This window comes from Halichoerus grypus, chromosome 7, assembly GCF_964656455.1.
Source record: "Halichoerus grypus chromosome 7, mHalGry1.hap1.1, whole genome shotgun sequence".
NCBI classification, from domain to species: domain Eukaryota; kingdom Metazoa; phylum Chordata; class Mammalia; order Carnivora; family Phocidae; genus Halichoerus; species Halichoerus grypus.
In genome coordinates, this window is record NC_135718.1 from 153,030,984 (window position 1) to 153,102,859 (window position 71,876).

At 47.9% G+C, this 71,876-nt stretch overlaps 2 protein-coding genes across 2 annotated transcripts in view; one reads left to right on the forward strand and one right to left on the reverse strand.

The window, feature by feature from the left end:
• Positions 1–16,956: 16,956 nt before the first annotated feature.
• Positions 16,957–33,976, reverse strand: LOC118521352 (Fc receptor-like protein 1). Its single transcript, XM_078078678.1, is given in 9 exon segments — positions 16,957–17,007; positions 17,813–18,015; positions 25,928–26,242; positions 26,660–26,662; positions 28,724–29,002; positions 29,301–29,588; positions 31,398–31,545; positions 31,862–32,052; positions 33,955–33,976. Coding segments are annotated over 9 exon segments (1,500 nt in total).
• A 34,680-nt stretch (positions 33,977–68,656) lies between these two features.
• The window catches only part of CD5L (CD5 molecule like), a 9,381-nt gene continuing 6,161 nt past the window's right edge, over positions 68,657–71,876 (forward strand). Inside the window, exons 1-2 of the mRNA XM_036069806.2 lie at positions 68,657–68,788; positions 71,009–71,035. Coding sequence (XP_035925699.1) covers positions 68,761–68,788; positions 71,009–71,035 — 55 coding nt within the window. The 5' untranslated portion in view covers positions 68,657–68,760. The remainder of the gene's footprint in view (positions 68,789–71,008; positions 71,036–71,876) is intronic.

Sequence of the window (71,876 nt, forward strand, 5' to 3'; positions counted from 1 at the left end):
GGTCTCTGGCTTCCCAGCATTTAGCACAGAGCCCGAGGCACAGGAGGTGCTAAGAGCATGTTCACTGAGCCAAGACCTGGAGGAGAGGATCCTGGGCACCGCAGTTATCCTGCAGGACACACCTCCAGGGGACCAAGAAGGCCGGTCCACCTCTGACCTCACATTCTTGGGAGGTGACACAGGGCGGGAGCTATTCCAGGAACCTGGCACCTGGGGAGTCTCCCCGGCTGGCAGGCAGGGTTTGTCCCATCCTCTTCAGACCGCAGCAGTAAATCAGCAGGTGTGAGGAACTTACCCCAGAGAGTGATCCAGCACTGGCATGAAGAAGTAATTTACAAAGCCCATTAAGGCGGCACAGAATTACTTATTTATGGGAACTTTTTGACAGATCTGTGGCTTAATCATTTATCCCTCTGAACATTTAGCCAGGGTCATTGGTAAATAATTCACTTATTACACACTCCGGAGTGGTTTATGGCACTGTGACTTATGATCTCACATGAGTGCACAGCCGGGGAACTGGGATGTGAAGGCCAGGGAAGGGAGGGGCTGAGGGTCCTCAGGCAGGTCCAGGCTGCGCCTTCTGGATGCAGCAAGCAGGTGCCCAGGCCCCAGCAAGAAGGAGCTTCTGCTCTGAGTCAGGTTGACGTTGGGTACAGAAGGATGTCAGTCCCTGGTCTAATCTTCGGGGGGACAGTGTTCAGAGGGGAAGTAAGTATGCAGAGACAGGTCAAAAAATAGTAGGTCTTAGCTCCAGAGTGGAGACAAACCCCAGCTTCGGGAGCTTTCCACACACCCCACCTGACATTCAAGACCCTCCCACAACTGTCCCCAGTCCCTGCCTGGTCTTACGTCAGCACAGCCGCAGGGCCCCAAGGAGGCATGCCTTGCCCCTCCTCCATGCATTTGGTCACGGCTCCTGCCTGCAAGGCTCACCTCCTGCCTGCATTGCCCATCCGTACTCTTCCAACTGCTACTTTGTATTCAGTTTTCAACTCAAAGCCCACCTCCTGCAGGAAGCCCTCCTAGAGTACCTGAGCCCTGTTTGCCCCCTTGAGAACCTACCAAGCACCAGGCACACATTGAGTACGTTACACACATGCTGCTGATTAGTCTGTCTCCCCAACTAGATGAGGTGTCTCCTGGGGGCAGGACTCAGCCAAACTGAACGTGGCCCCCACTACAGCTAGCTCCGAGCCCACCCCCCCAGGGGATTAAAAAAGTGTGGGCCATTGATGTCAATGGTGAAAATGAGGATGCTAACGTAGGCAGTTGTGATGTTGACTTCCTCCGTGTCCCCCCACTGCTGTCCTCACTGCACACCTCGCCTAGCCCCCAGAGACAGTGGAAGCACGTGGCTGCATCTGTGAGGTTCTTTGGGCTCCTCAGTGGCACCGTAAGTGGGTAGAGGAGCTCACGCTGGGACGGAGAGGTGTGTTCAGGCAGATTCACTGGAGAGGAGGCAAGTGGAGGGTCCGAGAGCTAGAGTCAAGCTGTCTGCTCTTATTGAAGATCCTTCTGCAGCCCCATCTACCCCGCCCGGAACCTTCCAGGGAGACACTGGGATTCCCAATGTGGTTCTCTGTGTCCCGGCCTTGAGGGGGCTAAGTCTGCTCCCTGAGGCTGAGGCTGTCTAAAGAAGCTCTCCTCCTTTGTGTCAATTCCAGTTCCTGCCCAGATAGGCAACAAAGAAGGCTTACGTACGGCAGTTCTCACCTTGTACGAATCTCCAGCGGGAAGAGCAAGGAGAAAACGTGCCCCCTTCCACATTGTGCCTGTTGGCTTTTGCCCGCCCGATGTCCTTCCTAGAGCTTAGCCTCGGGCAGTCTTGCTGTGATGTTCGGGAAGAAGGTGTGGGGTGTTGAGAGGCTCACCTTCGGGAAGGGGGGGAAGACTGGGGCTGCCCCAGGTGAGCTGGGAGGGGAGAAAGGACAGACGCAGCATCACTCCTAAACACAGGGCTCCCTTTCCTCCCTGAAACCCCTCTGGGCTTCAGGGAACTTGAATTTTTAAACAGCCCTTTGGCCCTAGAGTGGACAGAGTCATGTCCTTTGTTATCATATTCACTTTTATGCAATTCCCAAAACCACCATATCAGAAAGTATTCTTGTTAGCTTCTGCTATGGACTGAACTGTGTCCCCCCAAAGTCCACATGGTGGAACCCTAACCGCCAACATCACTGTATTTGGAGACAGGGCCTTTAAGGAGGTAATTAAGGTTAAATAGAGTCATGAGGGTGGGGTCCTAATCCGACAGGACTGGTGTCCTTTGCAGAAGAGGAAGAGACAGCAGAGCTCCCCCTCCCACCCCTGCACCACCCCTGCACCGCACACAGAGGACAAGTGGGGACCGGCAAGGAGGGAGCCCTCACCAGCCGTCCACCCTGATCATGGACTTGCAGAACCGCGAGGAACAAACATCTGCCGTTGAAGCTGCTGGTCTGTGTTGTGTTGTGTGGCCGCCCGCGTGGATTCTCCCAGCTTCCTCTCACAGGCCTGCATGGTGAGATGGCTCGCCCAAAGTCCCCCACACCGGAGAGGACAGAGTGAGGGCCTGAACTAGGACTGGGTCCCACTGCACCCCGTCCTGGAGCCCAGGCCCTGCCCCTAGCAGTCTCCCTGGTGACCCTCCCGCCTGAGTTCTGGTCACAGCTTCTCCCCTGCAAACCCGCCCCACACTCCCTGTCGCCGCCCCTCCTTCCCGGAGCCCAGAGCCTTGGTGCTGGCCGCGGGGCTCTCGGGGACTCCGCGGTGCCACGCTGCCACCTGCCGGCCGAGCCGCCAGCCCAGCCAGCCGCCAAGGGTTGTGTTTCCCTCCTGTTCCGTTTCTTTATATTGTGGAAGAACACTTCACAGGAGATCTGCCGACTTAAAAAGAATCTTAAGTGCACAGTACAGTATTGTTAATTGTAGGTACTGTGTTGTCCAGCAGACATCTAGAACTTACTCATCTTTCCTAACTGGAATTTACTGCTCTGTGTCCCTCCCACTCCCGCGTCTCGCCCCCCTCCTTCCTAACTCATGCCTTGCCTTGTCCCCTTCAGGCATGCAGCTAACAGGACGGTCCCGGGCCACAAAAGATAAAGGGAGGCAGACACACAGACGTGTCCTCTTGGCTCTGAGGAGAAAACTGACAGCACGTGGGGAAAAGTGACTGATCCCCAAGCTGTGAGGAACTCCACCAGGAGCACTGGAGACCTCCCCGCACATTCTGGGGAGGCGAGGTAGGCAGGTGCGTCTGGGAAGGCTGCAGGAAGAGCTGCCTGGCAGTGAGGACAGTCTTGTGGGCTGGTTTCTCTTAGGCACCGTCACACGGCCTCCTGTGGGGGACGCAATCCTGCCCCTATTTGACACACAAGGGAAATGAGGTTAGAGAGGTTATCAACCCACAAGCTGGTGTGGATGAACCAGACACAACTGCATATCAGTGTGGGTGTGGTTCAAGGGTATCTGAAAGCTCAGAACCTACTAGGCAAAGAGTGTGAGTATTAATGTCAGTGCTTAGAAGGGGTCCCACTTTCTTTACTCCAGGAAACCCCAGCCTGAGCACCTTTCTGTGAGGTCACCTCACATTTAGGATAAGAGGGACCCATTACAGCTGACTGCAGCCCTCCTGAACCACAGGCTCCAGGCAAGAGAAGCAGAAGTCTGAATGCGAGCCAGAAGAAGTGTCCGGAGAGCAGGAGGGCCGGGCGGGGCCCGGGGGGGGCGGGGCGGGGAGAGGGCTGCCTGGGAAGCCGCACAGCAGGGAGAAAGCACAGGTAACGGCCGAGATCCATGGACTGGCACCTGCACTGGCCATGCCGTGCACCTGCAGGGGGTTCTTCATCTGTAGAGTGGGGAAAATACAATCACACCCATCTCACGGGGCTGTTTTGAAAATGAAGTGAAAACCATAGCCCTGTGTCAATTCTCAGTAAGTGCTGAACCAGAAATCGGGAAGAGTAGAGAGCGCATTCCTTGCCCCTCACCTCCCTCGACTATTATCTTATGTAACCACGAATTCAGCAGCTGCTCATCGCTGGGAAGCCCAGCACCTGATGACGAAAGGCTATGCGGTGCCCCAGCCCATTCTGGAAGCCGCGAGCCGTCTTGCCCCTCCAGCTTGGCTCCGGTGACCTTCACAGACGTGGGCTTTGCCTCATTCCCCTGAATGCCTCAGCATCCTCGCGAGCTAGGTCTTACCCACCAGACTGACGCAGGTCCTGTGGGGAGCCCTGAACTTAGAGTCAGGGGGCTGGCCGTGGTCCAGGCTGGGCCACTCCCTGTGTTATTGTGGGCAAATCTCTTTCTTACTCGGGTCTTAGCAATTCTATCTATGAGCTGAGGGTACCTCTGAGTAGGGTGACCGGCCACTCTTGTCTACCCAGCCCTGCTTCCGTTACTTTTATCAGGAAAGCAGAAGATTTTCCAGGAAACCCCTCGAAGACATCTCCTTCAATTTCAGGGTCCAGAACTCAGTCATGTGACTACTTCCAGCGACAACAGAAGCCTTAAGACAAAGAACTGGAGGCTCGGAGCTGACCCACCAGGACCACATCTCAGCAGAGCTGCACGTGCAGCCCAGGGCGGCCAGACTCCGTGGCCTCGCCCTTCTGACAGCAGGCTCCTGGGCGCTCCCCCGACCTCGCGCCGTACCCGGACTCTGCAGGCACGCCAAATACGTGCAGGATCGCTCATTTCTGGATTGATTCGTCTCCCGTTTCTGACTTCTGACAAGCTCCACTGTTTGTACGAAACGGCTGTATCCTCAGCATCCTTCCGAATTGCGCCCGTGCACTAATACAAACGTGCAGAATGCCTGTTACATTTACATAAAGAATGGACTCATTTCCCCAGGCTCTCTGGTATCTGCACCCATAGAGATATGGGTCTATCAACATATGGGTCTTTCGTTCTTTGAGATTATTCGACTTTAATTCTCTGTGTTTATAAGTGACAGACTGAGGCCTGGAGGGATGGAGGGATGTATCCAAAGCGCACACAGCAAAGTTAGGCGGTGCCTTTGCTCTGCTCTGCCCAGCAAGAAGGTGCAGCCGGGTGGGCAGCCTTTCCTGAGTGGGAACAGGTAGTCGGCTATCAGATCTGGACACTTTATGTCAGATTTCAACACCTGCTGGTGGACCCCGGTTCGCTGTCCGGGGACTCCGCCTCACTGTGTGGTGAGAAACCCAGCTTGGCTCCGGAATCAGCGGCAGGTGGAATCCCGGTGGCACCAGCAGGGTAGCTAGCTGGAGGGCCTCGGGCAAGCAGTTTAATCCAAGTGTCCGCTTCCTCTCCTGCAAAGTGGGAATAATAAGAGTCCTTATCTTGTACAACTGTGAGGAGTAAGCGGACGCTCTGCGTACAGTGATGGAGAACATGGTAAACGCACAGCCCCGACTGGACATTCGTTCCATGGCGGGCCGTGACATTTCTGCTGCCGTCATGACCAGACCACCGGACCGTGGCGTGCTGAGGTGGGGTGCTCAACGTGCCCACTTCCCAGCATCTTCCCCATCCTTGCTCGGGGGGAGCTCTGCAGCTCCAAAGGGTCCCAGCTGTCTGGGGTTTGGGTTTGCCCCGCTCCTGTCTCTTCCGACACAGGCTCCGCCCGCGAGTGCCCTCCCAGGCCTCCGAGAATCTTCCGCTTGGCTCAAACAAGCAGCTTGTTGGGGTCCGGGGGCTGGCCTGCCAGAATGCCCTGGCATTTTGCTCTTGAACTGGTGACCCCTCATTACCCCCGGGTGGGGGCTGTCTGCACTCAGCTGGCGGGTCACAGAGCCTGGGGATGAGCTGCCGGGGAAAGAGGCTGGCCACCGCTTCCCGCGCCGTGCTCCGTGGTGGGCTGGAGCTGGACGCAGCTGCTTGGTGAATAGCCAGGAACTTGGCGAGCCACTGGCCAAACTATTGGTAGTTTGGAATCAACTGTGGCTGGAGTGTTTGCACCATGGACGTTGGCAAACGCTACTCAGAACTTCATCTTCTGCAGACACTGGTTTACCAGCTCACCGCTGAGCAAATCCTTCTAAAACTCGCTCGCTGGTGGGGAGGCCATAGGATTCTGAGCTAGACATTTTGGTTAACATGTCTGTATTTTTAGAAAATTAATTCTTTAAATTAGAGAGTAACACAAGGCTGTTATGAAACCTTTGAATAACTGAAGATGAGTGAAAACAGGTCTCGCTCCCTTTACCTCTCCGGGTGCAGAGGTACCCACTCTCCCGTTGTGTCTCTCCAGAGCTCCCTTGTGCATAGAGAAGAGCAGCTGCTGGTTTAGAAACAGGCTGAGCTTGAAGCAGGACACCACCTCATCTACTCCCACCTCTGCTACTGCGACCCGTCGTGCTCTGCAGGCTCTCTGACCTGCCCCCGAGGCCTGGGCAGGTGTGGGCCTTGGGCAGACACAATAGCTTCCTGGTCACTTCCAGGCATTGGAAAAATGCTCTTGTCCAGTTCAGCTTAAACTTAAAGGTCACATCCAGTTCAAAGCTTCTCTTGTCCCCCAGTAGAGCCCTGACCTGTGGCTCAGAAGCCAGTAGTGAGCAAGGGGTGATTCGTCCCCCCTCAAATCTCCTTGGACAGAGGAAGGGGGTGACGTTCTTCTCACTTCGTGGCTGCTTTGCAGTTGTCTCTGGCTGAGGCTGATCTATACGTCCTCGGCTATGGCAGCAAGTTCTTGGGGGTCTGTCATAGCGGGGCCCTCACTGTGCAGTTTCCTGCTGGCTGGTTTCTGGGGACCCCTACTCCACTCCTGCCCCTCCAGACACTGGTGCAGTCCCGTGGCCCCGGCAGGCAGCCTTCTTGGGTAGGAGCTCATCAAACTGGTTCCAGTAGGGTGACTTTCCATAGCGTCCACTGGGCTCCTAGGAAACCAGGGGAAACATTCTGGCCCCACTGCATGGCAGAGATGTGGCCTGCCCACCACCGGCCCCTCTCCTGGATTCCCCACCCACCCCTCATCCAGCCCCAGCCAGCAGGGAGCGGGGAGCCGTCATTCTCCTGGGGCGCTGGCATGTTTAGGCTGCGTGCACCCAGGCAAGCCTGCGAGGGGCCACGTTCAGCCAGTGTTCAGCTAGGGAGTGAGTAGCCAGGCTCCCTGTCCTGGGTGCCCCTAATCCTTGTGAGTTATCCTCTTGGACCTGTCATTTGTTGGCTTGTTTTGGGGGAAAGAAAAGCATCACAGGAGCCTGCTCATATGAGTAACCTCAAACTCCGGGTCAGGCGCTGGTCTTTTCCTTTCTAGGCTGCGGCCAGGCAGGTGTGACTGGCTACAGGGCAGGTGTGGGCTGTCTCTGGGCAGGTGTGACTGGCTACAGGGCAGGTGTGGGCTGTCTCTGGGCAGGTGTGACTGGCTACAGGGCAGGTTTTGCGATCTTCTCCTCAGTTCAGCAAACCAAGTTGGCACCTCCTCTTAGAATGTAGGGTCTTAACCACCTACTGTTTTCAGCTCTGGGGCTCAAGCTGAAACTTAAAGACTACATCTATCATTTAATTAAGCAAATGGGATTATTCTAGACATTGTTCTGCCATTTGCTTTTCTCACTAGGCAAAACATTATATCTTGGGCACATTTCTTTGTCATTACATACAGATCTACTATTTTTTAAAGTGCATTTTATTTTTCCTCACACGTTTCTCTTTTTGTTCTCTTGTGTGAATGACCATTTCATAAACCAGTGTTTTTAGACCTGCCTCGTATAGCAAACAGTGCTGCTGCTTCTTCCTTTTTAAGATTTTGCATTTCTTTATTGCTGTTGAGTGTCTTAAGAAAGGCTGGGGGACTTGAGCGTGCCAGTGTTCCTTATCCTGTAGTGGGATAAACCTCTTTATCCCAAGCAGCACAAATATTTAGGAGGGGTTGGTTATGTCACTGTATTGATGCCTGGTGAAGTATTTTATGAGTCCCCTAGTGGACATTTCACTGTTTCTGGTTCTTCCTTATTACGGACAATGTTACACTGAACATCCATCTTATATTCTTACGTAGTAACTCATTGGTTTTAAGTAAGCCCAAAGCATCATAACAGCAGACCTTTCCCTTAGAACACTTTTTCAGAAACCTCATTCAACCAGAAGGCAGCCAGAAGGCTGGGACCAGGGCACAAGGGTCCTGGAAAGGACCCTTGAATGATCTTGAATCAGTTAACTTTCCCTTTTAGCAGGATTCTGTTTGAGTGGCACCTGATGGGCTTGGAGTGCAAGCCATGGTCCGCTGATCTGAGGCCTAAACGAGGAACGTGGCATTGAGCACCCAGCACCGGGCACGTAGCAGGTGCTCCGTGTTTGTTTACCCTGAAGCGTGTGAACCACCCTCGTGTAATGGCAGGAAGCCCGGACACAGCTGTGCACGTAACTAGTCGGACGGACGTCATGTGCCTTGCAGACCGGGCTCAGTTTCAGCTCAGTGACACTGGTCGCTGAGTTAGGTCTCCACAGCTCAGCACACCTGGTGTGACTGTGGGACCCGGTGAATGAGCCCTCAGGGCACAAGGGAGGCGGGAACCACACAAAATGTGACTGAATGTTACCGTTCGAGCCAATCTCTGGACCAAGTCACATTTCAAGGAACAGAAGGCTGCTAGAACAATGCAGTTAAAGCATCTCACACGTCAACCAGGAGGCGTGTGTCCTTCCAGGCGGCCTCCTTCAGGGTGTCCTTTGCCAGGCGCTCGCTCCAGAACTCCTTCCTTCCTGCTCTCTCTTCTCCACAGCTCCCCCCTTCTGCCCGCGTCCACGGGGCAATCCCGTGCTCTTCCCTGCCCTGTCGGGCCTCTCCTGACTGTGGGCTCTCCCTGGCGGATCACACACACACACACACACACACCCCTGCAGGCCCACGACCTTCCTGCTGCACCTTCTGTCCTGGGAGGCAGAGTTCACGCTGCTCACACGCACTGGTGCAGCTTTTCTCACCGTGGGCGCCTTTGCGAATTCTAGGGACTAAAATTCCCCATCGCTCTACACGACGGAGCATGGACAGTGACAGCACCTTCGCCTGCCGTCACACGCCACCTGCCGCGTCAGCCCGGGTGGCAAAGGCTGCCGCTCTCTACAAGAACCAGGCACACAGAAAGGCAACGTCTCTGGGCGTCCTGACGTGCAGTGCTGGGGCCACGGCTCCTTGGTGTCCTCTCCCGGACCGGCGGCGCCCCTGAGCCCTGCCCCCCCCCCGCGGCATACGATGCACCTTCGGCAGCTGCCTGAGAGCCTCCGTTTGCAGGAGACCCCGCAGCCCCTCTGGCCAGCAGGCCGTCGTTTCTGGGGACAGCGAGCCTCAACACCAGGTGATGCAGTCTGTGTGGGGCCCTTTCTACACGGACCGGAGGAGGGGAGGAGCCGGCGGGGACTGCGAGGCCCGGGGGCACCTGAGCTGGGGGAGACACGGGGTCCTCACGGCTCAGCGCCCTCCGCTCGCTCCTGGCCCGGCCTGAGACTTGGTCTGCGCTGCTCGCAGCCGCAGGGGAGAAGCGTCCGGCGCGCGGTGCTGGCCGACCCCTTCTCAGCTGTCCCTGCAACCCCGAGGGGTCCGCTCGGCAAGCGCCTGTCCGTGTCAGCAGGGGGCACTCTCTCCCCACAGGCTGGGCTCTGTCTCGGGGGGCTCAGGGGCTCCGCTGGGAGAGGGAAGAGCCCACCTGGCCCTTCTCTCAGCCAGAGGGACAGGGTGCCTTCCTCAGGCCGGGACGACGTCCACCTGAGCAGGAGCCGCCGCGGCCGTGCGCTCCCCGCAGCTGGGGTGACACTTGTTCCCTCACGCGGGCGGCGTGCCGTCCCCGTGTCAGCACCCTCCCGGCTGGGGTCCCGAGGAGACGGGTGAGGAGGCAGGGTGCAGGGAAGCAGGCAGTGGGACGCGAAGAGACCCAGGGCCGCCGCTTCCTGTGTGATCCTGGCAATTTACCTAATCCCTCTGGGCTGCGTGGTCTTCCCAAGCGGGCGAAGACGATGGGGAAAGCGACTGGGGGTCTGAGGCTTAAACGACGCACGTAGAAAAGTGCTTTGAACGTGCCTGGCACCCGTCAGCTCTTATTAAGTGCTGGCTGTTATTCCTGTTCTCATGAAGCTCACACTCTAGTGAGTCGGCAACAAATATTTATCGGGTGGGGACCCTGCCAGGGGCTGGGGAGGGTGTGATGAAGACAGACGTGACAGCACCTGCAGAGAGTTTGCAATCCGGACGGTAAAGACATACATAATTAAATGGTCAAAAGTATTCCAAGTGCTAGGGAGAAATATGGGATGTTACAGAAGCTAGGGCCGGCTCTGTCCCCAGCAAGCAGGTGAGCGTGGGCGAGTAGGACTTCATCCCCCTGGCCCTCCGTTCTCTGCATCAGGCAAGGCAGGGGTCAGACTTGACCGAGGGTCCCTGACAGCGGTGGTGCAGGCTGGCAGCCGCCGTGATGAGGGGACCCTCAGATGCACCTGCCAGTTCAAAGGGCCCATCATGGGGAGATTCACTGCCTTCGAAGCCCCCTGTACATCTTCTTGTCCCCTATGTGCTCCCTCATCCTGCTTTCAGGGTGAGCACTGTCTACCCACAAAGGCGGGGATCCTTGACCAAGTTTATCTCCAAACTTCCTTCCAGCTTCAATATTCAGGTTCCATGAAAACTTCTTCCCTTTGGACCTGCTAGCAGGTGTGGGATCCCCTTGTTATTTCTCTGTCAAAATGCAATTACACTTGCATGGGGTGCTCTCTGCTGTGACTTCAGTTGGTCAGATGTGAGTTGCTGGCTCTTGTGACCCCAGAAACCCTCAACGGTGACATGCTGGAGAAGGACGGCGGCATAATGGGGGGCCTCTGCGTCCTGGCTCTCAGAGCCAGCTTAGGGTGACACTGGCAGTCGGCTTCTGAATGACACCCAGCTTGCACGGGCGAATCGCAGCTCCGGCTGCAGTTTCCCAAGCTCCTGTTGATCCGAACCCAGTCTGACCTGGAAACCGTTCTGCTCTCCCAATCGTGCTCAGGAGGCAGCCCAAAGCTCTGCCATGACGTTTGTGTGGACAAGAGTGGGATGGGATGATGGTCTTTCTGGGTGCTGGCAGTTACAGAAAAGGCACCTGCGTCTCCCTTTCAGTCATGAAGTTTGGACACGAACTTCTCAGAGGGGGTCTCTTCTCCCCAGGACGCCTCACACACCGGATGGGTCAGTTGCTTTGGGGAAGTACAGGATGCTGGGCTCCTGGCTGTCCTCCGTGATGAGAGGGCACCGCGGCGCCCACTGTTTGCCGACCCGTCCCAAAGCGGCACTGAGGTTAGATGCCTGGCCGCTTAGCAAACCAGTGCATCTCCCCCTCACACTGCGCTGGTGGTGACCCTCGGGTGAGGGTATGATGGACTCTGCAGTGCTGGCCCAGGCCTGGGAAGGTGCCTCTCCCATGGCCCCAACCTCCTCATCAGTCTGCTCCTCAGACTCTCGTCCATACGGCCACCAGCGGGGCATGCGTGCATCCCTCAGCCCCGCACCCGCCTCCGTGGCTTCTTGTCACCGCACAGCTCTTACCGGTGCCCACATGGTGTCCCTTGCGGTCAGGTCCCAACTTTCTTCCCAGCGTCTCTATCAGTTCACGCGCTGTATGTGCATTGGTCCGCTTGGGCTGCCATGCAGACCACCACCCTGGGGGCTGGAAGTCCACGGTCAAGGTGCCGGCAGGGTCGTTTCTGGGGAGGTCTCTCTTCCTGGCCTGCGGACGGCCACCTCCGCTCATGCCCTCACGTAGCCGCCCCTCTGTGTGAGCACATGCCTCATGCCTGTTCCTCTTCTTCTAAGGACTCCAGTCCTGACGGCCAGGACTTAACCTGAATCACCTCCTTAGAGATCCTATCTCCAAACACAGTCACGCTGGGGGTTACGGCTCCAACGTATGAATTTGGGGACACACAGTTCCATCCAAAACACTCTGTAAACACACTGTGACTTTTCATATCTCCGTGGCTTCCTCTCCTGCCCATCCCAAGGGGTACCATCCTCTTCCTGATTTCCCATCTACTGAACTGTTCCTTACTCTGCCCAGTTTAAATGTCCCCTTTGAGGAGGAGTGACCAGTGGGGGAGATGGGCCAGTGTGAGCCCTAGCCCACTGTCTCAGACCCTGAGATGTAGTCATGCTGGTGGGGCTAAGGTGGCCCGTCCCAGCGTGGGCACACGGGAAGCCGCCGAGGGAATGATTCCTGGTAATTTTATAATTTTGGTACCATCTGCCATCTGTCACGATAAGTTACACGCCCATCAGAACAAGGGGTTTAGGAGGACTCCTGCATGTATGTGTGTCACCCCAGGTGGTGAAGCTCCCCCAGAGTGAAGATCTCGGCTCACTCGTCTCTGACCGTCTATCCCTCAGGCCACCCATAGTGTATCATCGAAGTTCAATAACAACAGCACCAAAGGGCTGGCCGTGGTTGGGTCGCTCTGAACGTTCCAGCAGAAGGTGAGCCCTGAGAACATCGCTTTCCTTTTGCATGTCTGTTGCTTGCAGAGTTAGGAGGGACACGAATTGGCGTGCGATGCCTGCCTTGACCTTCTGCGTGGGGAGAAGGCAGGTGTGTACCTGGGGGCAGCAGGCACTGGGGGTTATGGTCATGCCGCCAGAAAGAAGACACCGTGTGCAGGTCAAGGACAAGGCCGAAGACAGAGGCCAACATGCCCACACCTGGATCTCGGGCTTCCAGCCTCCAGAACTGAGAGAAAACACACTTCTGTTGTTGAAGCCCCCAGGCTGTGGCTGGGTTATGGCAATCCTAGCAAAGGAATCCAAGACCAAGTAGGATTTACCCATCTCTCTTTCAGAGTACCAGCGATACACAGGTTGATCGTAATGAATGAGGCCACGGTCCCTTCTCAGGGTCAGGAGTCAGTGTGGGAACCTGTAAGATCTCATTGGGGTAGTTTCAGTTTGTCTGAATATTAGAATTACCTGGGGAATAATGTGAATTTAAAAATCTTGATCTCCAGGCATCGCCCCAGAATCCTAGAGAGTTTGGAAGTAGGACCTAGGCATCTGCACTTTCTCAGGTTCCTCGTGATTCCAATGTGCAGCCAGGATTGAGAACCAGCAGTCCCAGGAGAGAGGTGTCCACCAAAGGCCAGGGAAAGCTGACTGCGGGTCTGGACCCCCCACAGGCAGCAAGGGCCCAGCCATGGCGGGATGTCCAGGGGTCACAGGGGCCCACGAGACACAGACTCTCTGGCTTAGCTTAAGCCCCGCCTTTGGAAGGCCCATGGCTGGGGCAGGACCTGTGTGAGATGCAGGACATGTCCTTCTATTTTCCCCCAGGCTGCAGTGAAGCCACTTGAAGCCATCAGGAGGAATGGGTGACGGGCGTGGATTGCGTAACAAGGATATGATGTAATCTTTACTCCAGTGGATCTAGGAGAGTCAGTAATCCATGGAAAAGAGGGAAAACTGATGCTTTGTAGGGTCACTTTCCCTCTTCACAATCTCTCCCAGCCCCCTTTAACAAGATACGAGCTAACCTGCCCACATCACAGAAGAAGGAGCCGCGGGGCCCCATAGGATCAGGTAACTGTCCTAAAAGTACACAGCTGGTGGAGTCGAATTTGACCCCAAGTCTGTCTGGCCAACAAAACTCCACGACATTGCTGTCACGTCCCCAGTCCGAGGGCAGTGGGCCAGGATGGGAGGTGGGGAAGGTGGTATTGTGTCACTGGGTTGGGCAGGAACTCTGCTCCCCCAACCCCCTGCCCTGCATGGTTCCAGCCAAGAGTGGGCCACAGGACAGGTGTGCGCAGGATTTGGAAGGAGGACGTGAAGAAGCAGCTGTGTTCTTTTGCTCGGAGGGTTGTAGCAGCACCGAGGCCCTGTTCGGGTTCTCTCTCCTGAAGCTTATCCGCTGGTTCCCTCGGATCTTCTCCCTCAGCTGTCCTGACTCCTGGGCCGGGTTCACAGTTAGCTGCGGGGCACCCTCATCTTCGAAGTGGCTGCCGGAGGTGCCGAGAGTTTAGTGCAGACCTCAGCTCATCCTCCTGGGTTCCACTCACTCTTGCAGGGTCCCGGGCCACCTGCCCTGTGGACGTGCAGCCGCCGCCTCAGACAGATGGGTGACCAGCCAGTCTCTCACCACCGTGGCTGTTCCCACAGTTACGCATCGCCAAATCCCTACCATACCACCTCTTACTGTATATATTGCCTGGTGCCCCTGTGTCTTTCCTTGAGGCCCAATGACACAGGAAGCACAGCTACCAAAGCTTTTGGAGAATCACTATGCTGAACTCCTGTCTTGAACGTCCCCCACCCAGGTAACTCGGTACAGGGGCTGCGCGTGCTCTGGAATGAGCAGGAGCTCTGAGCCACAAGGGTGGAAATTATGTGTCAGTGGCCTGTGGCTCGTGGGTCAGGATCAGACAACCAGTGACAAAGAGTGTCGCTGCTGTTGATTCACAACCTCTTGGGGAGCTTCTCGTGTGTAATCTGAAACCCGCCCCAAACTCTGAGGGCTGGGAGAGACCTGAGAAAGAGGCAGCCACTCCAGGTTGGCAGATGGCAGGTTTAATAAGCAAAGAAAACTTACTTGTGGGGCTTGTCCTGGGCATCTGGAAGATGAGGGGATCCCTGCATCTGCCCGGCAGCATCTTAGAAGTTTCTATGGAGGTCCTAATGGGGTTCAGTCACAAATACCAGCAGATGGTCTCAGTGCCACGTCCCTATCCCAAGGCTGTGTCCTTGGGGCAGCCTCTGGGAGCAGGAAAGGCAAGCAGAACCTACATTCCCAGGACAGAGGAGGGGATGAGGAGCCTCGATCGCCTGGCCCTGCTCACGAGTTAACCAGCGTCACATCTGTGTGATGACATTCCCCAACGCTCTACCCCTCGTGACCAGCGTTTTTAATCTCACACCACCCCTCCTTCTGCGAGGTGCCCTGAGCCATCAGCAAGGGGTTTCACTAGCCTGGAGGTGGCACCTTTGGCAGCTCCCTGGCTCCGCTGGAGGCAGATGCCTCAGCAGCAACACAAACATACACAAGAGAAAACGCTGATGAAGCCAACAATTGCCAAAATCAGTGACAACTTTCTCCACCAAGAGCCCCATGATCTGAACTACTGATTTGTCATGTCCCCTAGGCTGGGGGTTGGGTCACTCAGGGTGTTCATTTGTATCCTCATGCCATTCAATAAAGATGAAGCATTAGCTCACTCATCAGGCATAAAGACACGACATTCTGCTTGGATGATGGCAAAGGTGCCTCCCTGCGAGGCAGTAATATTGTCCAGGGGCATCTCATTCTGGAAGACAGCCTTTCTCATTGGAGTCATTTCAGTGTTCAGTAAGGACAGGGCTTGTTGGTTATCATTTAAGGCTTGCTGGGTGAATTTAGGAAGGGCTTCTATGTGTTCTATAACGTTCTCCAGGTCAATGGAGGGAACAAAGATGGTGGACAAATGTCGAATCAGTGGTAAACAGAACACTCCCCCAACACTGGCCTTGAGGAGAGGGAGGTTGGCAGTTTTAGGAACTTGACATGGTTGTATATACCATGCATGTTGGCTGGAAGAGGTAGCACTGGCAGGCATGAGGAGGCTGGGGGTGGGATATGCCAGACCAGGACCCCCACCTTCTCCTCTCTTCCAACGGTGCATGCTCCATTCTAGGTATGGTGCATTTCAACAGGTCTGGCTTGCCACAGGACAGTGGGATCCCAAGGAGACTGAGTGGTTCCTCCTCACCCAAGAGTGGGCAGTAACTCACCCATCCCAGCAGGATGTCTGGCTGCAAATTCCAGCAGGTGACTCCTTTCCCAGGTGTGATGAGGCTTGGTGCTCTCACCAGCATGGCACATTGCTCCATGGTGGGAGTGGGGGTAACGGCTGTTTCCTGTGATTTCCACACCTTTATGGTGTTGGGTGCCTCAGCAGGGGTCCCCAGTCTGGCATGGGGGGTAGCCGGTCCTTCTGGGTGATCATTCAAATGTATTAAAGCCTGGACAGGACTGTAGTCCATCCTGCCAAGGTGGTTTTACCTGTTGGTAATTTAATCTGCTGCATTAATATTCCATTCTTCCTTTCCATTAATCCTGCTGCTTGTGGATTATAGGTGAGATGGATCCTCCATTCAAAGTCAAGTTTGTTTGCCCGGGCTTGCACATCATGACCTTTGAAATGCACCCCCATCACTGTCTATTGGACAAGGGCATCCATACGTGGTGCTCAGCTCTCTAATCCCCTGATGATGGTGGCATGGAGATGGGAAAGCTTGGGTGAGGCCAGAACTGTTGTCTCACAAACCAAGACATATTTAGAACACTCATTTAGAGGGAGGGGGCTGATATAATCAATTTGCCAATTCCTCACAGTTTGGGAACTCTGGTGGATGGCCCAGACTCCTCTGGCAGTTGCCTTGGGTGCTCTTTAGAACACACAGAACATGCTCTTACCACATTAACCAGGTCATCTTATTTCAAGGGCAGGTGGCAGCCTTAGCAATAAGTCACCCCACCCAGGTACCATGGTAACCACTCTTTCTAGGCATCCAATCCGCTGTATCTACTAAAGGGTCGGTTGCTCGGGTTCGTTCCCAAGCGAGGGCTCTGACTGCCAGTGGTGCTAGTGCCTTATGAACCAGGACATGGAGACAGTGAGGACCGCCTGAGGCTCTTCCAGGCACTCAAATGTCCCCCACACATCCTGATCCTGCAAGGGTCCACTCATGATTAACCATCCCTCCACCTTCCCATTGTCCAAGCCGCGGCATTTATCCCTCTAGAACAGCCCAACTGTCTGGGCGGAGGGCTAACGGCCAGGGCTCGTGAGTGATCACCAGCCAGACCGCTCTGAGCTCAGCCCACTGGCTGCTCTGGTTTGTTCCTGTTTTTATCCAGACGGTGTCAGTGTTGGGCTGAGTAGTGACCACAGACTTCGTGGATGGATTGTCTCAGCAGGAATTTCCCTACTCCCTTGCTACAAGCTGCAGGGGCCAACACAGGAATGGGGTGGGGACATCTGGGGGATCCGCATTCTCCACAGGGCCTAGTAGCACCGAATTTCTGGGGACAGTGAACTGGTGCGCAGGGCGCTCCTCTGCGGCAGACAGGAGTGTCGCTTAGTCACTAAGGGAATTTGAGCCATGGCAGAGGTGGGTTGCTGGAACATATTCTCACCCCACCCCTTGACAAGCAGGGAAGTTCTCACCATGATACACTGTCCTTTAGAGAGAGGCTCCAGCTGGAGGAACGCTGGGCCCACTGGTAGGAGCAGCGCTCTATAGGGTTATTGGGCTTCTGCTCCTTCCAGAGCTGGACCAAAAGTCCTAGGGCACTGTCCCCTTCGTTGTCTCTGCCACAATGCCCAACCCATGCCTTCCAGAGTCACAAACACTTCTAATTCTAATGGCAGCTCTGCTTGGAAGATGCAGGGAAGGAAGGGGCAGAGATGCAGGTCTGAACTGTTGTTCAGGTTTTAAGGCTGACCAACACAGGGCTAAGTTGTCAGTCTATCTGTTTAGGTGGGGTCTCCACCTAAATGAGGCCAAACCACATTTGCTTCCAGGTTATTTTTACCAGACACTTACTAGCCTCTTGCCTTTCTGAGGTCCTTCTCTGTCCCAGGTCTTTCCATTCCTGGGATTTGTCAGTCTTCCCAGATCAGCAATGATTGCCCAACATCATAAGTGTCCTGCCCCAGGACTGGGCTCAGCATGGATGTCAGGGTCCCACACCAGGTGCTGGGATGGACTGGAGAATCTTGGCTTTCATTGCTGCAGTGGATGTGGCCCAGAAGAGCCATCACCTCCCCACCGCCACTCCCCACAGGTCAACCAGTGGTCACAGCCTCTTGATCCTCCAATAACTGCCTCATGGCACTGGGTCCTGGGGCCACTGCCAACCTCACAGGAGTAGTTCCCAGAATGTTCTGTGGTCAGAGAGAGGTTGAAGGATGCTCCTCCAAGAGATGCTGCTATGCTCCCCAGAGTGACATGCTTGTGATACAGGATTGTGGGAGAGCCTCTTTAGACCTTGTGGTGAAGCTCTGCCATGTCCCCCATGTCATTCTGGACCCCAGGGCTGAGGGCTATGACAGAACGCAACCCTGGACATGACAGAGACAAAGGAGCCATCAGAGGAGGCCCGTGCTGTCCATCTCTCCACCTACCCAAGAAGGTTAGGCTAGGTCAACAGTCAGCTCTTAATATGCAACATCTCACAGTCCTGACTTTGCACCCAGAAGGATCTGTTAGATCCTTCGGCCTGTTAGAAGGAACTCTGGACACCATTCTTCTATACAACCGTCCGGAGCCCTGGGTGTCCATAGATTCACACGGCAGTCTTGCCGGTGCCTTCAATATCCTCCTTCCTGTCACCATACATAAGAGCAGCAGCACCAAGGAGCTAGCCTATAACAGCCCACCACATCAAGTAGCTAACTGAGATCTGTAGGACCGGGTCCTCTGGGTCCTCACTGAAATGTTCTCATTACCCCCTGGGGACACTGACCTTAGTTTGGGAATTGCTGGTTGAGATGAATGTTTCCACACTTGTCGCAAGCCCAAATGTGTCTCCATGACACTGTTTACTATTCCGTCTCCCTCCTGTAATGCTCCAGGTTTGTGAACTGTGGCTCCCAGTTGTTTTCCACATGGTGTCAGGGACCACTCCTCATGGCCTCTGTGGACCAGTATGATGCCCTATGGAACAGAGAATGTGACCACATTTCCTGTGATTAGATGCCAGAGGGCTGGAGAATTGGTTTGGCTCTGAGGTAGGACAGTGAGCAACCACTGCAGATGTTTCAGGTGGTCTCCCCCAAGAGGAGTAAAGGGGAGAATCATTTGCCAGGTCAAAAGCTACCATGGCAGGTACTAAGAGTAAGCTGACTTGCTCTATCTACCAAACAGGCCAGACACCTAAGATGAATGGGGATGTGGGAGGACTCACCACCCTGCCTCTCTCCAATTAATCTACAAATTCAGTAAAATCCCAATAAAAATCCCATTTGGACAGTTTGAGCCATTCAATATACTTACTCTAAAATTTTTACAGAATATCCATTCATCTGTTGAAGGGCATCTCGGCTCTTTCCACAGTTTGGCTATTGCAGACATTGCTGCTATGAACATTGGGGTACATGTGACCCTTCTTTTCCCTATATCTGTGTCTTTGGGGTAAATACCCAGTAGTGCAATTGCTGGGTCATAGGGTAGCTCTATTTTTAATTTCCTGAGGCACCTCCACACTGTTTTCCAAAGTGGCTGGACCAACTTGCATTCCCACCAACAGTGTAAGAGGGTTCCCCTTTCTCCACAACCTCTCCAACATTAGTTGTTTCTTGCCTTGTCAATTTTTGCCATTCTAACTGGTGTAAGGTGGTATCTCAGTGTGGTTTTGATTTGAATTTCCCTGATGGCTCATGATGATGAACATTTTTTCATGTGTCTGTTAGCCATTTGTATGTCTTTGGAGAAGTGTCTGTTCCTGTCTTCTGCCCATTTTTTGACTTGATTATTTGTTTTTTGGGTGTTGAGTTTGAGAAGTTCTTTATAGATCTTGGATATCAGCCCTTTATCTGTAGTGTCATTTGCAAATATCTTCTCCCATTCTGTGGGTTGCCTCTTTGTTTTGTTGACTGTTTCCTTTGCTGTGCACAAGCTTTTTATCTTGATAAAGTCCCAAAAGTTCATTTTTGCTTTTGTTTCCCTAGCTTTGGAGATGTATCTTGAAAGAAGTTGCTGTGGCCGATGTCAAAGAGGTTACTGCCTATGTTCTTCTCTAGGATTTTGATGTGGTCCATATATACAATGGAATATTACTCAGCCATCAGAAAGGATGAATACCCAACTTTTACATCAACATGGATGGGACTGGAGGAGATTATGCTAAGTGAAATAAGTCAAGCAGAGAAAGACAAGTGTCATATGGTTTCACTTATTTGTGGAACATAAGGAATAGCATGGAGGACATTAGGAGAAGGAAGGGAAAAATGAAGGGGGGAAATCAGAGGGGGAGATGAACCATGAGAGACTATGGAATCTGAGAAACGAACTGAGGGTTTTAGAGGGGAGGGGTGTGGGGGGATGGGTTAGCCTGGTGATGGGTATTAAGGAGGGCACGTACTGCATGGAGCACTGGGTATTATACGAAAACAGTGAATCGTGGATCACTACATCAAAAACTAATGATGTACTGTATGGTGACTAACATAACATAATAAAATAAATAAAATTTTTATAGAATAATAAAAATCTATAAAAGACTTCAGTAAACATTTTTGACAAAAATAACTTTGATAAAGAAAAACAATGAGGGGTCTTATGTTATCAGATATTAACATATATTAGAAGGCCAGAGCAATAAAAGCAGTATAATATATGTGCAAAATCAAGCAAAACAATGGAACAAAATAGAGAGATCATAAGTAGGCCCCATGTATGGATGGAAACTGAAAGTTGACACCACAAAATAATGGGAATGCATGGCCTGTTCAGTATATAATGTTAGGAAAACTGGCTTACTCTCTGGAGAAAAAAAAAAAATTGGATCTATACCTAATATCAAATGTAAAGGTAGGCTCTGAAAGACCTAATCCATAAAAACCAAATTATAAAATCAAGGGAAGATAATCTAGGAGGTTTTCATTGTGACTTTGGGGTTGGGAAAGACTTCTTAAACACAAATTAAAAGATGAAAAATTAATGAATTTGCATGAAAACAAAAAATCCTGCTCAATAAAAGACCATTTGGACAAAGCTGATGGGCAACAGAATGGGAGGTAACACTTGCAAAGTCTAGAACAAGCAAAGGACTTATTTTTTTTAAAGATTATTTATTTAAGAGAGAGAATGAGAGAGAGAGAGCACATGAGAGGAGAGAGGGCCAGAGGGAGAAGCAGACTTCCTGCTGAGCAGGGAGCCTGATGTGGGACTCGATCCCGGGACTCCAGGATCACGACCTGAGCCGAAGGCAGTTGCTCAACCAACTGAGCCATGCAGGCGCCCCGCAAAGGACTTATTTAAAGAAAGCAGTAGCTCATGGATATTAACTAGAAAAAGAAAAAATAATATTAAGGAAATGGGCAGTTATTTCACAGAAGAGGAAGTCCCCCAAACCCTTACTTACTAGTAATTAGAAAAATGGAACCAACAACACCATGAGATCTCTCTTTATGTCCATTGGGTTGGCAAAATTTAAACACTAAATAATGCCAAGGCAAACCTTGAGTCCCACTCCTGGGTATGTATCCAGAGAAATTCTCACACGTCCAAGGCAGGACAGGAAAGAGGGGTTTGTTGGAGTTTGTCAGTTTGAAGTAGCGATAGTTGGGGGTAATGTAAGTGTCCATTGCTGGGGGATCGGATAAGGAAAGGGTGTTGGAACAATGTGCAGAAGTTAGGAACAGTGGACTAGGTGTACACACAACAAGATGGATAGATCAGAAGAGAGCACCACGTGAAAGATGGTGCCATACCTTATGTAAATAAAAAATTTAGGTTCACAGAAAATCATGCATTTAAATGAAGGGAACTCCCCAGACACATTAGAATGGTTGGAGGCTGGAGCAAGGGGGTAGAAACTAAAGATACAGACTATAAATAAAGAAAACTGGAGAAAGTTGGTGTGGCCAGCACTGGGAGTGAGCCATAAGGGAGGGACTCTGTACCTGAGCTACAAAATGAAGAGGAAGGAAAACAACACGACAAAAAAGGAATGAAGCATTAGGAAGAGAAAATGTAATGTAGAATAAACGTGTCATAAAACAAAGGGAATTTTGTATTTGGTGCAAAACCAAAGCTCAGCCCTGCATTCTGAACATTACACGCAAGGGACATGCACAGAGGGAAGTGGCTCGGAAAATCAGAAGTAGAAGAACCACAGAAGCTCATCGAGGAAGGAGCCTGAGGGGCAGCGGAAGAGAAGAGCCTGCTGTGGATGGGGAAACTCTGAGCTCTCGAACCTCTGGAGTTCAAGACCACAGTGTCCACACGCTGACCTGTGGGCCGCAGGAGGTGGAAACAGACCAGCGCAGGGAGAAGCCTGTGGGTCCACCACAGATGAGGTAGATAAAGATAAGGATGCATGAGATCCGAACAATGGGATGAGGACAGAGACCCTCAGGAGTTTATGCCGAACTCTCAATCCTGGGGACAGAGAAGTCACTTTCTGTTAAGAACTTGTAGATGATCTATAAAAACTGATCGTGTCTGAGGTCCCCAAGGAAACCTTTAAAAATCATAAAGGTAATTTAAGTTATTTTAAAAATCACAAAATGAGGGGAAAATCCTTTCGTGAGGTACTTTTTTTTTTAAACCCTGCTTTAAATCAGCTTTGAGGTCAAAGAAGAAAAAAATAAAACTGATGTTGTAGACCAGAGAATAACAGTAATCGAAACACTGCATAAGAAACTGACACAGCCTTGATATCAAAGCTTTCCACAGAAAGAATCAAAAGCTACAGACAAACCCTCATTATAAATATCTATGCAAAATTCCCCATAAGATGCCATCATATGGAAATCAGCGGGGAATTAATATACATCACAGGCAGGGAGAGTTGTGAGAATTGTTCACTATTAGGGCATCTATTAAAGTAATTCACTGTATTATGTTAAAGGATAACAGAAAGATATTTTCAAAATTCAACATCTACTTCAGATTAAACAGTAAATAAAATTCTTATTAATTTTGGATAGAAGGTAATTTCTTGATGTTATAAGTGCATATATCTTAAATTAAAAGCCAGCATCATGGCTAATGGTGAAACACACAGCATAGCAGTTACATTTGGGAACAGAACAAGGATGCCTCTTATCCTCACGGGTACTTGACATTGTTCTGGAAAATCTGGCCAGTGCTTTTGGGGAGAGAAGGAAACACGTGCTCTACCATACAAGCAGAAGGAAGCGGGACTGTCCCATCTGCAGATAGGACCATATGCCCGGAGACCTGAGGAGAGTAAATGACACTTAGCGACGACAAGAGAATTCTGTGTGAGCCAGGTCCACAATCAGCTGGTAAAACCCAGTAATTCATGACGTCTAGGGGGTGTCTGGGTGGTGCAGTCTGTTAAGTTTCCGACTTTTGATTTCAGCTCGGGTCACAATCTCAGGGTCGTGGGATCAAGCCCCGAGTCCGGCTCCATGCTCAGCCAGGAGTCTGCTGGAGATTCTCTCTCTCCCTCTCTCCCTCTGCCCCTCCTACTGCTCGTGCTCTCTTTCTCTCTCAAATAGATAAAAAATTTTTTTAAATAAAACAAACATCTAGGAAATATGATGGGCTAAAAATTCTATACAATGGGTTCAGTAGTTTAAAAAGTCTAAAAATAAAATTGACAAGAAATAGGTAGAACTTAAAAGATAAAAAAAAAAAATTAGACTCTAATGACAGATCTAAACAAAGCCAGAATAAATGGTGTGATATAGTTTGGCCTTGGGCTGGAAGATTACATTGTAAAAATACCAAATCCTCCTAAAGGTAACTTATTATTTCTGCAATCACAGTTAAAATACCAATAAATCTTCTGAAGCTTTACTAACAATATAAGGAGCTAACATGTAGAACCTAGCCCATAATATGGGCTCAGTAATTATTTATCAACATAGGTAACTAGTCTGGAATATATATATATATATATATGTTTTATGTCCAATTTTCTTCTCCTGATATCCACCCAGATTCAAAACTTAGTTACTAATGTCTAAAAGGAACCACCCACTCAAATGTTTGTTGAGACTTGGCATTAGTAAAGTTGAGGGGCTCGCAGGGCAGGTTGCCACCTAAAGCATGTGGTTTCTTCCTTCCCTTCACTCTGCACACCCGGACGCAAACCCAATCAAGGTACGCAGCAAAACAAAGGGTACTTTTGAATCAGGATTCTCCTTCTTGAGAGGGCGGTCTTAGCTTAAAACCTACGCACATGCACACGCACATGCAGGTCTGTAAAATGTGTGTTGACATTGTATGGTTAAATTTAATAAGCAGTATAGTGATACTAGTTTACAGTACAATAAAGTCAAAAGTATACCATCATTCAAATATACTCATATGTTCATAAAAATGCTTTAGAAGAATCAGCATATTAACAGCAGTTACTTCCAAATATTAGAATCCTGGCTGATTCTTTTCTTTTTTGTCTAATGTGTTTTATATTTGTAATTTAAGAAAGTGTTTTAAAAAGAAATTTTTTAAAAGTTAGTTTCTTCCCAGGACACTTAGAATGGAAATGAAGGGACGCCTGGGTGGCTCAGTTGGTTGAGTGTTTGACTCTTGATTTCGGTTCAGGTTGTGATCTCAGGGTTGTGAGATCGAGCCCCACGTCGGGCTCTTTGGTCAGCATGGAGTCTGCTTGAGATTCTCTCCCTCTGCCCCTGTCCCTCCTCGAACTTGCTCTCTCTTTCTCTCTAAAATAAATAAATCTTTAAAAAAGAAAAAGGACGGAAATGAAATGCCCACATTTCTAGCAGATATAGGGCCCATCTCCTTTGTTCTGTCCTCAGGGGCAGCTACGTCTCTCCAGGGAGACAGCACTGGGATCCCCAAAGATCTTTGGGAAGACACTGGAAAATCTGGGCCAGGGTGTCACCAAGTTTGGCTCCTCTGGGAGCTGGATATGTCCCCAAATACAGGTGGGGCTGAGGCCCTGGGGTAGGAGGCATTTTGGAGTCCTGCTGAGGGGCTTTGGGAACCACAGGTGAAGGGTTCAAGTCCATCCAGCGCTGGGGGCCACCCAGGCCTGAGAGGCCCAAAGGGAGAAAACCTGCCAGTCTTCAAGAAAAACGAGGCAAGAATGCTGCAGAGAAAAGTAAAAAGGTGGTAAGGAGGGGACGGTCCAGGAAGAGATTGTCCAGACAAATCAGAGGGTCTCCCCCGAGAAGTGAGGCCCAGAGTAAGGAAGAAGGCCAGCCCGAGCCCCAGCCCCACCTTCCAGGTGAGACTGTCCCAGATCTGCAGTCTGGAGCACGCCCGGGACTCCTTCCAGACAGAAGGTCTTTATAAGTGGTGAGTGTTTGGTCAGTCCCAGTTCCATGCGGACGCTGGACCAGTCACTGGCCCACTTCTCTGACAGAGATCATGAGCGTCAGAGAAGTTTGCTACTTATATGGCTGGTGAGTGGGGGAGACAGGCCTGAAGCCCCGCACAGCTGACCCCAATCTGGGTCCCTCCCCATACCCAGCGCTGATGCCGTGTCGCTGAACGAGCCGCAGGCCTTCACAGGCTTCTGACGCTGGGCGTCGGTCCAGTGGTTCTGAAGACCTTCTCTCTACAGGACTCCCCGACCCTGGTCCCCGACTCCCGGCCTGAGGATTGGGGTGCTCCACCAGAGCGGGGGCTGGGATTGGGCAAGTGGTCCCACCGGCCTCCACCCAGGCGCAAGCTCTGTGGAGGCTTTGGGATCTGTGCCAGGCTTTCTGGACTTTACCTCCGCCCTCAGGGAGCTCTGTCCTTGACGGTTTGTGGCCTGGTTTCCTGATGGACCCAGAGTCCTTCCGACTTCCCTCCCGCCTTCCAGGGTCCGTGTCCCATTGGAATCCCAGGTCGGAAACAGCACCCGGATCTTCCCCAGCCAGCATGCCTCCGATTCTGGGATCGATTCTGATGAGCAGAGTTGTTTCGGGGAGAGGCCTCAGAAGAGCTGATGGGATCGCAGAGCAATATGAGCAGTGTGGCCCGGATTAAAATCACTCAAGTCCTGGAATTCTGAGGCCTCATAATCATTTCCCTGGTGTTATGCCCCAACTCACAGCCACAAAAGCATCAGTGTTCTGTCTTCCTGAGATGGCAGACACAGGCTAATAATAGAACGCACAGGAGAGTCCTTCACGACCCTGGACTAACCTCACATAAACTCTGGTGCTGTCCTGACCACTCTCCCATAGAGAAGGAGGGACAGCTCTGAAGGAGGGACAGCTGTGGTGAACAGTGAGGTGACCTGGAGGTGGCCATGCAGAGAGTGGGGAGAAGGTTCTCAGAGCTGGATGGCCGGTTCCCACCCCAGGCCCTGCCCTCACCTACCTTCCCACACTTCACCTGCATCCTCACTGTGATCACAGTCAAAGGTCTCAACCTGCTCACATTCAGCCAGCATCCTCGGTCCCGTTGCAAGGGCCACTTGAAGAAACACGGGCGGGTCTTCCTCTGCCAATGGCAGGTACAGCAGGCCTGCAGGGGTGTGCTTGGCCGCTCCGCAGACCGGCTCCCGGCACACCACGGCCACGTCCTTCATGTCCCAGCCGTCGTCACACACGGTGCCCCAGCTACCGTCCCGTTCCATCTCCACCCGCCCTTCACAGCGGTGGGGACCATTTGTCAAGTGGATTTTGGATGGGGCTCTGCAAACAAGAGGGGTCGGAGCACACTCAGAAATGTGGGAGGGAAACAGGAGAAGCTGTTTGGTGGGGGTGGTGTGGGGGGGGTAGAGGGCTTGCTGACATAGGGAATCCGTCTCCCAAGGGCAGCCCCCACCTAAAGAGCCCTGGGAAAAGCAGCCCTGCATTCTGAAGACAAAGGAATGTAGGGACATAGGGATTTATGCTTTGATTCTCAGGAGCTCAGAAAGATCTCAGAAAAGCAGAGAGAAGGCTAGAACTAGGTCTTCCCTAGAGATGGAGCCTGGAGACTCCAGCATTCCGGTGGACTGAGCTGCCCGGTTTCTTCTGAGAGCTGCTTCACACCCCACTGGTGACCTCACCCATCCCAAGGCTGCTCCTTCTGCAGGGGGGCAAACACGCCACAGGGTCAACCTGCGCTCTGTACATTTCTTTGTTTGCTTTTCCAAACTGGAGTGATTTGTAAGGAGGCTTTTCTGGAGGGTCTCCAGCAGAGAGGAAGGATGGAGCCCAAAGCTGTCAGTGACCAGCCTCCCTTCTGAGAACAAAAATGATGGAGAGACACAACAGAAAGAGGGGTGGCAAAGGACAGGACCCTAAGAGCCAGCCGCGCACTAAGCCACGTCCAGTCCCCAACTCTCCCACCTGCTGCACTTGTGGTTTTTTCTGGCTCAAGCCAGTTTGTATGGCATTTCTATCCTTTGCAACCAAAGTGCCCCATCTGACATGGTCAGTTACCAACTTCACAGCAGAGCCCCGGCAGAAATAGTAAACCTGGAAGAATGACAGGTAGCATATGAATGTGATTCTCAGAAACTCACAGATTGAAAAGACGAAGCGTATATAAGGCGCCATGGAGACTGACTAGATAAGCAACCAGCTTCATCGGATAGAAAAATAAACACCAAACTTTGTATATCCCAAACAGAAAATTCACATTCTTTTCAAATTCCATATAGAAGGGCGTCTGAGTAGCTCGGTCAGTTAATGATCTGACTCTTGGTTTCAGCTCAGGTCATGATCTCAGGGTCATGGGATCAAGCCCCATGTCGGACTTTGTGCTCAGTGGAGTGTCTGCCTGAGGATTCACCCTCTCCCTCTGCCACTCCCCCGCTCGCACTCACTCTCAAATAAATAATAAAAATTTTTAAAATAAATAAATAAAATAAAATAAAATTGCATATATAGCATTTACAAAAATGACAACTGTGTGTTAGGCCATAAAAACATTTTTAGTAAGTTCCCCAAAGTAAAAGTCATGCATCTATATACTTTAATCAAGTTTAACCACAAGGACAAAGAAAAAATCTATAAGAAATTAATGAACTAAAGGATAAAAGTGAAATCTATTCATAAGGAATTGTAAGTCTCCAGTTACAAAAGAAATGAAAACCCATATTCCACATAATTTAGAAATTAAACAAATGAAAATGTTAGACATTGAAACTTATACGGGGAGATGCAAGCAGTACTTAGAAGAAACATGTGTTTTAGATGCATTTACTACATGCAAATAAAGATGAAGAGTAAATAAGCATTTACTTGAGAAGTTAAGGAAGGAGTAACATAAAATAAGCCTAAAGCAAAAAGGAGGAAAACATACTGAAGGTGAGGGAGAAGATGAACTAGAACTAAATGAACTAGAAAACCAAAACCCAAATAGATTTGAGTTATAAAAGTGCACCTGAGTCTCGAGAAAGAGCCATAACATAGACCCTCGTGGGCCAGTCTGATTCAGAAGGAAGTCACGCAAACGGAACAAAGGATAGAAAAATTGGAAAGACTAATAAGAAAGCAGATCTGACGCTGGGAGTCAAGATCTCACAGGCTTGGGAAGTCCTTGCGGCTCATTCCAGAGACGTTTCAAGTAGCAGGTGAGTCCAACACAAAACCGTTTAAAACAAAACTGCTGCAGACACGGTGACCACGCAGTGCTTCTGAAATCATACCTATGAGGCTAACCTCTCCCTGACACCAAACCCAGAAAGTCACGTAGCTACTGCCCACGAGGACATGGTGACTAAGAAGGGCTCGGCAGGAACCCGATGACTTCCCAGAGGAGGACCCCTGTAATGCACATCTCTACAGTGATGCGTTAGAGGGGACACGTGGTGTGACCACTGCGATGCTTCCCGACCCCAGCCTCCAGCTCCACCTTGGGCCAGCGGCAGAGCGTCCTGGGAGAGGTACCGAATCTAAATCTCATTTCCTCGTTAGTAAAATGAGCGTTGTTATGGAGGTTGAGTTTGGATCCCGGAATTTGTTCATGGTTTTTCCATCGTTTCCTGAGTATTGACGAGGCTAGTTGGGGCGGGGTGGGCGGGGGTCTGCAGAGGTCGGCAGGGTGGGCGGGGTGAAGGCCCCTGCAGAGCACAGTCCCGAGAGCTGAAGACCAGTTTCCTGACCACAGGATCACCCAGCGCAAAAGACGCTTGGCATAACTGCAGCTGGTCCTCTAGAAGGAGATACGGACATGTCCTACCTGTGATGCTGAGTGGTACCGCCTCGCTGCGCTGGGCCCCCAGGCCATTGTTGGCTTCACAGGAGTAGTTTCCAGAATGTTCTGGGGTCAGAGAGAGGTTGAAGGACACTCCTCCTCCAGAGGGGGCCGAGCTGCTCCCCAGGGTGATATCCTCGTGATAAAACCGGTACTGGATTGGGGGAGAGCTGCTCTGGGCCTCACAGCGAAGCTCCACCACGTCCCCCACCACGTCCCGGGTCCCGGGATTCCTGAGGGTGAGGACGGGGCAGGACGCTGGGACTGAGGGAGACAGGGCCAACGTCAGAGAGTGTCTCTCCTGCTGGACGGCCTTACAGCCCACTCTGTCCTTGTCCCAGGTCCTTGCAGGGTCCCTCCAGCCCATGAGGGATGCCTTGTGTCCCTTTGTCCCCCTCCTCTAGCTCATCTGTCACTGTCACCACCACCTCACAGATCTCCTGCCGTGTTCACATGGCTTCTTAACCACTTCATGGCCCGTCCCTCATCATCCTTGGCACATCCTCACTGCCACAGAGGGAGACTGCTGCAATCACTGGCTGATTAGGAGAGTGCTGCTCACCTGTGATGGTGATGTTCAGGGCCCCGCTGCGGGCCAGGCCGTGGCCATTGTCTGCCGTGCAGTAGTAGCGCCCCACATGGCTCCCCCCGACGGCAGGGATCTCCAGCTCTGCTCTCCGAGAACACTGGCGCTTGCTCCCCACACTCTCCCCCATGTCCTCTCTGTGCCAGAAGAATGTGGTGTCCCCTGTGTCTTCAGCCACGGAGTAGATGAGGACCAGATGCTCCCCTGCAAGCACCTGTCCCCCCTGGGGCTGGGTCTCCAGGAGCACTGCCGACACCGGGACACCTGCGTGAACGAGACAGGGCAGGTGAAGCCAGGTGAGGCCAGGTGAGGGCAGGTGAGGGCAGGTGAGGGCAGATGAGGGCAGGTGAGGCCAGGTGAGGCCAGATGAGGCCAAGTGAGGGCAGGTGAGGCCAGGTGAGGCCAGGTGAGGCCAGGTGAGGGCAGGTGAGGCCAGGTGAGGGCCACTGGGATGCCTGCATGAACACGAGAGGGCAGGTGAGGCCAGGTGAGGCCAGGTGAGGCCAGGTGAGGGCCACTGGGATGCCTGCATGAACACGAGAGGGCAGGTGAGGCCAGGTGAGGCCAGGTGAGGCCAGGTGAGGGCAGGTGAGGCCAGGTGAAGCCAGGTGAGGCCAGGTGAGGGCCACCGGGATGCCTGCATGAACACGAGAGGGCAGGTGAGGCCAGGTGAGGCCAGGTGAGGCCAGGTGAGGGCAGGTGAGGCCAGGTGAAGCCAGGTGAGGCCAGGTGAGGGCCACCGGGATGCCTGCATGAACACGAGAGGGCAGGTGAGGCCAAGTGAGGCCAGGTGAGGCCAGGTGAGGCCAGGTGAGGGCAGGTGAAGCCAGGTGAGGACAGGTGAGGACAGGTGAGGCCAGGTGAAGCCAGGTGAGGCCAGGTGAGGGCCACCAGGATGCCTGCATGAACACGAGAGGGCAGGTGAGGCCAGGTGAGGCCAGGTGAGGCCAGGTGAGGCCAGGTGAAGCCAGGTGAAGCCAGGTGAGGCCAGGTGAGGGCCACCGGGATGCCTGCATGAACACGAGAGGGCAGGTGAGGCCAGGTGAGGCCAGGTGAGGGCCTGGGGTGGAGGTGGTACCACCTGCTATGCATCTGGGCAGGTGGAGTTGCTGGAAGCCAAGGTGTAGGCAGAGGAGTGTTTGGTGGGGAGGGAGCATGCTGAGGGCCCTGCGGCAGGGCCACCTGTGCTACTGCATGGCAGACAATGGCCATGGCCTGGCCTGCAGCAGGAGAGGGGGACAGGGGGACAGCGGGGGCGGGACAGGGGGACAGTGGGGCGGCGGGACAGGGGGACAGCAGGACAGGGGACAGCGGAATGGTGGGATGGTGGGACAGCAGGACAGTGGGGTGGTGGGACAGCGGGACAGCAGGACAGGGGGACAGTGGGACGGCAGGACAGGGGACAGCGGGACAGTGGGACAGGGGACAGGGGGACAGGGGGATAGCAGGATGGTGGGATGCGACAGCGGGATGGCAGGACAGGGGACAGCGGGACAGCGGGACAGCGGGACGGCAGGACAGGGGACAGCGGGACGGTGGGACAGTGGAACGGCAGGACGGGAGCAGCAGGATGACGGGATAGTGGGACGGCGGGACAGGGGACAGTGGGGTGGCAGGACAGGGGACAGCGGGACGGCGGGACAGGGGACAGCGGGACAGCAGGACAGCGGGATGGCGGAACAGGGGACAGCGGGACGGTGGGACAGGGGACAGCAGGATGGCGGGAGCGCTCTGCCGCTTATTCATCGCATGCTCTCGGTAGGTCAGTTCATCTGTGACCCAGCGTTTCCTGGAAGAGGGAGTGCGGAGCCTCGTAGCAGCGTGGCAGAGCTCTGGGGGTGATGAAGGGAGAGACCCACCCAGCAGCCGGCTGCCTGGAGGTGTCCAGCGCCTAGCAGCCGAGGTCGCGCTGCCGTCCACCCGCATGGGGTGGAGCAGGGGCAGACGCTGACCCCAGTGTGCCTGGGGTCCCATTCCTGCTGCGCCGCTTCCAGGCTGGGTTACCCTGGGCGGGTCACTTGACTGCTCTGTGCTTTCAGGCTCCTCGTGTGTGAAATGGGGATACTAACGCACCCACATTACAGATCCCGTCACAGCACTGCTCCCCAGGGCTCTGCGGGGCTCCCCCTAGGCCTGTTCGGAGCAGGGCCTGTACTTGGTAAACTTCCTGAAAGTCCTCCCTGTCCAGAGACTTTTGGGCACCAGAGGGGTTCTTCTGGGACTGAGCACAGCAGCCCGGCTTCAGGCCTGGTGTTCGGGAAGTGATGGTAAGTGCTGCGGGCTCTTCCTGCCCCTCCTGCTATTGCTGCTCGTGGCTCTCCCTGGGCTGGGGGCGCCTCTGGCTGGGGGCAGCTCCCCGCAGACGGACACCACGATTCTTTAGCTATTGTTCGCTGAGCAGAACAGAAGGTGCTGCAGGGAGAGCTTATGACGGTCGCGTCGCGGACCGGGAGAGCAGAGCTCTGGGAGATGGCGCCCCTGTGACCACTGAGAGGGCGGAGCCCAGGGGAGTCCCCGTAGCCCCATGCCCGCCGTACCCGCTGGGACAGGGGAGGCGCAGCTGGGGTCTCCCAGGAGCCCTGCTCTTCTCTGCCCGACCCAGGACCCAGCCTGCAGCCCCGCCCCTGGGGCTCAGCCTGCACAAGCACGTGGGGCCGAGGACTCTGCTTGGAGACGCCGTGGGACGCTGTCGCCACCTCACACCAGTAGTATCCCGAGTCCTCCTTCCCTGTGGCCGAGATCCGAAACTCTGAGGAGCTCCCGTCTCATCTCAGGGTGTGGTCATCCCTGAAGGAGGAGTAGCAAAGCTGCGTCCCGGACCTGTCCCAGGGGAGCTGGATGTCACAGGACAGGGTCACTGAGGTCCCCTCGGTGGGCTGCAAGGGCCTGACGGTCAGCGTGGGTGCTGGAAACAGCTCTGGAGGGGGAGAGGGAACAGACCAGCCGTCGTGCAGTGTGCAGGTCCTGCGGGGAGGTGCCCTGTCTTCTCAGCCCCAGCGAGCAGGACTCACAGAGCCAGACCCAGGGGGACACACAGCCACCCACCATCGCTCCCTCCCTGGGTGTGTCCCCTGGCCCGCACCCGGTGCCCCCCACACAGGCCCTTGAACGGCGAAGCCGCACCCTGGACAGTGAGCCACACAGATCTCGTTTTCCCTGTCCTGATTCTACAGAAGGACAGCTCGTGGACCTCACAGGAAGAGAAGCCACCGACCCTGGGCCTTGCGTTTGAAATGGTGTAGCTTGAGGGGCCGTAGGAAGGGGCTAGCAGAGACCCGGCCTCGTAGTTCGTCACTTTCCCTACCACGTCATTGCTTTCCCCAGAGCGCCTCACAACCGCCTCGTCTCCTTCACAGACGTAGCGGGCATGTCAGTGCTCAGCCAGTCTGCAAAAGATGCAGACACTGCAGTGTCAGCCCTGCCCCCACCCAGTCCCAGCACCTGACTCCCGCTCGCGTGGGGGAGGGCTGACGCACGCACACGCACCGCTGTGCGGCACGGGTCCCTGGGAACCCTTCCTGACATCTCGTGCCTTCCATACCTCCTGTTAATGTTATGTCTGTTTAAAAAGTTTCAGTCCCATTTCTGGACCAAATGTGGATTTTTAAGTGACACTTATATCTCTGTATCCATTCAAGGTGACCTCCTGTCCCTGTGGCAGCCAGGATCAACTTTGTCTGCATCTCTCATTCCTTGGAGGCTCAGCCCAGTGGCTACAATTCAAACACCTTCCTATTGTCTTCTCCCTGATGTAACCATCCATCAGCTGGGACAGTAGCCCCGGGGCTGCAGAATCAGTACCTGGAATGAGCCCTTCCCGAATGCCTTTTCCAGAGGCTTCTGAGAACCCTTTGCTGGATGGACCCTGTAAGAAGGGGTGGGCTCCTCTGCTTGTTCAGGTCCTTGCCTCCCCTTGGAGGACAGTGGTCCTCAGAGCTAAGGGCAGCTTGGTGTGTGGATCTGCCCCACCAGGGGAAGGAAACCACTAGGCTGCAGGGGCTGGAGGTTCCAAGCTGGAAGTTTGCAGAGGAAAGAGAGCCAGCCCTATACGCTATGACCCAGCTCTGAGCCTAGGGCTTTCGGGGGGGGATATTTTTCAGCTGACAACTGAGCTAGAAATTCAGTTTCAAATATCAATTTAGAATTGTGGTGCATTGGGCTGAATTGCAGAGATGTTTGCCATTCTGATAAAGTCTAATCCCAGGACTGCGTTGGACCATTCATTCCCCTTCAGTGTAAAGAGAGGCAGAGCTGGACATGGAGGAACGGGATGGAGAAAGGGGGGAGGCCAGAAGTGTTTGTTTTGTCTGTGGGCTCTGCCCTGTAGCCCTGAGTTTACGGTAGAGGGAAGGCGCTCTAGCTCTCGGGGAACTGCCTCAGAAGGCAGACCACCCTCACCTGGGCTCTAGGTCCAGTCTCCAAAGTGGGATCCATAAAGAGGTGGGACTTCCATATTCTATGAAACATTTTCTCATCTTTTGATTTTTTTGTTTTTGTACATATTTTGCAATGCTCACAGTATTTCTCTCCAGGGCTCTCTATCTATATAACATGTTGGATGTGCATGCTCAGAATTTTTGTTCTTAATAAGCTCAGAGACCACTGCTCCCTCCAGACCGCTCGGTCTCACCGGTGGACCAGGAGGCGGGCATGGCGGTGGGTCAGAAACACTGACAAAAAGAGACACATCTTAAGCCTTCCTGGAGGCCAAAAGTTTCCTTCCTCCACATGGAGATTGGGCAAGATTTTCAGTGAAGATGAGATGAAATCAGTTTGATTAAAGAATGTTTGAGAAAGAAGACTCACGTGACCGAGGTGGTGGTAACGACAGGGCTAGAGATAAGTAAGAGATGACTCTGGACCTTACTGAGTTTGGAACCAGGGTCTGGCTGGGAGATACTCGGGAGAGTGGCCTTAACTTTGACATTTGACTGACAGACCCTCTCCCCAGAACAAGGAACAATCTGCATTCGCGCACATCTCCTCAGGTCCTGCCGAAGCTCGTCCGAAGGACCCTCGGGCTGAAAATCACAGCAGATGCGATACAGTGTGCGTCGTCAGATCTAAAAATATCAGCTATGTAAGGATGCCCCCCACCCCCCACCCCTTGTAGGAGGGTGAATACCTCCTTGAAGGAGGAGGTAAAGAGAAAATGTAACTTTCCAGTCTAATAATATAAGACAAGTTAGGCGTGGAAATGTTCAGGGGACGGCCCTGTTTTCGGCAGAGCATCTCCCCAGCATCCAGTTGCCTCTCTGTGGTAAATGTGTTTCCCATCATGGCGTCTGGTGCTGCTGGGGGTCCGGAACCAGGAGAACGTGGAGAATGTTTACTCAGCAGTAACTGCGTATGGTCTGCTTTCCCTTCCTGGGTAACTGCTTTCTGGTCCCAGGGCTCAGCAGCAAGGAGAAAAGAATTCATGGCCTTGACAGGGTCCGGGGGTTTAGCCCATCAGGCAGGCAGGTAGCAGTGCAGGGATGAAGGGACACCAGAGCATTCCTGCCCGGTGGGGACCGGCCTCCCCCTCGCCCCACCCCAGTCCTGGCCCCGGTCCCCACAGCCCCAGCGGCACCTGCCTCGCCAGCAGAGAGGGCTTCCCAGAGACAGAAAAGAACAAAGACAGGGGAACTCACCAGCCTGGGCATCCACAGCAACTGCAGGGGAAGAGGCAGAGATCACCACCCGGCCAGGGGCTGCACGCTTTCTGAAAACGTAACCTCCACCCTCTCCCCAACTGGTCTCTCTGCCCCCTTTCCCTCTGTGTCTTCTTCCCTCGACCCCCCACTTCTCGTCCCTTCCGTCCTCCTCCCCTCATTCTGTCTATTCCTTTCTCCCTCCAGCTTGGCTTGCTTCCTTCTTTCCCTCACTCACAAACAACCTCTCGTAGAATCAAGGGCTCAAGACCCAAATGGTTCATAAACATAGTCCTTCCCTGTTACCAGAGCTGATTATTGTGCAGGCAAATTCCCAAGAAGTTTCACACTGTATTTGCCCCTCTCACACCTTCTCTTTTTAAGACTGACTCTTTTGTTTGAGACAGATCGAGTGCCCACTGGCAACACAGAAGTCAGGAAGGGCCTGAAAGGAAACGAGGTGTCTGCTCGCATCTCGTGCACGCTGTTTCTCCCTCCTTCCTTATTCTCGATCCAGCGCTGTGTTTGCATCTGTGTGCGAGGGTCAGACTTATCAGCAGAAGCTGTGGTCTCATCTACAGTTGGCGGGACTTGAAGCCACTCCAAAGTGTAAGTCGAGGAAGGAACGACATCAGCCCCAGATGTGCTGGCTTGGTGTGGGAGTGGGGCTGGGACAGAGTAGGATTTCGGTGGCCTGGAAATAGAATTTACCCTAACAGAACATTCCTTTGATCTCATTTTAAGAAGTGTTCCAATTTTCCGAGAGATCAAAGCAGAAATGGATGTTTTAAAGAGAGCAAAGGGCATCAGTATTTGCAAAAGAGATGCATAGTCCTTTGTTTTCCCGGGACCTGCTCTGCTCAGTACTGATCCGCATGACGCATACTGGTCCTGAGTTAGAAGCCAGGGCCTATCCCTACTCATCCCATCGGAGAGATGTTGTGCTCAAGAGCAAGCTCTTGGATGCCCGGGCACAGTGGTTCCGCCTCAGCTTCACCCAAGTCCTGCTCCAGCATCCTACTCACCGAGGACCAGAAGCAATGGCCACAGCAGCATGAGATTGGAGGTGAGGCGTTATCCCAATGACGGTAAGGGGGCAGCTCAGGGGCAGTTCGGTCCTAGAGCAGAGTCTATCCCCTTGCGACTGTGAGGCTGGATTAGGCACTGTGGTTCAGCAGGGATTTTATAGAAAAATGAAAAAAAAAAGTAGGAAAGCTCTCTGTGTGGCAGTCAGCATTGTCCCCACCCTTAGCCCCATGGGTGCAGAGAATATAAATGTTCTTCTTCACAGAGTTGCTCAGATGTTATGTGTATTGATCAGAAATGCTCCTTGAAATGTAAGATGTCTTCACCTTATGGCTAGGGCACCCTAGGGAGCCTTTCTTTCTTTCTTTCTTTCTTTCTTTCTTTCTTTCTTTCTTTCTTTCTTTCTCCCTTTCTTTCTTTATCTTTCATTATTTTGTTATGTTCAGTTAGCCAGCATATAGTACATCATAAGTTTTTTTTAAATTTTTAAAATTATTTATTTTATTTTATTATGTTATGTTAATCACCATACAGTACATCATTAGTTTTTGATGTAGTGTTCCATGATTCATTGTTTGCATATAATACCCAGTGCTTCATGCACTTAATACCCATCACCAGGCTCACCCATCCCCCCACCCCCCTCCCCTCTGAAACCCTCAGTTTGTTTCCCGTAGTCCATAGTCTTTCATGGTTCATCTCCCCCTCTGACTTCCCCCCCTTCATTTTTCCCTTCCTTCTCCTAATGTCCTCTATGCTATTCCTCATGTTCCACATATAAGTGAAACCATATGACACTTGTCTTTCTCTGCTTGACTTATTTCACTTAGCATAATCTCCTCCAGTCCCATCCATGTTGATGTAAAAGTTGGGTATTCATTCTTTCTGATGGCTGAGTAATATTCCATTGTATATATGGACCACATCTTCTTTATCCATTCATCTGTTGAAGGGCATCTCAGCTCCTTCCACAGTTTGGCTATTGTGGACATTGCTGCAAATCAATCAATGTGATAGAACACATTAATAAAGAAGATACAAGAACCATATAATCCTCTCAATTGATGGAGAAAAAGCATTCGACAAAATACAGCATCCTTTCCTGATTACGCTCTTCAGAGTGTAGGGATAGAAGGAACATTCCTCAATTTCATAAAATCCATCTATGAAAAGCCCACGGTAAATATCATTCTCAATGGGGAAAAACTGAGAACCTTTCCCTTAAGATCAGGAACACAACAACGATGCCCACTCTCACCACCTTCCAAAGGTAGCTCTTTTGATTATTCAACATAGGACTAGAAGTCCTAGCATCAGCAATCAGACAACAAAAAGAAATAAAAGGTATTCAAATAGGTAAGGAAGAAGTCAAATTCTCTCTCTTTGCAGATGACATGATATTTTATGTGGAAAACCCAAAAGAATCCACCTCCAAATTACTAGAACTTATACAGCAATTCAGTAACATGGCAGGATACAAAATCAATGCACAGAAATCAGTCCTTTCCTATACACTAACAGTGTAACTGTAGAAAGAGCAATTCCATTTACAATAGCACCAAAAACCATAAGATACCTTGGAATAAACCTAACCAACCAGAGGTAAAGGATCTATGAGAACACTTATGAGAGAAATTGAAGAAGACACAAAAAGATGGAAAAACATTCCATGCTCATGGATCAGAAGAATAAACATTGTTAAAGTATCTATGCTACCCAGAGCAATCTATACTTTCAACACCATCCCGATCAAAATACCAACGGCATTTTTCAAAGTGCTGCAACAAACAATCCTAAAATTTGTATGGAATCAGAAAAGACCCCAAATCACCAAGGAAATGTTGAAAAAGAAAAACAAAGCTGGGGGCATCATGTTCGTTGCCCTATTTCAAGCTATATTACAAAGCTGTGATCACCAAGACAGCATGGTACTGGCACAAAAACAGACACATAGACCAATGGAACAGAATAGAGAGCCCAGATATGGACCCTCAACTCTATGGTCAAATAATCTTCGACAAAGCAGGAAAAAACATGCAATGGAAAAAAGACCGTCTCTTCAATAAATGGTGATGGGAAAATTGGACAGCCACATGCAGAAGAATGAAACTCGACCATTCTCTTACACCATACACAAAGATAAACTCAAAATGGATGAAACACCTCAATGTGAGAGAGAAATCCATCAAAATCCTAGAGGAGAACATAGGCAGTAACCTCTTTGACATCGGCCACAGCAACTTCTTTCAAGACATCCCCAAAGGCAAGGGAAACAAAAGCAAGAATGAACTTTTGGGACTTAATCAAGATAAAAAGCTTCTGCACAGCAAAGGAAACAGTCAACAAAACAAAGAGGCAACCCAGGAAATGGAAGAAGATATGCAAATGACACTACAGATAAAGGGCTGGTATCCAAGATCTATAAAGAAGTTATCAAACTCAACACTCAAAAAATAAATAATTCAGTCAAGAAATGGGCAGAAGACATGAACATACACTTCTCCAATGAGGACATACAAATGGCCAACAGACACATGAAAAAAATGCTCCATATCACTTGCCATCAGGGAAATTCAAATCAAAACCACATTGAGATACCACCTTACACCAGTTAGAATGGCAAAACCTGACAAGGCAGGAAACAACAAATGTTGGAGAGGTTATGGAGAAAGGGGAACCCTCTTACACTGTTGGTGGGAATGCAAGTTGGTACAGCCACTTTGGAAAACAGTACAGAGGTTCCTCAAAAAGTTAAAAATAGAGCTATCCTATGACCCAGCAATTGCACTACTGGGTATTTACCCCAAAGATACAGATGTAGTGAAAAGAAGGGGTACATGCACCCCAATGTTCATAGCAGCAACATCATAAGTTTTTGATGTAGTGTTCAATGATTCATTAGTCATGTATAACACCCAGTGCTCATCACAACACATGCCCTTCTGAATACTCATCACCCGGTTACCCCATCCCCCCTCTAACTCCTTTTGGTTTTCAGAGAATGTTGATTGAGTTCTGAAGCTGCTGAGATCCACATCACATGCCTGGTCTCTCTCAAAGGGAATCCCTGCAAGGCTCAGTGTGCATGGCTTGTTACACCGGTCCTAACACTAACACACTTCCCAGCGTGCAAGGGTGTGGCTCTACAGAGACCACCCCAGACCACAGGAGGAGACAAACAGGCACTTGTGAGAAGTGACAGTGGGACTGGATACTAGATGATACTAGGATGCAAACCCATCCCACTGAGTCACCCCTGCCGATGAGATGCTCCAGACAGATGCATGCAGGGTGGCAGGAGTCCTTTGAGTATCCTGGGGTGTTAACCTGAGGCATTAGCTGGGAACTAAAGGGAAGTGATACAAAGGGCCTTAACATGCACAGGCAGCTCAGAGCTGTCCCCTCACATTCCAGAGTTCAAGAATAAATTTTGGAAGAGAGCCCTTGAATCTAGCTAGGAATAGAATCCACCCTGGTGGTTAAAAGAAGGGACTTTAATGAAGAGACTGCCTGCCAAGATGTGGACAGGCTTGAAGGGTTAAGGTCACCAGAGACCATGGTGGGATGCCCTTATAGCCCCCAGGGCTGAGGAAGCACTGGGAGGAACACCACTGGAAAAGCCCCGTGAGAACTGGGGCCACTGGGTTGCAAGTGGAGCTATGACAGGAAGGGACAAAGCTGCTGCTAGAGATGGGGCGTGAGAGAGCTGGAAAGGCCTGACCTCGCTCTCCCTGGGTCTGGGGCCCACACGGAAGCCAGAGAGGCTGGCTGACGCTGGCTGCAGGAGTCAGCCTCCCAGGGCATAAAGCGGCAGAGAGGGCGGAGGATGCATCTGGGGTGTGGTGGGTGAGTGACTAGCATAGTCCTTAGTGGGGGAGAAAATGTTACACCAGCATTAGAAGCTCCTTTTCTCAGCAAAAATCTTTCTCTATCCATGTTGGAATCTGCCCATTTCCACCCAGTGCCATCAGTGGGATAAGATTAAAAAAATACTTAGGTCAGACAACACAGAACACCTGGATCATCTCCAGTCAGTCACACCAGGGAGCAATACTAAAATAAATAAATAAATAAATAAATAAATAAATAAATAAATAAATAAATAAATAAACGACACAAACGAACACCTCTTTGCTAACAATTTTGATCCACCTTCCAAAGGTAGCTCTTTTTAACCTGGCTACAGACCTTCATGACATCTTCTAAGTCAGTGTGTTCCAGCATCACATAGTGTGCACAGGACTTGGAGTTAGCCAGAGCTTATCTAGGCCGGCAGGTGCAAGCCTCTCTCTGCTGATTTATGTTTGGAGTCTATGGGGAGTAGGAAGCTGGAGGGGGCAGCATCTGAGGGCTTAGACTCCAGGCCTGCCTCACTGACTGTGTGGGAGGAGGGAGGCACCAAAGAAGTCACACCCACATGCATCCATATGCGTTCTATCTTGCAAGCTCTCTGATGCTTCACCCTTTAGAAGTGTGGGCAAGTACCTGTTCTGGGTAAGCTTTTAATCAGCGGGAGAAAGAAAGGAAAGTGGTTAAGTCAAAGCAATGTCTGAGAAGGAACAAGGTTGTGTGACAAAGATGGGGGTGAACAGCGGGATCAGAGGCAGGGAGGAAATGATGCCACTGGGACTTTTCAACCATCAACCAAGGATTTAATAGTAAGTCCTGACAGCTAAGCAAGAGACAGATAGGAAATTGGATGGCTCTTGATTATTACACGCTCTTTGGGATCTTGCTATAAGGTACAGACACTTTATCCCCCCTCCCCACCCCCGGCCCAGATACACAAACACACAAAGGTAGAAGGTTTTTCAGATAAATTGAGAGATTCAAAACTTTCAGAAATGATCCAGGAACATCAGATTAAGAGCCACTAGCCCACCACTAGGCAGCACAAAGGCTCAGCAGCATAGAGATGGACAATTATATATTTTTAAAGGACAGATTCCTGAAAAATAGAACTTTCTTTTAAAAGCTTTTAATAGAGATATTTTGCTTTTATTGAGAACCTTCCTGATAAAAGCTAGCTCTTCTCTTTATTGATTACACTACAATTTTAAGCCATGAGAGAAAATCTGGTATGCTCTTACCAGCTTATTATCCAAACAAGAGAACATAGGCCATCTTAAGATTTGAGAGCAGGTTCCTGTTGTCTGGAGCATCCATCCCTCCCTTCTGGAGAGGACACCCAGCTGCGGAAAGGGGGTTTTCCTGCAGAAAAGGCATTCTTGCAATGTTCTTCAGCTCCACATTTCTCCTTTTTTTCTGTAGATATCTGGTCCCTCTGGGGCTTTCCAGGTTGGGTGAGCAAAATCTCACCCAAACCCAGGAGAATGGGGAGATGTCATGGGTAAGGACTGATGTGTCTTCAGAACAACTGCGACCTGCAGAGCAGGAGAGCTCACCCTGTAGCCTTTGGCAAGAGGGGCTAGACAGACAATGGTCACTGAGGCAGGCATCTGATAGCCTTCTGTCTTATGGGGCCATCATACCTGGAGTCTCCCTATTGCCAGAAGAATGGGAAGAGTCATGAAGGCAATGGGTACCTTCCCTTGACAGTGGGCCTTATTTGGAGGTCTCTCATGTCTGCTGGAGCAGAAAAACCCTGAAGCTTTGGGAGCAGATCCAGTTAAATATGAAATAACCCCCCTCTCAGGCTCTTGGGAACTTGGGGAGGAAAAGTCTGCGTGTGGCAGATTTCCTGTCTGATGTGTCATCCCCACTGGTGCCTCCCCAATAATGGTCTCCTGCCCTCTACTAACCCAGGTCACTGATGCTGACATAGAAAAAAATTTTAAATCCTCTTTTCTCTTTTTTCATTGGGGGGTGGTATTGGTGTTTCAAGATCTAGCACAGGCTGTGAAGGGTCAGCCTGGAGTCTGTGGTACATTTGGCCAGTAGGTGATGGCCACGAAGAGCATCTTCTCCTGGCTGTATTCCAGGTCTGGCCATTAGCCTAAAGTGAGTACGGGGAGAGCCAGGGTATAGTCAGGGACTGTGACAGGGTCCCATTTATAATAATACCTAAACCCTCAAAGTTCTGATGCCACAGGAGTTCCTGTCTCTCCAGGACTGAGATGATCAGGAAGGGCTACAAATACAAGCACAAGGCTCCAGAAGCAGGTGTCAGGGGGATATTATCCAGGAAGATGAGTCCATTTTGGAATGTGGGGTACTGAAGCCGCTTTCCCAAGAGCAGAGACGCCCAAGGCAGAGCTGAAGGATTTAAGCTAATGTCCATGGCCAACTTCTGCTACCGAGGAGGAAAACGGGTTGCTGTCAGCAAGTGGCCGCTGCCTGGGAAACCACCCTGTAGTTCTAAACATAGCCCACCATCTGAGGAAATCCCCAGTGCAGTGTTTCATCATGCCAGTCCAGGCCCACGCACTGCAAAACACAAGGTCAGCTCAGCACATGGGAGTGTCTCTTCCCCAGGACTGGCAGGCCATGGGCAAAGGTGGTAGCAGAGATTCCAGGAAGCTTTGTGCTGTGGCATTGAAAACGGGGTTCCTACCATTCTCAATGTTCCCTGTCATGAATCCGAGCAGACTCCATTCTACAGCCTGAGTCTGAGGTCTCGGGGCATTGAATACCAAGGCTTACCCCAATCTCGCCTCCACCGCGCTGCGCTTAGAGCCCTGTGAAGAGATTGTCAAAGTAAACGGTGGCCGGCAATGCCCAGAGGGCACACTCTGACCAGAGATGAGTCGATGAGTGTCTCTAAGTTTGGTTCTTTTGGATTCCAAGTATAGATACTGTGAGATTAAATGGTATTGGTCTTTCTCTGCCTGACTTACTTTGCTTAGCATCATGCTCCCAAGGTCCATCCATGTGGTCGAAAATAGCAAGATTTCCTTGTTTATTGTTTTGTTTGTTTGTTGTTTGTTGTCTGTTTTTTATGGCCGCGCACTATGGTATGTATGTGCACACACCGCTTCATCCATGCATGCACCCATGTGCGCGTGGCTGCTTCCGTGTCTTGGCCACTGTGGCTAATGCTGCAGTAAACACGGGGTGTGGACATTTTTCTAGTCAGTGTTTTCATTTCCTTCGGATATATTGCCAGGACCAGAATTGCTGGATCATATGGTGGCTCTGTTTTTAATATTTTGAGGATCCTCTATACCGTCTTCCACAGTCAGTCTCCAACAAGGCTAACGTCTTTCATTACTATAAGGCATGCCAAACTCAGGACACCGGCATTGGTGCAATCACAGAACTTATTCAGAGTTTACTGGTTGTCGTGCAGATTTACTTGTGGGTATGGGTCTGTGTGTGTGTGTGCCTGTATGCAGTTTAATCATGTGTGCGACTTCCTGTAATCATCGCAACAATCAAGGTACTTAACTGTGCCCTTGCACTGTGCAGCCCCTCCGTACCCTTCCCTAGCCCTGAACAGCCATTAATCTGGTCTCTACCTTTAAAACTACGTCATTGCCCGAGTGTTACATAAACGGAATCACGTAGTACGTACCCTTGTGGGGCTGTTTTTTCGTTCAGCACAATCCTTGAGGATCATCCAGTTTTTGCCTGCGTCAATCGTTTGTTCCTTTTTTATCATAGAATGCAGCGCACTTTGCTGAACCATTCAATTGTAGAAGGACATTTGGGTAGTTTTCAAGTTTTGGCTATTATGAATAAAGCTGCTGTAAGCACTTATGTACAAGTTTCTGCTTAAAAATAAGTTTTCGTTTCTCTGCCCATGAGTGTAAGTGCTGGGTTCTACGGTTAAGTCCATTTTCAATATACATTTTTTAAATCTGCCGAATTATTCTCTGGTGTGGATGTACTGTTTCTCATCCCCAGAGACGTCCACACGACCTCGCCCTCCACATCACCTACAGCACTGAGGGCCAGACCTTGTCTTTACTGTCAGACCCTCTGGCTGGTGCGTAGTGACAACTCACTGGTTTATGTCGGTCTTTCTGTAGTAGCTGGTGCTGCTCTCTCCTCTTGGGCTTTCTTGCCATGTGTGCATCCTCTCTGATGAATGTCTTCTGTTATGTTGGGTCTTCAGTTTTTCTAATGGTTAATTTTGAGGTCTTTAAAATATGGCCTCGACCAGTACTTTATTGGCTACGTGGTTTAAAAATATTTTCTCTCAGCCCATAGCTTGGATGTTCATCCAAGGCTCTTAACAGGAGCCTTTACAAAGCAAAAGTTTTAAATTTTTCTGAGGTCTGATTTATCAATTTTCCTTTTCATGAATTGTGTTTTTAGTGTTAAAGCTAATAAATCTCTGCATAATAGGAGGTCCTGAAGATTTTATCCTTCTTTCTTTGGAGAAGTTTTATAGCTATACCTTTTATATTTAAGCCCATGATCCATCTTGAGTAATCTCTGTATAAGGCATGTGACTTAGGTTGAAAGTTCTGTTTTCGTTTTTGGTTTTGCCTATAAATATCCAATGCGCCAATATCATTTGTTTAAAAGACTACTACTCATCCCCATTGGCTTGTTTTTGCCGCTTTATCAAATTTTAACAGGACAAATTTGCGTGGGTTCTTTATTCGGTTCCGTGGTCTTTGTCTGTCCCTCCGACAAAGCGCGGTCTTGCTTACTATAGCTACTCATTACCTCTTAAGATTGGGAAGAGCGTTTGCTGCCACTCTATTCTTTTCCAAAACTGTTTTTACCTATTCTGGAGAATTTCCCATTTCATATACATTTAGGATAAGCTTGTTCATGTCTACAGAAACCTTGCTGAGATTCTGATAGCAATTTTGTTAAGCCTACAGATCAGTGTAGGAAGAATTGAAATGTGTACTACACTGAATATTCTAATCCACAAACACAATATGTCTCTTCAAGTATGTGGGTCTTCTTTGATTCCTTTCATTTTGTAATTTCTAGCATAGAGATGGTGTACATAATTTTGTTGGATTAATATCTAAGTCTTTCATTTTTCTTTGAAGAAATTATAAATGCCATGTGTTTTATTTTTATTTCCACTTGTTTGCTGTCAGTATACAGAAATATGGTTGATTTTTGTGTGTCAGTCTTGAATACCTTGACTGGATAGAGCTCACTTTTTGTTCTAGGGAGGGTTTTTTCTTTGTTTGTTTTTGATAGATTCTTGGGGGTTTCATATGCAGACAATCATGCCATCTACAGATAGAGGCAGTTTTATTTCTTCCTTTCTAATTTGTATGCCTTTTTATTGCTCTTGTCTTACTGTAGTGGTTAGGACATCCTGTCTTATTGAATAAGAGTGGTGAGAACAGATATCTTTGTTTTGTTCCAAATCTTAGGGAAGGAATACTCAGTATTTCATCATTAAGTATGATATGAGCTATAGAGTTTCAGTAGATGCTCTTTATGAGGTTTGGTCTAGTATGTGTTTTGATTTCCACCTGTTTGAAATATTTTTTGTTTGTTTTTGTTTTCTAGTTTATTCATTTTTAAATTTAAATTCAATTAGCTAACATAGAGTACATCATTAGTTTTTGATATAATGTTCAGTGATTCATTAGTTGCTTATAATACCCAGTGCTCATCACATCACCTACCCTCCTTAATGCCCATCACCCAGTTGCCCCATACCCCCACCCGCCTCTCTATCTGCAACCTTCAGTTTGTTTCCCGGATTCAAGTGTCTCTCATGGTTTGTCTCCCTCTCTGATTTCTTCCCATTCAGTTTTCCCTCCCTTTCCCTATGGTCCTTTGCGCTATTCCTTATATTCCACATATGAGTGAAACCATATGATAATTGTCTTTATCTGATTGACTTATTTCTCTTAGCATAATACCCTCCAGTTCCATCCACACCAATGAAAATGGTAGGTGTTCATCCTTTCTGATGTCTGAGTAATATTCCATTGTATATATAAACCACATCTTCTTTATCCATTCATTTGTTGAAGGACATCTCAGCTTCTTCCACATTTTGGCTATTGTGGACATGCTGCTATGAACATTGGGGTGCAAGTGTCCCTTCATTTCACCACATCTGTATCTTTGGGGTAAATACCCAGTAGTGCAATTGCTGGGTTGTAGGGTAGCTCTATTTTTAATGTCTTGTGGAACCTCCATACTGTTTTCCAGATTGGCTGTACCAGCTTGCATTCTCACCAATAGTGTAAGAGGGTTCCCCTTTCTCCACATCCTCACCAATATTTGTTGCTTCCTGTCTGATTAATTTTAGCCATTCTGATTGGTGTAAGGTGGTATCTCATTATGGTTTTGATTTGTATTTCTCTGATGGCAAGTGATGTGGAACACTTTTTCATGTGTCTGTTGGCCATTTGAATGTCTTCTTTGGAGAAGTGTCTGTTCATGTCTTCTGTCCCTTTCTTGACTGAATTATTTATTTTTTGGGCGTTGAGTTTGATAACTTCTTTATAAATATTGGATACCAGCCTTTTATCTGATAGGTCATTTGCAAATATCTTCTCCTATTCAGTAGGTTGCCTTTTAGTTTTGTTGACTGTTTCCTTTACCCTGCAGAAGCTTTTATCTTGATGAAGTCCCAATAGCTCATTTTTCTTTTGTTTCCCTTGTCTTTAGAGACATGTCTAGCAAGAAGTTGCTGCGGCCAAGGTCGAAGAGGTTGCTTCCTGTGTTCTCCTCTAGGATTTTGATGTATTACTGTCTCACATTTAGGTCTTTCATCCATTTTGAGTTTCTCTTTGTGTATGGTGTAAAGAATGGTCCAGTTTCAGTCTTCTGCATGTGGCTGTCTGATTCTGTTTGTTCCAGCTTTGTGAAAAATAGCAATGGTATTTTGATATGGATTGCATTGAATGTGTAGATTTTACTATTTTTTTTCTGAAATTCATTTCTAGTTTTATTCCATTATGGTTGGAGAACATATTCTGTGTGATTTCAGCTATTTTATTCTTGTTACGTTTTGATTCATCACCCAGGAAAAGTCTGGAAATAGTCTGTCACGATGAATGTTCCATGTACACTTGGAAAGATGGTGCAGGCTCCTGGGAGTGTCACTCGGTCCTGTTGCTCGGTGGTGTTGTCCAGTGGTTCCTTATCCATCTTTGCTCTATCAGTTGCTGAGAATGGGGTGCTGGAGTCTCCAACTAGTATTGTGGATTGATTCCCATGGATTTCATTTTTTTCTCAGCTTTATGATTCTCATGGTCTTAAAATACACTTTCAGGTATCATGGGGCTTGTACCCTTCTGTGCTCTTTCAAAATTTCTCTGATCATCCTTATTTCCTTAGGCTTATTTCTTCATGTGAACTTTAGAATGAGCTTATCTAGTAAAAAGACAAAAAAAAGGAATTCTGCATTTTTATCAATATTACATCAAACTTATAGATGCATAAATAATTAACAAATAACTACATAAATAACATTCATGAAGAATAAATATATAAATAACATTTACGATACTGAGAGTCTGAGAATAGGGTTTGCATTGTGGTGTTATTTAAATCTTGTGTTATCATACTCATTAGAGTATGAAAATGTCTTTATATAAGTTCTGCAATGTTTTGCTTGGCTTATTGTGAGGTACCTCATCCTTAATTTTTTTTTCTATTTACCAATGGGATCTTTTATTCTATTTTGTCACTAATGGTTGGCTTTAACCATTTTAAGGCTCTTGATTCATATTGTCAAAAGGGTTACTACAACCGTGGTACAAGCACATGTTCATTATCCTGCTTCAAGCCGATGCACAATCAACTGGGCATGACTGAAACTCTCAGAACTCTCCCTAGTGACTTTCCATGTTCCATTGCAGTAAAAGTCCGGGAGCTCACGATGGCTATAAGATTCTGGCTATGCCACCTGGCTCCCAGATACACTTTCTGGCCTCCTCTCCCATAGCTTCCCCTCATGCTGCCAGTCACCACAGCCTTCTTGGCATTCCTAGGAGATGCTCAGCACTCCCCTGCATCAAAGCCTTTGCACTGGCTACTCCTTCTGCTTCGGTTACCCCCCAGCCAGCAGCATGGTCCATCCCTCATCTGCTCCCACGTCACCTTACCAGTGAGGCCTTGCCTGGCTAGCTCGACAGCAGAGTAGCTCTTTCCTCATCTCCTTCACCTTCTTTGTAAAACAGCATTTATCAACATATGAAACACCATGTATTTTATTTATCTTGTATCTTTCCACAAGAAGGTAAGCTCCACGAGGCCAAAGACTTCACCTTGTGTTTCCGGAGACATCAACCATGTCCAACAGTGCCTCCTCCACTGACGTGCTCAGTCAGTGTTAGTGGAAAGAATGAGTAGTAGCCCTCACTGCACTGGCTTGGAAAGGGATGACCCCTCAGCGCCTGTCAAACTCCAGACTGCCTCAGATGGCCCCACGCGGGATGCCTCTGCTTTCTTTTCCATGCGGGGGGTGGGGGGGCTTGTGCCTCGAAAGGGGAAGAGAGGACAATGCATACGAACGGGCAGCAGAGGACAGTGTGGCACATGCAGAGGACATTAGACTAGATCCCCAGATGTCAGGAGGTGCTGGCGAAATCACTTCCTTTTCTCTCCCCACGGGAAGCAAATGTCGGGGTCCAGAACTAGCACCCAACTTCCGCATTTCTGAGGGAAGCTGCCATAGCTTCCCAGAAGGGAGCAGGATGTTCCTAAGCCAAGAGAGGCTGTGCATGATGGGGGAAGCCCAGGGGCCCTGCAGCCCCTCTACTTCTTCCCTCTTTACTAGAATGGAAAGGGGTCCTGGTGGTCTTCAAGCCAGGCTTGCTGTTGGGTCAGAGTCAAAAACTTCCTTTTAGGCTGTCCTCCAGGGACAGAAATCACAGGCCATTAGTACTGCTTCCCCATCATGAATAAATACCGATTAAATGCTTGATGCTAAATGCAGTGTCTCTAAGAGTTCCTCACTTAATAAATCTAAACTACCTCTAAGTCCTTCATTCAACCACAAATCAAAACATGCAAAATAGATCAAGCTAAGGTGGTGATTGCAAAACAATGTTCATTATTGGGGTATTAATTATGCTGAAAACAATCAAATCACCCAATTTTAGGGGAGTGGTTAGATTAATTCTTGCATATTCACAAAATGGAATAATGTGTAGTTCCATCTGAAGTAAATACATATTTTTTGATATATATAGAGAGATACATGATATGTAGCTAAGTAAACAGAAAGAGATTATAGGGGCACCTGGGTGTTCAGTTGGTTAAGCATCTGACGGCAATTCAGGTCATGGTCTCAGAGTCCTGGGATCCAGCCCTGCATCATCGGGCTCCCTGCTCAGCGGGAAGTCTGCTTGTCCGTCTGCCTCTGCCCCGTCCCCACTAATGCTCTCTCTCTCTCAAATAAATAAATAAAATCTTTATAAAAGAGGATTATAAAATAGTTTACAGTAAGATCCTACTACATGTTTATGAAGAAATTACTATTTAAAAACCAATATTGGGGCACCTGCATGGCTCAGTCATTTGAGCACCAACTCTTGGTTTCGGCTCAGGTCATGATCTCAGAGTCCTGGTATCGAGCCCCATGTTGGGCTCGACACTCAGTGGGGAGTCTGCTTGAGGTTCTCTCTCTCTCTCTCTCTTTCTCTGCCTCTGCCTCTCCCCCACTTGCATGCTCTCAGTCTCTCAAATAAATAAATAAATAAATAAATCTTTATAAATACCTAATATTGACCTGGGTCACTTAATCTAGATATTGAAAACAAATTTTATCTTAAGAAGAGAATCACTCTTTCATTGGAGCAGAACACTTCAGTGGGCCCCTTGATTCTGTTAGCAAATATGGCCTCCCCTCTCCCACCCCAGTGCCACATCTAGGGAGTGGGTGGTCACCAAGTATGGCCAAAGTCCTTCTGAAAAATAAAATAAAAGAAGTCATAAACAATATGGAAGAATAATTTTCAAAAATATTAACACAGTTGTTTTTCTCATTGCTGGTTTAGAATTGCAGATTGTTCCTTCAGGCTGGAACTTCCTTCTGTGGGGACAGCCCTTGGTTGCCTCACTCATGACAAACACAGTATGTATCCAGCACTTCACATGTACAAAGGGCATCATTCACATCATTGGAAGTGTCGGGTCCTCAAAACTGCCTGGAAGGTGGGCAGAGGAAAACACTTATAATTATCACTGGGGAGTGAAGAGCTCAGCTCAGGGAGCTTCCATGACATACCCCAAATCTCAGTGCTGGTAACTACTAACCACTATCTGTGTATGTTTTAAAGTTAGTAACTCAACTTTATTAGTATCACAGCTGAACACATAAAGCTCAGTTAATTCTCATGAACAATGAACTGTCATGCCACTGAGGGGTCCATGAGAGCGAGGAGGGATGGAGCATTTCCCTGCTCTTCCCACTTGCTGTATGGCAGGGTCTCATCCAACCAGTAGTGTTTGCAGGACATGGAGTCAGAGGGAAGGGCTTATGATAAGTCACTTGAACTTCAGTAGATCTTGATCTTCTCTCCCCTAAATAGACATTTCCAGCTCCTGCTACACTGTGACCACAGGTCCGGGTGAGGTATTGAACCCCTAGGCCCTCGGTTGATGCGGGTGGTGCCTGAGGTTGCTGGAACCCCTGGACTTCCATTTCCTGCTGTAGCAACCTCACCCGAGCCTTCAGGTCCCCTCTGGTTTATACTAAATTGTCCCCAGGATAACATGATAGGAAATACTTCAGGAGCATTGACTGGAAGTACACTTTCCTTCCACCTTTGCTTGTACCAGCATCCTCTCTGCAGATTGTACTAGGGACACACACGTGCATGCTTAACCACTGGTCCTAGTGCAGGACGGTGATTGTCCAGGCTGAAGCAGGTGGTGGGAAGGACCTGCCGGTGTGTATCAACACCTACGTACAGAATCTGGGGAGAAAGTGGAAGTCTCTGCCGGCACAGGTAGCAGAAGCTCAAGGAGACTAATTTGCCCTGTTTTTCTTTTCACCTTCCACCTACTACCTACCTTTGTGCATCCAGGTAATTGAGAAAAGCTTTTCTAGATCTGGTGAGCTTCTGTGTGGACTAGAGCATGTGATCTCCATTCAAAGTGTTACAGAGGAAAATGGTGGAGAACCATTGAGAGTCAATTCTGGTTTGGGCACCTGGGTGGCTCAGTCAATTAAGTAAGCGTCTGCCTTGGGCTCAGGTCATGATTTCATGGTCCTGGGATTGAGCTCCACATCGGGCTCCCTGCTTGCATGGAGGCTGCTTCTCAGTCTCCTCCCTGCTTGTGCTCTCTCTCTCTCTCAAAATAAATAGGTAAAATCTTAAAAAAAAAAAAAGTCAATCCTTGTTCTTCCATTACTGTTTTGTATTAGAGTTTCCAGCTCACTGACTGCCACCTGGTGATGTTCTAGGCTGTTCCCTGGAAGTCGGGGTCTACCAAGCCTTATCAAAACAGATCTACAAATGATTCTTTTGGATGGTGACTCCTGTTGGGAAGAACTGGGCCATGGCCTCCTCTCCTCTCTTATGTTGAATCTTGTGTACCTGCATTTCCCAGAGTGAACATTTGATTTTTCAAATCCTAGGACTGTATCCTCTATATGTAGCTTCAATCATGATTTTGACTGAATCAGGTTTGGTATTTATGACACCCTCTGTTACCTCACTTCACAGTGCACTGCTTCAAACATCTTTGCATATTTTGACGTTTACTTTCCTCTTGGGGGGATACTTCTAATATGGGATTACTGAACCAGAAAGAATTTGAACAGATCTTTTCACACAGTGTGAAATTATTTTTCTGAAAAACTACCATTTTTCAGTGCTACTAGCAATATATTTACTTCCAAATGACCTACTGTTATTGCAATGTATTCTTTATGTGTATTTTTGTTAACGTAACTGCATTGCCTAGGAAAATACTGAGATATAAATTAACATGTCTTCCTCTTGTTCCTCTACCTAAGTAGAATTCACTGCCTGCTCAGCTCAGCGTCCAGCCCTGACAGAGATAATGGGATGGAGAAGCCCAGAGTGGAGGGGCTGATTTCTGGAGAGAGGGCACAGAGGTAGCTATAGAAGAAAATACTCTGAACAAAAAAGAGAAGAAGGTTAGAGATAGAAGAGGTGAAGAGAGAGGGGAGCCAGGGGAACCAGCATTGGAAGATTTTTTTTTTAAGTTTTAGAAGTAATAGCTGCTATGTTGAGTGTACTTTTGAGGGGGAAAGGGTGTAAAAATGAGATGTTGAGGAAATTTGGCTTTGCGTTTTGGGTGCAATTTCTTTTTAAATATAGTTAGGAAAGAGATAACCTTCACCATGACTTCCACAGTCTTTGGCCTATGTTAAAAACAAAAAAGAATATATACTTATCAAGTTATAATGATCGTCAAAATACCCACTCAAATTTGAAGGATATTGCAGAGAACACTGTGATATTAATAATGCCCACTGGGGAAATCACAGAGTTTTGACTCCTAGGTGCATTAGATGGGGAACCAGAGCTCTAGTGTTAAGTGAGTTCATTCATATGAAGTCTAAATAACTCCTCCATAGCTCAGACTTTGCTTTTCGACCCCGCTTCCAAAGAAATACAATTCCCTTTATTTTTAATTTAAATTCAATTAGCCAGTACACCATCACTTTCAGATGTAGTATTCAACAATTTATCATTTGTGCTCATCACGTCACGTGCCTTCCTTAATGCGCATCACCCATTTGCCCCATCGCCCCAACCTCTCCTTCTGCAACCCCCAGCTTGTTTCCCAGAGTCAAGAGTCTCTCACGGTTTGTCTCCCTCTCTGATTTCTTCCCATTCAGTTTTTCCCTCCCTCCCCCTATGATCCTCTGCGTTATTCCTTATACTCCACATATGAGTGAAACCATATGATGATTATCTTTCGCTGATTGACTTATTTCTCTTAGCATAATACCCTCCAGTTCCAGCCACGTCAATGTAGGCTGAATTCATGGGTGTTCAGAATGGTTTGATAGTTATCTAGCTAAATTAAAGGGACCAGATGAAACGAGGTCCCCTACTCTTCAGCCATCTTGCCTCCTCCTCCTGAAATACAACTTGTTAATAAATTACAGTGTTTCCTAGAAGGAGAAAGGTTTTGGGTAGACTTTTTCCCTTCCCGCCATGAAAAATGGTCTCCTGGGGACTGTGTGGCCCTTGTGTGCACAACCAAGCAAGTATCAAACCACAGTTCCAGGCCATGTGCTGCCAGCAACAAGAGAAATTCATGGCGGGGTGATGGTAGAGGAAGACCCCAAGCTGTTGTAAGATCCCTTCCTGCCTCCCCAAGCTTACAGGTTGAGCAACCTGGGAAGTAAAGAAGTATTGGGGATTAAGTGAGGCTCTGCATGGTCTAGGTGATGCCTGCAATGTCCCCAGTGAGTGTCACAGACCTGGTAAGAACCCAGGACTGCCAGGATGTGGGAAGGGAAGGGGACCCTAGCGATGATCGGGAAAGAGCGACATCTGGTGGCACCAGGTAGGAAAGAGGAAGCAGACCCTCTTCCTCACTCCTCAGGAGGCAAATACAGTCAGATATCCGCACCACAGCCCCCAGGTAGTCCTGTTAACGTATTTTCCATCAGGACTGTTATGAATTTCCAAAACATAAGATTTCCTAAGTCAAATTTTGGGCAGCAATTGGGCTGAGCCAGAGAACACCACCCCGAAGGGTGGCAGAGAGCAGCTGTGAGAACCCAGTCAGAGCAAGGTAACACCAAGGGTGAGGATGAACTTTAAAGTCCGAGGGACCCTGGGCGACCCAGTAAAATGTTTTAAACCTTGTTAAATGATCACAATAATTGTCCTGGGTAAAACTTTGGCAGGGACTAAAGATAAAGTGTTAAGTATTCAGTCTATACCTCATCCTCCCCTCTGTGGGAAGTCCCTTGTTGGTGCTGCTCAGTTGTATGGATCAGTAGAATCTAAGGAGATTATATTAGATCAGTATGACCCAATGTGCATTTTGGAATATATTCGAAGGTGGACTGAGGACACATAAAAGACTTTGCAGATACTTATAGATAAATATTGTCAATGTATTTGGTAACAACAGCAACAAAACCCAAAAAACAGAAAACAATGCTTAATACAAGTTTTTGCTAATGAAAGTTTAACCATATTTTTAAAGGGGGGGTAGAGCTTAGCTAATTAAATTTCCTAGACACTTTCAACTGTGTTTATAAATGTAAATCCCAGTAAACTGTCTGACTAATAAATCTTCTCATGGTCTTAAGGAATCACAAATCAAATGAATACACTTAGTAATATGCTGTCTATTATGTTTTCCACAGTGATGTTTACAAACAGTACAATTCTCTTACAACTTTCAACTTAAAGCCACAATCCTATGGGCAAATTCCTCCTCCACCATCGAGTGGTCTGATTGATTTAATTGATCGCCTAAGAAAAAAGATGGGGTGCTATGATTTCTCTAAATGAACAGTATGGGTAGTATCCAGAGTATCATCAAGATGGGCTGGTGGGATCCCATGCTGCCCCTTATAATGCTTCCCCTGTGTTTACTCAAAGAAGATTCCTTTCAAAGTTTTGGAGCTTTGATGCATTTAGTTAGGATACTTGGTTCTCTAGAGTACCCGCTCCCTGGTGTTTAATGCATCTGGCAAGTGATTGCTGTTTGCACATCACTGGTTACTCTTATAAGTGCAGAGATACCGTTTATGCTCTTTTTGAATTAGGTGACCCTCTGGATTCTATTTTTATATTATCAGACAGAAAAATGAGAGCTTGTATAAATTATTAAATGGAGGGAAAAGTGAGGACCACAATGAAGTGAAAAATAACACCTTATGAGCCATCACTTTAAGATTATCAGATTTGACACATGGAATATTAGGGAAAAGGTGTTGTTTTCAAGAAAATATGCCAATAATTTAGAATATTTGGAGTTCTTTCCTTAGAATATAATAAAAATTCTTTCTTAATTAGAAAAATTTTTAGAGAATTATGTGCAAAACACATATTAGAGCTCAAATAAATATTGACCTTTTTTTTCTCAAAACACCTCGCACAATTCTAAATCATTTATTTATTACACATTTTAAAAATGGCATTCTCACCCCAATGTTCATAGAAGCAATGTCCGCAATAGCCAAACTGTGGAAAGAGCCGAGATGCCTTTCCAACAGATGAATGGATAAAGAAGATGTGGTCCATATATACAATGGAATATTACTCAGCCATCAGAAAGGATGAATACCCAAATTTTGCATCAACATGGATGGGACTGGAGGAGATTATGCTAAGTGGAATAAGTCAAGCAGAGAAAGTCAGTTCTCATACAGTTTCACTTATATGTGGAACATAAGGAATAACATGGAGGACATTAGGAGAAGGAAGGGAAAAAATGAAGGGGGAGAATCGGAGGGGGAGAGGAACCTGAGCGACTATGGACTCTGAGAAACAAACAAGGTTTTAGAAGGGAGGGGGGTGGGGGGATGGGTTAGCCTGGTGATGGGTATTAAGGAGGGCACGTACTGCATGGAGCACTGGGTGTTATATGCAAACAATGAATCATGGAACACTACATCAAAAACTAATGATGTACTGTATGGTGACTAACATAACATAATAAAATAAAATAAAAATGGCATGCTCGCGGTTAATTTATTAGATACTTAAATATTCAAATTATCTTAAAATTGCAAACATTTAAAGTACCAAATATACAAAGATTACTTCTCAACATGGTAGAGAAATATTAAAAATATGCACTTTATTTTGCCATATCAATTCTTACTTCTTTTTAACTGGGCTAGAGCTCCTGATCCATGAAAGAAACAATGTTAGCATTTTGATGTAATTTGGAGTTACTAAATATTAGCAATAATTGCTAGTTACAGAAACCTGAATGATGATGGCTTTACAGTGTTAGGAATTTGTTTTCACTTCACCTGAAAAACATCTATTCCTGCAAAAATGGAATCTTCACAAAGAGGGTCACAAAGTCTGATCAGTCATGCAGTGTCCCTTCCACTGCAGGTTCCACCTTTCACCCACGGTATTATCTTCCTCCTACTGAATTTGACACTTTTGTCATTTTCAGTGTCCTGGGCTCTTTCTAGCTTTCTTTTCTGTCATCCTTAGCACATGGTTTCCATCCTAAAGCTCGCCTCAAGGTTATAACCACAACATTCCCATGTGAAGTAGGAAGAAGGAAGAACAGCAAGGCTTCCATGTTGAGTTAGCCTCATCCCCTCTGTTGAGGGGTTATTCCAAACAGTTTCTGTCTACACACCATCTCCTGGAATGCAGCCACATGGCCACTCCTATCTGCAAAGGAGCAGGAGGGAACCTGGGTGTTCATCTGTTACATTACTGCCCCCTGCTGTTACTAGACGGGCAGGGGTTGGACTCTTTGGTGGGAACAGCTGCCTTTGCAACACCCTGCTGACCACCTCGGCTTTATGGTGTGGGTAGACTGATTATGCATGTCAAACACCTGAGGTTACAGACCTCTAGGGTTACTTTTTGCAAAGCTGAAAAATAATTTGATCTCTGTTTTATAGTCTCCATGACAGTAAAGACGTCTATCAACATCCTATAAATGGGTTAGTCTTGCTATTCACTGTCCCCAGATGCAAATTACATCTTGACAAATTTTCAAGCCTGGTTTGAGCCTATGACCCTCCCCTCATCAGGCCCCCATTTTGTGTCTTTGCCATTAGGTTGGATTTAACTAATTGTATTCCAAACCCTCTTCATAGTGTTAGGTGGCAGGAGCACAATACCCATAGATATTTATGTAACATCGATTGTAATCAGCATATCTTTTATTTTTAAAGATCTTTTTCCTTTTTTAAAAGTAAGCTCCTTGCCCAGCGTGGAACCCAATGCAGGGCTTGAACTCACGACCCTGAGATCAAGACCTGAGCTGAGATCAAGAGTCTGATGCTTAACCAACTGAGCCACCAAGGCATCCCTGTAATCAGCATATCTTACACACCAGCTTCTGGATCTGAAGTCAGAGCTTCTAGGGTCTTTCTAATGAAGAAAGGGGACTTGAAGGTACACAAAGGTAAGATATAGAAGAGAGCTCTAGAAGTCAGGAGGAGGGGCAGGAGAATTAAGAGATTGGGATAAGAAGTCTTCAGTGAAATCAGAAAACTGGAGATTGGGGAAACAAACAAAGGAGTTTGGGGTGAGCAGATGCCATGATGAATTTTCAAGAGTGATCTGTAAGGGAGAATTTTAGAAAGTTTTACTGTGTGCTCTATGTTGCAATATCCATCATATCTTATCCACTCTTGTCACCTCTTCCAGAGATGGTCAATAAGGCCTGTGTTACTGTTCAATTCTTCTGAATTTCTACATTTTTTGCAAGTGCCACATTGCCAGAACAGTTATTGAGAGAGAGCAGAGACCCATTTATTGGAATTCAGTAGTGTCGTGACTTGTGATAGCCAACATCTGTTCTAGGGAATTCAGTGAGAACACAGTTGTATGTGGTGGACCTCACACTTCCAGATAAATTGTGGGAAATTCAAGACTCATGTGTGCTTTGTCCAGAGCTCTGGCAACACGAGGCTGACAGAAACTCTCCATTCTACCAATGCATAGATGTAGGTTAGAGATGACCATGTGGGGAACTGAGAAACAAAGAGTCCATCCATCAGCAAGCATTTATTGAGCATGTATTATATTTCGGGTATTCTATACACTGAGAACAGAGGTGAACAAGATAGATAGCATCCCTTCTCCTAAGGAGTTTGTATTTAGTGAGCTTGAGGCAGTCTATCACATTTCCTGCAGGAGCTACATTTGAGACAGGGAGGCAAAGGGCATGGAATGATGACCTGAGACCATTAGGGATATGGACACCTTAAGAGACACCAATATGGAGGGATGACTTGCTTGAAGGCCAAATGGCACGATCAGACATCTACACAGATAGAAAGTGTCTACTGAGAACCAGACCCCCAACATGTGCCTTTCTGCACTCTCTCCTGCACACACCTGATCCTAGCATCCTTCTCAGGGATAAGGAGGAGGGGGCAACATTAGGTCAAGTGAGAAAACTCTGATAGAACTGAAATTAACCTGCATTGGCAAGATTGAAGTCTATTTATTTATTTGGTAGTAGGCAGAATGGAGACCAGAGATAGAAATTAAATTTAATTATAAAACTTAGAAGAAAATTGTCATTGTTGTACACTTTGTTTCTGACTTACTATATTTCCATTCAGTATATTTGGTTATAAATCTAATTGAATTGGGATCATCTAGAAATCACTTTGGTGTCAGTATGTGGAATGGTAATTAAGATTAGTATTTGGATTGGCATTAAAATATATTCTTTTTTTTTTTTTTTTTTTTTTTTTAAAGATTTTATTTATTTATTTGAGAGAGAGAGAATGAGAGACAGAGAGCACGAGAGGGAAGAGGGCAGAGGGAGAAGCAGACCCCCCGCTGAGCAGGGAGCCCGATGTGGGACTCGATCCCGGGACTCCAGGATCATGACCTGAGCCGAAGGCAGTCGCTTAACCAACTGAGCCACCCAGGCGCCCGGCATTAAAATATATTCTAAGAGATATTGATGAGTAGGATCACTAGGAGGTTTTTCTTGGTGATTTTGGATTGAATACACCCAGTATTAAAATAAACTCACTTTCATGTTTCGACAACCTAAGGATCACAGCAGATGTGAGAATATGTTTAATTTTTCAGTGAGATTCAGGTAAATTTTAATAATTAAGTAAGGATTACATTATGGGGATTTTTAGAGGAAGAGTTATAATCAAGGTAAGTGTAGGAAATATCAATAATGCTCTTGCTTCAGGTTGGATATCTTGATTTAAGTATATATGAAACACATGGCTTCAATTTAAGGCTAGGAATGATGAGTAGATGCTGGTGTTGGGCTTCATCAGGGTTTGCATTGAGAGTAAAAGAGTCCAGATGCAGATCTTCACTTCATTGCCTTCTTGAGGATGTATTGAGGCAAAGAGGGTCAAAAGATGGAATGTCACATAATCAAATACCCAATACTTTGGGATCAAGTTGAGGGAGCAACTCAAGTTGTCTGCCATGGGTTCAGGCTTAAAGAAGACCAGGAAGTGGGCTGACAAAAAGTAGAAATAGAAACAAGTCATGGGATAAGGGTTGGAGGAAAGGAAAGTGTTAGAAAGTTCAAGGAAAGAGAAGCTGCATTCAGAGGATTGGATGTTGGCATTTATAGGACTGGGAGGGAGTGAAGGGGGAGTTTCAAAAGCTGGGAGTTTAAGGGATTGAGAGGAGGCTGTCAGTAAGAGACTTATCCAGATAGGGATATGGGGTGGGATGCAGGGTTAGAGAAGCCCAAAACTGTGTGGGAGTAGACAGTTGGCTGGAGAATATTGACATCTGACACAGATCAGAGGTAGGTGAGAAACCACCAATATCAAGGAGCTTACCCACTGGGTTTTCCTCTAATAGATATCTAGGAGTTTTATGGTTTCATGTCTGGTATTCAAGTCTTTCATCCATTTTGAGTTTATCTTTTGTACAGTGTAAGATAGGCATCCTGTTTCATTCTTTTGCCTATGGCTGTCCAGTTTTCCCAACACCATTTATCTAAGAGACTGTTTTTTCCCTGTTGTATATTCTTGGCACCTTTGTTGAAAATGAATTGACTATATATGCATGGGTTTATTCCTGGGTTCTGTTCTGTTCCATTGATCTATGTGCTTATTTTTGTGCCAGTACCATACTGTTTCGATCACTACAGCTTTGTGATAAACTTTAAATCTGAAATTGTGATACCTCCAGTTTTGCTTTTCTTTTTCAAGATTGCTTTGGCTATTCAGGGTCTTTTGTGGTTCCATACAAATTTTAGGATTCTTCGTTGTACTTCTGTGAAAAATACTATTGGTATTTTGATAGGGATTGCATTAAATCTGTAGATTGCTTTGTGTAGTATGGACATTTTAACAATATTTGTTCTTTCATTCCATGGCACGGAATGTCTTTTCATTTGTTCATATCTTCTTCAGTTTCTTTCATCACTGTCCTATCATTTTCCTAGTATAAATCTTTTACCTCCTTGGTTAAATGTATTCCTAAGGTGGTTTTATTTGGTGCAGTTGTAAATGAAATTGTTTTCTTAATTTTTATTTCTTCTACTTTGTTATTAATGTATGGAAACAGCAGATTTCTGTATATTAATTTTGTACCTTGCAAATTTACTGTATTCATTTATTGTTCTAATGGATTTTTTGCTGGAGTATTTAGGGTTTTACATCCCTTTTACATGGTATTATAACATCTGCAAATAGTGACAGTTTTACTTCCTCCTTTCCAATTTGGATGACTTTTATTTTCTTTTTCTCGCCTAATTGCTCTATAAGACTGTGGGACTTCCAGAACTATGTTGAATAAAAGTGGTGAGAGTGGACATCCTTGTTTTGTTTCTGATTTTAGAGGAAAAACTTTCAGTTTTTCACAATTGAGGATGATGTTAGTTGTGGGCTCGTCATAAATGGTGTTTATTATGTTGAGGTATATTCCCTCTAAACCCATTTTGTTGATAGTTTTTATGATGTTGATAGTTTTATGAGCAGATGTTGAATTTTGTCAAATACGTTTTCTGCATCTATTGAGATGATCATATGGTTTTTATCCTTCATTTTATTAATGTGGTGTATCATGTTGATGGATTTGCAGATATTGAACCATCCTTGCTTTCCTGGAATAAATCCCACTTGGTGGTGGTGAATGACCCTTTTAATGTATCGCTGAATTCAGTTTGCTTAATTTATTTCTTTGAGGACTTTTGCATCTATGTTCATTAGGAATATTTGCCTGTGCTTTTCTTTGCTTGGTAGTGTCTTTGTCTGGTTTTGGTATCAGGGTAATGCTGGCCTCATAGAATATATTTGGAAGCTTTCCTTCTATTTTTTTGGAATAGGTTGAGAAGAATAGGTATTAACTCTTCTTTAAATGTCTAGTGGAATCCACCTTTGAAGCCGACTGGTCCTGGATTTTGTTTGTTGGGGAGGCAGGAGGCTCTTGCACAGAGCCTGGAGTGGGAGGAGACAGCTGCACAAAGTGCTAGCATGCCAATTTAGCAACTGCTTCTTTGTTTGCTATAGTCCTGTGCATCTTGTGAATGATGACCCTGTTGGCTCTCAGAGCTCAGTAATTTGCGTGCACATCCCTTGGGTGGAAGCCATAGAATTTGGAGTGCTAGATGTGTGGTCCAAACACATGAGTCCAAGCACTCATATTTCCAGCCCTAGGGCCTCTGCCCATAATGTGACCATATGAAAAATCAGATTAGGAGCAAAAGAGGCACTACTAACGATTTTATGGGGAACTATGAGAGAAGTTAGAGAACTTACATTACTCCCACACAATAAAAAAATAAAATAAGTTCCAATTAAACATTTTAATTCTTCCTAATGTGTCTCTTCTCAGCCTCACAGAAAGTGATTCTTGGTCCTACCTCTAGAGATACAAGGTATCTGTGTCTGCGTCTGTGTTTATATCTGAGTCTGTACCTGTATTAATCTACATACAGTTTTCTCCATTTATACAGTGAGGGTTTTTAGCCAACTTTCTTACTATTCGCAACTTACTGATATTTTCAGGTATCAAGAGTTAATATTAAATTACCAATTTATTTAAAATATTAACCAGTTATGAATTATAATTTATATTATTTTAATGATTAATGATTAATATGATTATAAAGAATTATTAGTCAAAATATTAATTAACTAACCAAATAGAAAGGATAAATACTCTAATAGTTACAAGAATATACTAGAACTATGAATTTAAAATGTTATTCTAGAAATGTCATACTTATACAGTGGCATTCAAAATATACTGCCCTCTAATATGGCACTTACATCTTTATGTAAATAATTGTCTTGAACCCACCACTAACTCCAGCCCTCCTCCTTCTAGAGTCTCAAACATGCCTGTACACAAGAAATAATCAGTGAATGTTTCATGTTAGTAAGATTTTTGATTAAAATTTTGTATAGTTAACTTAATAAGATTTTTGATTAAAATTTTGTTACCAGCTTCAAGGGCACTGAGAGAGCAGTGACAGAGAATGTCCACAGTCTGCTCTTCCTGGTCCCCTTTCTCCTTCTCTGTGCCCTCAGCCCTCCCCTCAGGTCACTGTCATCTCTGCATTCCATTCCCACCCTCTTTTGAGGGACAGGTGACATGCTTCAGAAAATAATAAAGAACAAGAAAATAAAGGAACTGGGCACCCCACCCAGATCCCATGGAAAAGGGATGGTGTGGTTACTCAGAAGAGGATCCGTAGACCCCGGAGAAGAGACATTTGGGCTGGACAGAACAGAAATGTTTCTCTCGGTCACACAGATTAATGAAAATTGTCACCTTCTGGGTGAGGAAGAATTGGCATTTCATAGTGCAGCATTCCCACAACTGAGTAGGAAGCACAGCAGACTGTGCATGTGACTTGTTCCAGAGCGCTCATTTCACCACTAAGATTATGTCCTCCGTGGTGAGGCAACGTAGTAACCCCGGGGACACTTCCCCGTCCAGGGCTGGCCCATCAGATAGCTCCTCCTGCACTCTTCTCCTGGCCCTGTGCTGGAATATTTATTCTTACGTTACCAGAATAGAGGCTTTTGAACATGGACATTCGTCCGTCTTTCATAGGAACTAGGTTTAGGATCAGGGATGTTCAGGGAACGAGTTTTGGATCAGAGAGGAACTAATGAAGGCTACTTAGCCCTAGGAAGCCAACTGGCCTTCCCGGATGGGTGCTCATCTGAGGTGTAACCCCATTGACTACTTGCTTTGCTGTCATTTTTGATTTCCCATTTAAAAGAGGAACTCGAAAGTGGATTAAGCAAGATTAAATTAAGTATTTATTCAATAAAAGGCAGAAATGAAAGCTGATCATTCTAGCAAAAAATAAAAATAAAAATAAAAATAAAAAAAGGTCTAAATCCTAGTCAAGAAATCTACTTGCAAAGGGCCAAAGTATCTTGTTGGAGATCATATAGCTATTAACCAACTGAGTTGGAACCCTCAGGTGCACTGTCTCTTGCCTATTATGTACACATTACCTTGTACAGGCTGGGGGATAGAGGCCATGGGGTCTCCAAGAGGAAAAACTGGTGGGAAATAAGTATTCTGTCCATGTGGGGTTTGCATGATCAAAGGAAGATCTGAAGAGCTAACAGCATACTGATGTCCACCTGCCTCCAAAGCACAAGCTCTCAGCCTCTGCACTGTGATGCCTCTTTGTAAGGACAATTCTGGGCAAGTGGAGAAAAGCATGGGCCCAGTTCCAGGCAGAGCATACCAGGTACATCAGGACAGCCTGGGCCAGTTGTCCTGCCAGCAGGACATGGACAGCCAGGCAGGATGTAGAGGGGGCAGCCAGGTTTATAGGCTTCCTCTCTGCCAGCCCCATTCTTCTGACCACCACCCCCTGTCCTCCTCTCTTTTGGATTTCTCATTTTGGGTGCCTGAAGAATGAGAGGCCTCTACAACTTCACTGTTCTCCTGGGGGAAGCCACAGCCCAGGTGTCCTGTCTGCCCCTCAGCATGCACACTGGCCCCCAGACTCACAGGTTGTTGTTTGTTTTTAAAGAAGTTTTTAGGAACTTTTTCCTAACACTGATGAGAATGTTTTTGTAGCCCTGAGACTTGGGGACAAAAAAATCATTAGTAATTATCAACAAACCATAAATAACAGAATATATGTTGACAGGCCATGTGACTGAACACCTACAGTTATGGAAAGTTCATGTTCTCTGGGACAATCTATTCTGTCTTTAGATTTTTTCATGATGAGTTGAAAAAAAATTTTTCCTATACTTTCCATACAAAGGTCTTGTTATCACTTCAGGAATCTCACAGAACAATTTTACTCTAAATGACTGAAGACTGTGCTTATGCCCACTCAACCCCAAGTCCCGGATCTATTCCTCATTTTGAGCTCCTTCTCAATCCTGGACGCTAGGGGGGAGAGGGAGGCAGATAAACATATGAAAGGAACAGAAGGAGATCAATGGTTCCAGTTAACAGGTGCTTACAGTTGTACACAGGGAAGAGCAACCAAACCCACCAGAATCCTATTTTCTAGAAAAATTACTTTTGGAAAATCACCCAAGAGCACCCTAGTTAGATCTAGGTAAGATGGGTGCACATTAAAACCTTGTCCCCTAATGAGTGACTGCTACGAATCTCGGAAAAATAACCTATCCATCATTATGGTGGTGGACCTCTGTAGACTTGGTATCCTGTTAGAGCTTCAGATCTTCCTTTGATCATGCAAACCCCACATGGACAGATTACGTATTTTCTGCCAGTTTTTCCTCCTGGAGACCCCATGACCTTTATCCCCTAGCCCATACAAGGCAATGTGGACATAATGGGCAAATGGTGTTTCTGATGGTTCTAAAGACTCAGTGGTGTTCTCTGGCTACCAATAGTCATTCATTCATTCACAGAGTCAACAATCATTTATTGTGGGCCAAGCTCTGGGAATATGAAGGGGAACAACTCAGGTAGTTTCTTACTCTCATAGAGAACACTAATGATTGGCATACTCATTACTTGTAGAGGGGTTTCGCCTTGGCCCTAAGACAGCAGAATAGGTAGCTCAGCCTTCAACAGAGTTCCCCAGAGAGCGTCTTCTGTGCTCTGATGTATGTCATGGATCGCCATCCTCCAGACAATGATCCACTCCCACACAGCTTTGGGCTTCCCCACCCTCCACACTCCATCCCATCTCCCTCATCTGGATAAGCCTCTTACCCACAGCCTCTTCTCAATCCCCTAAACGCCCAGCTTCTGAAACTCCCACCTTTGTTCCCTCCCAGTCCCCTGACCTGGGCCTTTTTATTGCCCAGAGCTGCTTCTTCTCTAAGACCTTAATCACCCCTCTCCAAATCTCCTGTACCTACCCATCCAATGAACTTCCTAATGCTTGCCATCTTTGACCTTCCTCAGTGACATCCCCTTTCCCACAGGTCATTTCTCTTTTCACTTTTCCTTAGCCAATTTCCTGGCCTCCTCTATGTCTTGCAGGCCCCTTAGTTTGCTCTCTTGGCCCGAACCCCAGCTTGACCACCTCTCAGCATGCTTTCCTTACGAGCCTCCAAGTCTGGATCTGTGAGGTCCACATCTCTTCCTGACCTTCTGACTGCAGCTGGAGAGGGTGTCACGGCCAGGCACATGGTGTCCCTCACACAGGAGGGTTTCCAGCCCCCTGCTGAATACAGTCACACTGCTCACCCTTACCTGGGTCCCTTTCCTCTCCATGATGGTTCCACCTTTCACCACCCCTGCACCCCTGTCCAATCCAGCCTCCCTGGCTCCCCAGAAGCAACGTATCCCCCATGACACCCCCCAGACACTGTGCCTACAACGTGCAGTCCCCTACTTTCCACCTGTGGTTGCTGACATTTACCTGTATTTTCACCCTCTGGCACATTTTTCCCTTCCAGAAATCTAAGAATTACCTGAAATCACTAATTACCCTCATGTTCCCATCCAAAGAGCAAAGTCTTCTTATGGATTCTACCATTAACTAGGTCTGGCAGCCCTCCCCTCCCTCAATATCCCTCACCTGCTCCCCTGGACTGGTGTCTCTTCGTGAGCCTCCCTGGGGCCAGACTTCCCAGCTCCCCTCCATGCTGGAGTCAGAATTCGATCTCCACATGGGTCACATCCCGCCGAGGCTCCCTGTGCCTTTGGGATAATGCCCTCTCCTTTCCTCTCTTCATGTTCCTGACTCTGCTGGTAAAATATTGTATTGGTGAGAAAGCTTTCATCTTTATTTTTTCTTCCGTTTCTTTCATCCAGTTTCCACATGAGGGGGAGACATAGATCTGAACATGGAGGCCTGAGCTCCCTGCTGTCTGGTGGGCCATGGGCCACAGAAAGTCCTTTCTCCTCCAAGTGCAAACTCAGTAGGGCAAGTCTGCTTCCTGTAGCTGAAGGTAAATGTACAGGATCTGGGATCTCAGTTGCAATCTAATCGAGATTCATCGACAGGAAAACTGATTTTTTAGCCTTTTCTACATTCTGAGTCTGTTACAGCATCATTTCAGAATTTGGAGAGTGAAGGTGTGAGGAATTAGAATTTACAAACCCATGTGTAATAGACCCTCCACTATGTGTACATTTATATATTTATGTATTTATTTATTTCTATATGTTCAGTTAGCCACTGTACAGTACATCATTAGTTTTTGATGTACTGTTCAATGATTCATTACTTGAGTATAACACCCAGTGCTCATCACAGCATGGGCCCTCCTTAATACCCATCACCCTGTGACCCCACCCCCTCCTTCCCTCCTCCCCTCTGAAACCCTCAGTTTGTTTCCCAGGGTCCATAGTCTCTCATGGTTCATCCCCCTCTCTGATTTCTCCCCCTTCAGATTTCCCTCCCTTCCCCCATGGTCTTCTGTGCTATTGCTTATGTTCCACATATGAATGAAACCATATGATAATTGCCTTTCTCTGCTTGACTTACTTCACTTAGGATAATCCCCTCCAGTTCCATCCATGTCAGTGCAAATGGTGGGTATTCATCCTTTCTGAGGGCTAAATAATATTCCATTTCATATATGTATCACATCTTCTTTATCCATTCATCTGTTGAAATGCATCTCGCTCCTTCCACAGTTTGGTTATTGTGGACATTGCTGCTATGAACATTGGGGTGCACGTGCCCCTTCTTTTCACTACATCTGTATCTTTGGGGTAAATACATTGCCTGACTTCAAGCTATATCACAAAGTTGTGATCACCAAGACAGCAGGGTATTGGCACAAAAACAGACACATAGACCAATGGAACAGAATAGAGACCCCAGAAATAGACCCTCAACTCTATGGTCAACTAATCTTAGACAAATGAGGAAAAAATACCCAATGGAAAAAAGACAGTCTCTCCAGTAAGTGGTGCTGGGAAAATTGGACAGCTACACATATAAGAATAAAACTAGACCATTCTCTTACACCATACACAAAGATAAACTCTAAATGGGTGAAAGACCTCAATGTGAGACAAGAATCCATCAAAATCCTAGAGGAGAACATAGGCAGTAACCGCTTAGACATCGGCCACAGCAACTTCTTCCAAGACACGTCTCCAAAGGCAAGGGAAACAAAAGCGAAAATGAACTTTTGGGACTTCATCAAGATAAAAAGCTTCTGCACAGCAAAGGAAACAGTCAACAAAACTAAGAGGCAGCCCACAGAATAGGAGAAGATATTTGCAAATGACATTAAGATAAAGGGCTGGTATCAAAGATCTATAAAGAACTTCTCATACTCAACATTCAAAAGACAAATAATCAAGTCAAAAAATGGGTAGAAGACATGAACAAACACTTCTCCAAAGAAGACATACAAATGGCCAATAGACACATGAAAAAATACTCAACATCACTAGCCATCAGGGAAATACACATCAAAACTGCAATGAGATACCACCTTACACCAGTTAGAATGGCAAAAATTAACAAGTCAGGAAGCAACAAATGTTGGCAAAGATGTGGAGAAAGGTGAACCCTCCTACATTGTTGGTGGGAATGCAAGCTGGTACAGCCACTCTGGAAAAGAGTATGGAGGTTCCTCAAGATGTTAAAAATAGAGCTACCCTATGACCCAGCAATTGCATTACTAGGTATGTGTACCTTTAGACACCAGTATCCTTGACACCTGACCACCAAGCAGGGTGAGACCCAGCCCTTCCAGTCCAGCCTTCATCTGTGACACTGTTTTATTCATCTGTACACTCAGAGCAAAGCCTTTCCTGCTCCGATTCTCCAGGCCACTCACCCTTCACCTCCAGCTCAAGTGTCATCACTTCTGTAAAGTCCCTGATTAGTCCCAAGTAGAAGTGACCATTTCCTCCACTGTGCTCCCAAAGTGTCGTATACTTTCCTCTCTCACAGCTGCCTCCACACGTTGTCACAGCCACCGGACCATATCCCATGGAGCGCCAAACCCCTCCATTCACTAGTGTGTTCCCTGAACCCATCATATTCCCCCGGCACTCAGGCTGCTCAGAACTCTTCCCTAAAACAATAATAAGTAGGTGAAGAAATACAGGACTAAACAGGGAGATCTGTAATGAACCTATCTTTGTGCAGAGTGACCTGAATATTACAGAGAAGTGAAAATGTGTAGTCGTGGAGGGAAAACCACCTTGTGGGGAGCAGTAGGAGCATTGTTAGCGGATATAGTTGAATGCTCCCATAGTCTAGTGTTGAATAGCTCTTGACGCACAGTGGTGCTTAATAGCAAGGCAGGGGGCTGGGAAGACTGGGGGTCTTGCTGCTCAACCACTGTCCATCAGATTCTGGTCTAAACGATGACTTGATTTCATTACCACAGGGAACTCTTTCCATTCAGCTTCCAAAGATGGGCATAAACCAGGACAAGGACAGGAGAGGAGCAGATCCATGGGTTAAGCCCTCTGCTTTGTGCTGGAAAAGCTGGTTTGAAGGAAAAGCCAGCCCTAGATGTGGAGATTGACACCTTGACTCTGGATTATGGTGCCTCAGAAGGCAACTCCAGATGTATGCTATAGTCTCTGGCTTCTCTATTCTCCAGAGGTGGATGGAGCTGGGACACAGCAGAACAAAGGCAAGCTGGGACACAGCAGAACAAACTACAAACTTTTGTAGTTTCCTTTCTTTTTCTGTGTTTCTCTGCCAGTTCTGGCCACCTCCCTTCCTCTGGGGATATGCTGAGCTCAGCAAGCCCAGCTCCACCAGCTCTGCCCCCTGTGCCCATTGGCTTCTGGTCATCTGGTCATCTGATAAGGCTTAATGCTTCTGCTGCAGGCAGGACCTGCCTCACTCTGTCCTGCTAGCACATCTGGCAGCCAGGCTGACTATTGCTGCTCCAGGGCCTCCTCCCAGCCTCAGATTTCAGCTCAGCATCTCCAGCAGCCTGGCTCATGGCTCTGCTATTTTCCTTGATCCTCGGTGAGTATCTCTGCCCCTGCTTACTGAGGCTTCAGCATCTCCCCAGAACTTTGATCAGGGAGAGTGCTCTCTCCTCCCAGCCAGTGAAGATCCTGCTATTTTTTAAGGAGCAGCTTCACCTGCTCTCCTGCCTTCTCTGTGTCTAAACTCAAGCCACTGAATCCATACCCAATTTATAATCCATTTGATCTTCAGAGTTTTTTCTATTTCCCTTTATTTACACTGACAAATTTATAATAGTTTATCCCATTTCCCTTTTTATGTAAATTTCCCTAAATGTATTCTTTATAAAAAGACAAATGAACCATGGGTAACAGCACATAGAGCAAGAAAAAGAAGAGAACCGGAAGACAGACAGCTTTCACAGGTCATACTGTCCAGTTTCCTCTCAAAGATGTTCCATATAATGTTTCCCTAGGGTCCCCCAGGGTTTCTTATCATCCAGAATAATTTACTGTAAATGAGGATTTTGGAGTCAAAGCGACCTGAGTTTCAGTCCTTGTTCTTAGATTTCTTAGCTGTCTGAATTGTTAAATTACCCTCTCTCTCTGGAATCCTACTTTCATCTGTGAAATGAAGGTAATAGTATGTTCTTTGGAGGTTTGTTAGGAGACTTTTCATGAGATAATGAACTTGGGGCATCTAACAAGGCCTACTAGGTCTCTTCCCTAATCAGTCACAACCATTTTATTGTCTCGAGGATCCCATGCATCACCAAAGCTCACACTGGCACTTAATGTGCTCTCTGTAGGGTGCTGGCTGAATTCCTAAACACCAATACATTCCCTGTATCACCTGCCAGCCAGTCCAGCCCCATCAGGAGTGTCCTATCACCTCTTCTCTGCTTTCCTTCAGCCCCACCTCCTTCATGAAGCCTCTCTGGTTTGACTACCCATAGTCATCTACCCTGCTCCAGAACTTTCAAGTCCCTCTTGGGCTCTGTCACTTTCATACCTGCACACCAGGCTCGACACACTCGGTTTGCACTGTGTATATACAGGCTTTCTCCTTACTAGATGTGTGGGGTGTTATGTGTAATATTACTTTGAGGTTTAGACAGTTACAGACAAGGTCTCACTGAGTCTGAGAGTGGCTATATCCTGGAGAATAAGGGCATTGGATTATTTAGAAATTATTTGGAAATGAAAAGAAGAAAATATTCCAGAATAAGCCACTAAAATTCTTGGATCTGCCTGAAAGACTCTAGACCAAAGACATTAGCTCCTTCAGAAATATTGCATAAGATGTGGGGGGTGGGGCGTGACTGTTCTGCAGTTCAGAATGCCTAGGGCCTTGGGGACCACTGATGGGCACAGGGCTCAGGACTCTCGGCAGCATTAGAAGGGAGCCTAATGCATAGAGGAGCCCGATCACCCAGAGGTCCTATAGGGAGAAACTATGATGTCCTATGATGTGCTGGCCCTTAAGCCTGGGGTTTGGAACCAAATGTAGGGCTGCTTTCTGACCTGTTGATCGGGGCTCAGCAAACTACAGCCCACAAGCTAACAATGGTTTTTACATTTTTAAACAATGGGGAAAAAATCAAAAGAAGAATACTATTTTGTGACAGGGAAATCTAAATTTCAGTCTATAAAAAAAGGTCTACTGTAGCATGGCCATGCTCATTCATACTCATATCCACACATGGCTGTTCTTAGGCTACAGTGACAGAGCTGAGTGGTGGTAACAGAGACCAGAGGCTACAAAGCCCAGATTATTTGTGCTCTGACCCTTTACAGGACAAGTGTCCTGGCCGTGGCCTGAGCGCAGTGCCAGTGACACAGACAGATCCTGCCCTTTCCCTTCTCTGTGCTGCCCCCATGGCATTTCTATCTTCTGCACCAGAGCCCTTCCCAGTGGCCTCCGGCATGCCTTGCTGTGGGGCCCAGAGGCTGCACACCACCCATCCACTTCAGGTAGTAATCAGTCAATATAACTAACTGGCTAGAATAGAAAGTGGATCTATCCATGCCTGGAGCAGAGCAACATCACGTGTATAGGGAACATGTTGGGCTGTGGTAGAATTGGTCTTTGTGGTTCCCAGTCACTGTCCATGTGTCCTTCGGGCCTGGTCATTGCAGGACAAGGTTTCCTTAGGCCTGACCCAGCACTCTAGCTGCCCCACAAAGTCTAGCAAAGATTTTCTAGAGAGTTGTGTTGTTTGAACAAAGCCTTGGGATTGACGATATGATCTCACTCGCTTCCTTCTTCTCTCCTCAGCCATTTGCACCGGACCTGGTCTCTTAGGTAAGATTTTTGGGGTCCTGAGAGGGAGGCCTCCAAGCTCTTGAGATGGAAAACTTGATGCTTCCTTGGGGCATGGAGAGAGGCTCTAGTTCAATAGAATCTGAGTAAATTTCCTCTCCAGTTTCTCAGTCCAACCACTCTGTCCTATGTGGGTGGGTTTCCACCTCCAGAACCTGGTAGGGGTTTGGGTGGTGTTTCCTGCAAGGGGATTCCCTCCCACTTGGCCTCTGTGGCCTAAAACTCTTGGCCACCTCCAAGTAGCAGATGGCTTTGTTTGGGGACTCAGAAGATATCCCACCCCCTTGTCGGCATATCTGGGAGAGGATCTGCCTTTTGCCCTCCTGGGCTCTACCACTTCCCAGCCCCAGTGCCAACCTGCATGGCTCCTTTGAACTAGAAATGCATCTACTTGTGTGCAGTGTGTGGTTTGACCAGCAGTGGGCAGGCTGGATTTCAGCCTCCACTGGCCACCTGTGTGGACCATGCACAAGCTGCACAGAGAATAGGTCTGTCAAGAGGAAGGCTGTGATCTCGACTCAAGGGGGTTGGTCGTGGACCCTCAGCTTCTTACACATTATCCCATGGGTCTTTTTTCTCTTGATGGTAGAGGCTTTACCAGAGAGGGGCAGCCACAGACTCTGCAGTGGCCACGAGGAACTCCACACCAGCAGGATGTAATTCAATTCTTTCAGCATTGCCGCCTCAGATTCTTAGTCTAAAAATTAGCTTACGTGGTCTTTTTTCCTGTGGTGTCCAGGGGTGTCCTCACTGCTGGTACAGGGACCTCGGCTCTACAGCTTTCCCACAGCCCAGGTCACTGCTCCTCCACCCCAGCCCTGCT